General features: G+C 54.6%; 15 protein-coding genes and 1 non-coding gene across 16 annotated transcripts; 8 read left to right on the forward strand and 8 right to left on the reverse strand.

Moving 5' to 3' along the window:
• Nucleotides 1-224: 224 nt before the first annotated feature.
• M406DRAFT_326265 (uncharacterized protein) lies at nt 225-2,305 on the forward strand (the record flags this gene model as incomplete). The annotated part of the gene is made up of 3 exons (XM_040920063.1): nt 225-435; nt 571-726; nt 795-2,305. 3 exons carry the CDS (start codon nt 225-227, stop codon nt 2,303-2,305), a joined length of 1,878 nt encoding a protein of 625 aa, XP_040781809.1.
• Nucleotides 2,306-3,332: 1,027 nt separating this feature from the next.
• On the reverse strand, nt 3,333-4,161 carry M406DRAFT_223576 (uncharacterized protein; the record flags this gene model as incomplete). Its single annotated transcript, XM_040915658.1, has 2 exons — nt 3,333-3,521; nt 3,691-4,161. Coding segments are annotated over 2 exons (660 nt in total), but the record flags the coding sequence as incomplete, so codon positions are not given.
• A 391-nt stretch (nt 4,162-4,552) lies between these two features.
• On the reverse strand, nt 4,553-6,305 carry M406DRAFT_285635 (peptidase M18, aminopeptidase I; the record flags this gene model as incomplete). Its single annotated transcript, XM_040918629.1, has 2 exons — nt 4,553-6,009; nt 6,111-6,305. The coding sequence occupies 2 exons, from the start codon at nt 6,303-6,305 to the stop codon at nt 4,726-4,728; spliced, it is 1,479 nt and encodes a 492-aa protein (XP_040781811.1). The 3' UTR covers nt 4,553-4,725.
• A 1,420-nt stretch (nt 6,306-7,725) lies between these two features.
• Nucleotides 7,726-8,574, forward strand: M406DRAFT_320533 (uncharacterized protein). Its single transcript, XM_040919405.1, has 2 exons — nt 7,726-8,050; nt 8,157-8,574. Exons 1-2 carry the CDS (start codon nt 7,816-7,818, stop codon nt 8,369-8,371), a joined length of 450 nt encoding a protein of 149 aa, XP_040781812.1. The 5' UTR covers nt 7,726-7,815; the 3' UTR covers nt 8,372-8,574.
• Nucleotides 8,575-8,854: 280 nt separating this feature from the next.
• M406DRAFT_336424 (NAD(P)-binding protein) lies at nt 8,855-9,865 on the reverse strand (the record flags this gene model as incomplete). The annotated part of the gene is made up of 2 exons (XM_040921147.1): nt 8,855-9,702; nt 9,829-9,865. The coding sequence occupies 2 exons, from the start codon at nt 9,863-9,865 to the stop codon at nt 8,855-8,857; spliced, it is 885 nt and encodes a 294-aa protein (XP_040781813.1).
• A 347-nt stretch (nt 9,866-10,212) lies between these two features.
• M406DRAFT_285642 (uncharacterized protein) lies at nt 10,213-13,302 on the reverse strand (the record flags this gene model as incomplete). The annotated part of the gene is made up of 2 exons (XM_040918630.1): nt 10,213-11,865; nt 12,223-13,302. The coding sequence occupies 2 exons, from the start codon at nt 13,300-13,302 to the stop codon at nt 10,618-10,620; spliced, it is 2,328 nt and encodes a 775-aa protein (XP_040781814.1). The 3' UTR covers nt 10,213-10,617.
• Nucleotides 13,303-14,534: 1,232 nt separating this feature from the next.
• Nucleotides 14,535-15,867, forward strand: M406DRAFT_326271 (uncharacterized protein; the record flags this gene model as incomplete). The annotated part of the gene is made up of 7 exons (XM_040920064.1): nt 14,535-14,581; nt 14,748-14,848; nt 15,050-15,111; nt 15,228-15,313; nt 15,407-15,411; nt 15,441-15,633; nt 15,780-15,867. The coding sequence occupies 7 exons, from the start codon at nt 14,535-14,537 to the stop codon at nt 15,865-15,867; spliced, it is 582 nt and encodes a 193-aa protein (XP_040781815.1).
• Nucleotides 15,868-16,409: 542 nt separating this feature from the next.
• Nucleotides 16,410-19,293, reverse strand: M406DRAFT_336426 (uncharacterized protein; the record flags this gene model as incomplete). The annotated part of the gene is made up of 4 exons (XM_040921148.1): nt 16,410-16,826; nt 17,088-18,568; nt 18,701-18,864; nt 18,956-19,293. 4 exons carry the CDS (start codon nt 19,291-19,293, stop codon nt 16,410-16,412), a joined length of 2,400 nt encoding a protein of 799 aa, XP_040781816.1.
• A 5,375-nt stretch (nt 19,294-24,668) lies between these two features.
• On the forward strand, nt 24,669-25,808 carry M406DRAFT_67219 (uncharacterized protein; the record flags this gene model as incomplete). Its single annotated transcript, XM_040925049.1, has 2 exons — nt 24,669-25,247; nt 25,335-25,808. The coding sequence occupies 2 exons, from the start codon at nt 24,669-24,671 to the stop codon at nt 25,806-25,808; spliced, it is 1,053 nt and encodes a 350-aa protein (XP_040781817.1).
• A 970-nt stretch (nt 25,809-26,778) lies between these two features.
• On the forward strand, nt 26,779-26,850 carry M406DRAFT_t14. Its single transcript has one exon. It is a non-coding gene; the product is annotated as a tRNA-Glu (tRNA).
• A 4,760-nt stretch (nt 26,851-31,610) lies between these two features.
• M406DRAFT_101014 (uncharacterized protein) lies at nt 31,611-32,257 on the forward strand. The gene is made up of 3 exons (XM_040914937.1): nt 31,611-31,729; nt 31,800-31,927; nt 32,003-32,257. The coding sequence occupies exons 1-3, from the start codon at nt 31,693-31,695 to the stop codon at nt 32,051-32,053; spliced, it is 216 nt and encodes a 71-aa protein (XP_040781818.1). The 5' UTR covers nt 31,611-31,692; the 3' UTR covers nt 32,054-32,257.
• Nucleotides 32,258-32,785: 528 nt separating this feature from the next.
• Nucleotides 32,786-34,115, forward strand: M406DRAFT_285648 (Emopamil-binding protein; the record flags this gene model as incomplete). The annotated part of the gene is made up of 4 exons (XM_040918631.1): nt 32,786-33,007; nt 33,120-33,308; nt 33,435-33,570; nt 33,629-34,115. 4 exons carry the CDS (start codon nt 32,786-32,788, stop codon nt 33,829-33,831), a joined length of 750 nt encoding a protein of 249 aa, XP_040781819.1. The 3' UTR covers nt 33,832-34,115.
• Nucleotides 34,116-40,396: 6,281 nt separating this feature from the next.
• Nucleotides 40,397-42,717, forward strand: M406DRAFT_285653 (uncharacterized protein; the record flags this gene model as incomplete). The annotated part of the gene is made up of 4 exons (XM_040918632.1): nt 40,397-40,620; nt 40,697-40,857; nt 40,965-41,338; nt 41,407-42,717. The coding sequence occupies 4 exons, from the start codon at nt 40,397-40,399 to the stop codon at nt 42,625-42,627; spliced, it is 1,980 nt and encodes a 659-aa protein (XP_040781820.1). The 3' UTR covers nt 42,628-42,717.
• Nucleotides 42,718-43,637: 920 nt separating this feature from the next.
• On the reverse strand, nt 43,638-44,738 carry M406DRAFT_248907 (putative dolichyldiphosphatase; the record flags this gene model as incomplete). Its single annotated transcript, XM_040916573.1, has 3 exons — nt 43,638-44,119; nt 44,171-44,498; nt 44,688-44,738. 3 exons carry the CDS (start codon nt 44,736-44,738, stop codon nt 43,638-43,640), a joined length of 861 nt encoding a protein of 286 aa, XP_040781821.1.
• A 439-nt stretch (nt 44,739-45,177) lies between these two features.
• Nucleotides 45,178-46,559, reverse strand: M406DRAFT_354603 (uncharacterized protein). The gene is made up of 3 exons (XM_040922959.1): nt 46,440-46,559; nt 46,188-46,380; nt 45,178-46,103 (listed from the first exon to the last, which is right to left on the reverse strand). The coding sequence occupies exons 2-3, from the start codon at nt 46,223-46,225 to the stop codon at nt 45,191-45,193; spliced, it is 951 nt and encodes a 316-aa protein (XP_040781822.1). The 5' UTR covers nt 46,226-46,380; nt 46,440-46,559; the 3' UTR covers nt 45,178-45,190.
• A 2,926-nt stretch (nt 46,560-49,485) lies between these two features.
• Nsr1_L (non-self recognition 1_L protein) lies at nt 49,486-51,889 on the reverse strand (the record flags this gene model as incomplete). Its single annotated transcript, XM_040925050.1, has 4 exons — nt 49,486-50,290; nt 50,509-50,877; nt 51,069-51,322; nt 51,368-51,889. 4 exons carry the CDS (start codon nt 51,887-51,889, stop codon nt 49,486-49,488), a joined length of 1,950 nt encoding a protein of 649 aa, XP_040781823.1.
• Between the last annotated feature and the right edge of the window lie 7,248 nt (nt 51,890-59,137).

Below are 59,137 nucleotides of genomic sequence, written 5' to 3' on the forward strand. Positions count from 1 at the left end.
GTGTCTTCTCAAGCTGCCCGTCTCCTCTGCTTTCGGTCTCTCTGTCTCCTTTTTGTCTTGGTCTCTATCTTTTCCCCGGACCGTTAGACTGTCGACGCCCTCCCCTTCCTTCTCGCACGCTTGCACAGAATAGCACGTGCGAGTTTATCCTCTGCGCCTGTGACATTCTTCATCATCTTCCTACTGTCTTTGTTCCTCCCTGTCGCCCGCCTCTTGACGACAACATGGTTGGAAAACACTGGACGGTGCCGGAGGAGGAGTTTTTCTGGAGCGAGGTTGTCCCTCAGGCGCCCCCAGGCAATGACAAGGACATAAAGCAGGCCAAGAGGCACCACGACAAAAAAGGCTGGGAGCCATTGGCAGTCATGATGCGCGAGGGGATGATAGCCCGTCAGGGTGAGCCTCTTAATCGCAGCTACACGAACATCAGCTGCTGTGAGTAACGTCCTAATCGACATTCACAGCTGCCAGCCCCACCCCTCGACCCTCGCCCGCAGCTGCAGCTCCCTCTCCCTCTCTGTACCGATTCACTTCTGTCCTGACTCTTTTGATTCTTGTTTCTTTTTTTAGACGAGCACTACTTCCAGAACTACGTTCAAGAGAAGTGGTCCAAGAACGCGCCACCCAGAATCAGAGGATACATCGAGTACCTCATCCAGCAGAGCGGTAATCGCGTGTCTGAGAAGCATCAGCGGATGCTCAACAATATCGACGCCTACATGGCTGGTAAGAGTCGCGTCTAAAACCCATCAGGCATACATGTCTGTGCAGTAGACTAACTATGACTTCTCCAGAGGACCAACAGGACAACTCCACGCAGGCCTCTAGGTCTAGGGCTCGGGCTTCTGGATCTGGAGCTCAGGCTCCTGCTTCTGAATCTCGTGCTCCTGTACCCGGCGCTGTGGCTTCGGGGGCCCAGTCAGGAGTGGCATCTGCTGCTCCTGGACTGGACCTATTGGCCACAGTAGCCTTGTCGTTGTCGTCGTCGTCGTCGTCGTCGTCGTCCGCTGCTGCCGCCGCTGCAGCTGCCGCCCAACCAGAGGCCAGTGACAGGCAGAACGGTGGAGCATCTGGGGAAGTTTCCGCTGAGGGTATTGATGGCGGCAACGTCGTCTTCCCACGGCAGGGCGCCGCCTTGGGGCTCCAATACCAGGATGTCTATCAGCCTCAGCCGCCCGCCTACAACAACTTTGAGATAGGCCATCTGGCCGCCGACCTCCCTGCTGCTCAGCACCACAGCAACAACAACGTCGGCTATGTCGACGGTGGCGGCCTCATCGTCAATGGCGACGACAACAACAACACTGGCCCCCAGCAGGAGGCCAATGTCCAGGTGCCCGACATCTATGACGGCAGCGGCTGGGACGAGCTGCCCTCTCCTGCTGGTGTGTACCCTTACAACTGGGACCCCGACTTCTGGGCCGCCTTCAACGCGAACCAGGACTTCAACGAGGCCCAGCATCCCTCCGTCTGGGGATCCGATATGGGCATCAACCCCGGCGTACTGCACGACATGAGCGCGCAGCCTGTCTTCTCTGGTCTCCAGCAGTTCGGGTACGGTGGCCCTCTTGGCGCTTTTGGGTGTGACAACGCCAACGCCCAACAGCTGAACCTGGCTGGCTTCAATGCCAACCAGCAGTACAACGTTGGCGGCGCCCTGCCTGGCCCAGCTGCTGGCGCCCTGCAGGAGGTCGACGATAACCTTCTGTTGCAGCAATTTATTGCTGCGAATTTCAGCACCCACGGCGACGGGAAGCAGGGAGCCCAGGGAGGAGCTCGTGGCCGCTCGCTCGCTGTCGATCGGGTGCCTAAGAGAAGCGACCGCAGCCGCTCGCCAGCCGGCCGACCACCCAAGAGAGTCGCACGAGGCCGCCGCTCTCGTGTCGCCCAGGAGGAGCAGGGCTACGGTGGCCTGGACAATAACAACAACAACAACAACAACAACAACAACAACAACGTCGTCATCGACCGCAACGTCTTGAACAACGTTCCTCATGTCCCTAGCCCTGCTCCTGCCTGGGCCCACGCAGCGCGTCCCGGCGTCAATCTCGACAACGTCTTCCTGCCGCTGCCCGAGGAGCGCAGCACACCCCTCGAGCAGTGGTACCCTCGGCTGCCGTCCGCCGAGGACTTTGTGTCGCTCCCCTCCCACGGCGATTTGGACTGGGAGGCACACCCCTTCCCCGACGACGACGAGGCCATGGGGGTGTCTGGTCTGCCTCTTGAGCAGGCTCCCGGCCCACCGGGCATGGCCGACCGTCGCGGCCAGAACGGCCGTCGAGACAACCACGGTTTCGGCGTCTGAGAATGAGGGCGGCGGCGGCGGTGGCGCAGCTCCGGCTTCTCAAAATCAGCCCTTCCTTTGTTCCCCCTTCCTCTCTTCCCCGCCTCATATCATCAAGGTGGTAACCGGATGAAGAGGGGGTGTTCTCACCCGTGGTGGAGCCAAGGTTTTCGAGAGCCTTGTTATGGTTGTGGCGTTCTTGTCGCTTTCCTTGCAATTTGATTCGGCATGGTACAGCCTGCTTTGGGAGGCCGGCTAGGAGAGCCAGGAGGGGCATGAGGTGGAGTCAGAGGATGAGGCTGCCGCTGGTCTGTCTCTTTCCTTCTTTATATGGCATGGATGAAGCGTTCGCGAGTGCACTTGACTGTCGCTGTTCGCTGTGGGTGCTCATTTACCGGCACATTTCTTCGAGGTTGCTTGCCTCCCCCTCTTCTTCCTTTCTTTTCGTCTCAAAACGTTTTTCTTCAGTTAATGGAGAAGTCATGCAAGGAGTTTGGAGGAGCAAGGAGTTGAGATACCCATGTCTTGTCTTTTCTTTACGCATAAAAGGTGTTATGAAGGAGTAGTCTAGAAGGACTTTGGGGTTTCTTCAGATACCACTGTGCCATTTCCTTCACTCTCAGAGAAACTAACTTATTGAGCCCTTTTCTTTCCCAAATCACTGTATTGTCTTATGGTAGGATATTATCTGAAAACCTTTGCGTAAAGCTTTCTACTCTGCCTCGAGAACGAGAGCATAACTTTCAAAGCACGGTAATATCGTACCTTCTTCGCACGCCCGTCACATTTCAATACTGCTGAAAAAGATTGTGAATCCTTCCCTACAAGCCTTCCCACTCCCACATGACAAGAAGAATAGCTCCATCACATGCCTTTCCCCCAGTCTCTCTCACATCAACCCTGCCAAAATAGCCCGCAGCTCCTCCCCATCCACAACATCCCCCTCCCTCGGGCTCGCAAGACACGACGAATGGAACCACACCTCGACCGTCCCAGGTGGCGGCGCTCCGCCCAGCAACGCCTCCCTAAGCACCTGAACATTCGGCCCCCTCACACCGCCACCAATGATGACTTCCCTGATCCGCTCCGGGGCGGAGCGGACGATCCGTGCCAGGGTTTCGGTGTGGTCTGCTGCAGAGCCTGGGCCGCCGGATGTGAGTAGGCCGTGGAAGCCGCAGTGATGTAAGTCGGCCAGGGCTTCTTCTGGGGTGGCGCCTTGGGTGCCTAGGATGTCGTCCTGGAGAAGGTGGGGTGGTTAACTTTGTATGTAGTAGATGCGGAGGAAAGGGGACAAGTTGTGGAGGGGACGGATAGGAGGAAGGGTAGATGTTGAGAAAATGACCATATCAAGAGCAGAAGGAGAACTCAGAGGCTCCCTTTCCACAAAGATACGCACGGGAACATACAAACGCTCGATGAAAGACACACGCCAACCCCCCTGCCAACCGAACCAACTCCCGATTCCTCTCCACATCCACGACAACCACCGCCTTTCCCTTGTCCTCCAAGATCCGCCTCAACACCCCAAAAACAAACCCATCCCCTCTCTCCCTCCTCAACAACCCAGACCCCACAAATTCCTTGATCCTCTCCCTCATCTCCTCCATCTCAGCATCAGAGTAGATAAAGTCCGGCGTCGTCGTTGTCGTCGTCGTCGTGCTGCCACTGTCGTCCTCCCCTACCAGTGGTGGTGGAGGCCCACGCGGCCTAATCATGACACGCAGCGGCACAGTGGAGTAAGAAGAGAGGGCCTCGAGGTCGGATAGGGAAGGCGTGAGGCCTCCCTGGGGGTAGGAGTTGGCGCGGTTGAGTTCTAGGCGGTGGGCGCCGGCGGAGATGGCGAGGTGGGCGGAAGAGGAGGAGAAGACGGGGACTTCGAGGGGCGGCATGATGGAAAAAGAAAGATGAAAATGGGAGGGAAATTGAAACCTTGAGTGGGTTGTGTGAATTTTAAGGATAATGAATTTGAAAGGAGAAGGCTGGAAATTGTATTGTGGATGTTGTGGTTGTTGGAGGAGGAGGAAGAGGTGGTGATGGTGGTGATGTTAGAATACAAGCTCAGTGGGGCCCATGCAGGGATGCCAGCAGCAAGCCCATTCATCACTGTGCCCATTAGGCTTGCTTGGCTACTTGTCAAAAGGGCACACAGAAACACTCTTCATTCAAAATCACTACCCTATTGAAGTGTGCCTAGCATCCAAGAGAGAAATCCCTATGGAAAAAAAAATATATATATATGCACATGTATCCTAATAAATAACAAGGCCTGTGCTCCAATCTATCTCTACATCCAAGTAATCTTCACGTGGAAGCTGTCTCTACTATGACATGACGTCTAATGCATCTTTAGTATACGCTTTAAAAGAAATCACCATCTAGATTTCATGTTCCTCTCAACCCAAAGAGTGTGTTAATGAGGAAAAAGACAATCAGAGGGCTCCTCAGTGATCCCATTCAGCATCAATTGCCTCCCACTGGTCCAGGAATCCCTTGAACCACTTCACGCCCAGCCCGGGGTCAAGAGCACCCGTGGTGGCACGGATAGAGTGCATCGAGAGCTGCGGCAGCCCGGCATCGGCGGCTCTGACACCCATCATGCTGGACAGGGTGGGGCCAACGGTGCCTCCGGAGCGGGAGTCGTTGCGGATCATAAACAGCTGGTTCGTGCACCCGCTCAGCTCGGCCACGCGGTTGCAGATGGCCGTGCTGACGCTGTCCGTCGTCATGTGGCCGTTGCTGTCCTGGCAGACGACCAAGCCCACATTGAGCAAAGGCAGGTGCTCGCCCTGATACCGCTCGAGGAAGTTGGGGTTGGCGGCGTGGGTGACATCGGCCGACACGAGGAACGAGCGCGCATAGGTCTGGCCGATGACGCCGGGCCCAAACGTCTTGCCGGCGTCAGCTGTCAGGGCCTCGACGGCCCGCTCGATGACAGAAGGCAGGAAGTTTCCCTTGGCGCCCTGCCGGAGCAAGCTGCCAATCTCCTCGTCGTCAAACAGCGCAACCATCTTGATGCCGCTATCGGTTTCGGCGTCGTCGGACAGCACGAGACCCGTCAGGGCGGCCCAGGAGCAGAGCTTGTCGTCGATCCGGCCTGCGGAGATGAACTCCTTGTCCATACCGCTGAGGACCGCTGGTACGTGGTCGAACAGCTCGAGCTCCCAGTTGATGATGGAGCTGTAGTCCTGGGAGGAGATGCCGAGCTCCGAGGCGATGAGCTTCACCAGCTTCGGCGGCTGCGAAGCCACAAAGGTGCCGACTTCGCCCACGGCCTCCTCCGCACCCGTTGACAAGCCGATGACCGGCACGACCTGCGTCTCCTTGTTCTGCGACCCCAGCATCCCGACACCGAAGTGGGGTGCCAGGGTGGGTATCTTGGCGATGGGCCAGCCGAGCTTGACCAGCTTCTGGGCAGTCTTTCCGGTCGACGTGTCACGGACGATGACGCGGCCGCCGATGCTCAGGTCTCGGTCCCACCATGTCTCATTGAGAGCACCGGCATACGGGGCAACACCAAGCTGCACGTAGCCGGCCTTGGTGGGCTTCTTGCTCACGGGCTTGAGCTTCGCGGTCAGGGCGTCGATGTGTCCAGCGATCATGGCCACGCCATGGCCAGGCTTGTAGGCCTTGCCGACCTTGAAGGCCACCATACTGCTCCCATTTCGAGTAACGTAGTATTTGCCGCCGGGCTTGATCGTTTCGGACCAGTCGTCTCGCGCGGGAAGCTGTGTCGAGGGTGTTAGTCTCGGGCAAAGAAGAGGAAAAGAGGGGGGGGGACGGCTTCGCTGGTGGCTTTATATTTGGAAAATGGGCCAGTGACACTTACCTCGACGAAGCCCTTGAGGCCTAGTTCCTTCTTAAAATAACCCACGGCATGGAATATCGTCGGGTTCTCAGTCAGGAACTCGCAGAATGGTTTGGTGAAGGCCTCGGGCTTATCGCAGGTAGTCGGCGTGTGTGGAGGATGGTGGTGCCCTGCGTCTTGGGTGCTGGCGACGCGAGAGGTGGCACGGGGAGGCATGTTGTATGTTGAAGCGGCCGAGGTCACGTTATGAGCAGACTCTAACGAGAGGTTTGAGAGGGCATACACGCCACCTCGAACGGCTTGCTGCTGCTGCTGCTGCGGCGGCGGCGCCGGGCCGGCTGGATCGTATTGTCTGCCTTCGGCTCTGCTTCTAACCATCCTGTGACCTTTTTTGTGGGAAGTCTTCCGAGACTTGCCGTAGATGATATGAAGAGGTTGTGAGAACGAAAGCGCTTTCAACGAGAGGAAAAGAGAATCGGGCTTGAAGGGAGTGTGAGACGTGAAAATGGTTGAACGGGGGAAGTCTGATAGCGATGGGCAATGACGGGGGTTATTCGGGAGGTTGGCACGCGATACATGTCACAAGCTACTGTATCTCTTATCGCAGCCAGGGTCCAGCTGCTTTCCTCTTTAGGACGGGAACAACTGTCCAAAGAAAAGCCGAGGTCCCAGGGATACCTGAGGGTTAGGGTTGTCTTAGGTAATCCCCCCCCCCTCCTTAAAAAGAAAGAAGGAATTAGAACAAGGAAAGTTTGACTTTGTCGATTACTCACCTCTACAATCCTTCTCCTTCTTTTCCTCCACCTTCTTCCCGTAAGTTTGATTTGTCGTGTCGATCCAGATCAGTAAACTCTCACCGCCTCTGGTGTTCAATATGGTGACTACAACCCAGCCAGAGGTATTCACAATACGAGGTGACTAGGGCCAGCGCCCCTCTCAGCTGTTGTTCCTGCCGACGAAAAAAAAAAACGGTCATGGCCACTTATGTCTTTGCACCGCGCCGCCATTTCCGCCATTTCCGAGAAGAGGCTGCGATGACGACGATCTAATCAGCCCTACGGGGGCGCGTCACTCTTCCGTTTTTCCGATGCTACCCTCTTGATTCGCTTTTCCAGGGGCAACCGCGGGTGGCAGGTGATTTTTGACTTTTCCATGTGTCAGACCTTAGCGCCCTTAGCGCGGAAGCGCCGCAGGGAAGCGCAGCAAGGCAAAAGCCGCCCCCAGCAAGTTGCAGTGCGGTGCAGTGGTAGTGCAGCCCGCGGAGGATTTCTCAGACACTGCCAGACACGAAACCTGGAAGGGAACGTTGCTTTCCGAGAGAAGAGGCTTGTGGGGAGGAAGAGAGAGAGAGAGAGAGAGAGAGAGAGAGAGAGAGAGAGAAAGAGACTGGGGGGTTGGGCAAGGAGGGGGAGGAGTAAGCAACGAGGCTGAGGCTTTTTCGTATACACTTGACATCTTCGCACAACGTTTCCGAAAAGAGACAAGACCTAGTTGCTAAGCAGATATTTGTTGGGGAGTCTCACAAGATGACAGGCTGGTGGTGGAGGCAGGTGTGAGGATATAAAGAGGGCGACGGTTCTGGACTGAGAAATCAGATGTCACCTGCAGAAATCCAAGACATTAGACAAAAGACACATACATCTCTATTTGAGGATCTCGATAACTTCTAAAATCTTGTCCAGACATTTTTTGCTCCTATCCGGAAGAACTCACACAACGTTTCAAAATGCGTGCCTCCAGTATCCTCGCCGCCTCCGCCCCCCTCCTCTCTCTGGTCCAGGCCAGGATCGGAGGCATCGGCATCCCGTCGACCATCAAGCCAGGCGACACGTTCAACTTGGTCATCGAGGGCGAGGGCTACATCCAGTCCGTGACCGACGTGTCCATAGCTGTGGGGTATAACCCGGGCGCCAACCCTCTCGACTACGGTCTCGGCATCTTCATTACGGCGTTTGATCTAGGTAAGCTGACAAATGACCCAGCCTCATAGCCTCCTCTTTCTCTCTCTCTCTCTCTCCAGAAATCCCATATGATCATCTTACTAACAAAAACACTGCTCTTATACAGTCGCCGACTCCAACTACGATGGCAACTACAACAAGAGCGTGACCCTCCCGGCCACGGCCCAGACCGGCGCGGCTACCTTCACCGCCAGCCTGGAGAGCCTGTACGGAGTTCAGTATGAGCCGGCGCTGTACCCTTTCAATGTGTCCTTCACGATCGGGGATGCAACCAGCACGGACTACACCTTTGTCGGCCTCAACCCTCCCGAATTTTCTTAGAGGGAAATTAGGCAAATCAGTCGAGGGCAATATAGTTAGTGGTCGGCTTATAAAAAGCATGCCAATGGGTTTAATGGAGCACAGTTGGTGTGGGTAGTGTGTGGGTGGGCAGGTGGTATGATATGGTATGGTAACGGTGTATTTGAAGAACTTATATATAAATCTTTTTCTTCATTTGTATATAGATACTAGATGAATACACCATCACACTCCTTTTCTCCTAGGCTACAAGATCCAAGTCTGTCTTGTTCACCAGAATTGGTTTTGACTGCGGGGGATGCCCAACAACCAATCATGAGCGGTAGATGAAGGGCCTTGCTTCCGAATGCAGTAGGTGGGGGCCTCCAAATATTGTACTAGCAAGCGCGATCCAGGCCTTTTCTACTCGAAAGAAAATACCGAGTGGGTGCAAGCTCAATCTCTCTCGACAAATTCAAACCGACGATGAGAACGACCTTCGTCCATCTCCTTTTTGACCATGCCTTAAAAAGGCTGCACCCCATCCCGGCCAACAACCTTGCCCTCCAGACCATCTCTCTCCCCCACCACACACCCAACCACCACCCTCGCCCCATCCTCAGGCCCCTGGATGCCCCTCTCCCTCGCCATCTCTGCCCGTCCCGGCCCCATGAAGTTTGTAGCATTCACTCCAGGATCCGCACTCCAAACCCTCACCACCACCTTCTTCTCCTTCTCCTCCTTGTCACCCCTCACAGCACATCTCTCCTCCGCCCCATACCGCTTCCAATACTCCAACATCAACATATTCAAAGCCGCCTTGCTCACCCGATACTCAAGCGGACTAGACCCCGTGACAGCCCGATAATACCGCGACCCAGGGTCCGCCGCCCCAGCAAACGACCCCATCGAGCTCGACACAAACACCACCCGCCGCTCCTCCTCATCAGCAGCAGCAGTACCACCAGCACCACCATCGCCGTCTCTCTGCACCAAAAGCAACGGGAGGAACGCCTCCGTCACCGCCGCGGCCCCCACCACATTCACCTCCAGGTCCGCCCTGAGCGCCACCACCACGTCCTCGTCCTGGCACAGCACGCCGGCGTTGTTCACCAGCACGTCGAGGCGCCCAAAGTCTCTCTTCACGAGCGCCGCGGCTGCCTGGATGGACGCCAGGTCCGTGACGTCGAGCTGGAGCGGGGTGATGGATGACCCGCCGCCGCCGCCGCCGCCGGCCTGGATGGACTCGACCGCTTTCTGCCCCTTGGCTGCGTCTCGGCTGCCGAGGAGGACGTGGTATGCCTCGCCGTTGGGCCCGCGCGAGGTCGTCGCCAGACTCTTGGCGACTTCGTAGCCGATCCCTTGGTTGGCGCCTTATGTGTATGTGTATATTTTTTGTAAGTGTGTGTGTGTGTGTTTGTAACATAACACAAAAAAAAAAAAAGGGGGGGGGGGGGGCCCAGTCCAGTCGGAAATCAAAAGAGGGGTTCAATACATACCCGTGACGAGGCAAATGAGCCTTTCGGGAGTGGTCATGGTTGATGATCTATCGAGTCTCTGCTATAGAAGTTTCCAAGTAAGACTAATTCTGGTACGAGTTGCGCAGGAGAGCAATGTTTACAATTGATTCTCGAATGTTTCCCCTGTGCGTTCTTGCACACCTTGAACCCAATCTAACTCCCGTATGCCACCATCCTACGGAGGGGTTCTGACGGACTTTACATATGTCCGCAGTAATCCCCTCCTCTCCTCACTTGCGCAACCTAAAAAGGCAATCCTTGCGCACGAAAGTGGCACAGATTATCTGAGTTTCAGTCATGCCACCAACGGCCAGTAACAGCACACACACACACACACACAAAACAAAGAGGATCTCCATCTCTGGTAATAGGCGTCCAAGACGCAGTATCATTACCACTTCTCAGCCTTCCACAAGGGAAGAGCAATGGTGAGAAACAGTGAGGTATGCTATGTGCTATAATATGTAACATGAACACCCAAGAAAACGAAAAGGGGGTATTTGCCATGACGGGGTCCCAAGAAAAAAAAGAAAAAGAAAAGCAACAAAGAAAAGCGAAATCAATCCCCAGTGCTCCTATAGCAACAAAAGGAAAAGGTGGTATCTTTTGCCCGGGTCGTGGCACAAAATAAAAGCCTCGCTCAGAAACAATGCTCCACGCATGCATGCTAAGTGATAGTTGCTCCGCTCCAATACCGTCCGTCAGTGCCAAAAAGCCAAAACACCAAGCATGTTTTCCTTCCGTAGTGTGTACCTATTTTCCCCCCAATCAGGTGGCCTTCCTGAACACCCGCTTTGTTCCCCCAACCTTTCCCAGTTCACCAAACTTTCCTGAGCCGTGGGCTTCGCTGGGCGCAGACCTCGGGATGTCCGAGCCGGCGCTGGCAGCCCGCACCTTGTTTTTGATGCTCTCGACCCACTCGAGGCTCTCGATGGGGATTTCCTTTCTTGAGCCCCGCGGGCCCGCCATGCCGAGCGAGCTCTCCTCCTCCGTCCAGCTGAGGCGCGAGCTGGATCTCGACCGGCCGGTGCTGCCGGAGACCGAGTCCACCGAGGAGGGCTCCGAGGCCCGTGGTGCGCCGTACGCAATAGGTGTCTGGGGGGCCAGTCTAGGGCCCAGGAGCTCTTCGCCCGCGCTGGCCTTGCGGGTCTTCTTTACATAGATCGGGCTCACGTCGACCGCCGAGCCGGGACGACTCTGAGGACTGGGGCCCGGGCGGGCCGGCGGGCTGGCCGAGGTTCGGCTGCTCATGCTGCTCGTCGAGCGTGGGACGTCTCGGACCTCGAGCCGCTGCTCGCTCCCGCGGTTGGATCGCCGCCCGTGGTGGATCGCGTACTCCTTGAGGTATTCTCCCAGGTCGGCCCAGCCCCCACCGACACGCACCATCACCCGCTCACCCGACTCGCCGACACAGCGGATGAACAGCTTGATCGGCGCCTCGCCATTCGCTCTCGAGAGGTGATACATCTTGATGTCCTGGTTGGCGCGCTGCTGCCGAGACCGAGCGACGGGGGCCAGCATGAAGGCTGGCGTACTGGCGCGGGAGGACATGGTGGACCGGCTGCGGCCCGACTTGTCGGCTGCCCCCCTCGGCTTCGTGTACGGCAGCTGGAGGTCCGGCGGGTTCAGGTGGCTGAGGAAGGTGGCCTTCGAAGACAGCTGGATCTTGGCTGGGATGTTCTCCAGGATCTCGGCGATCTGTTGTCGCATGTGGTGGTCCTCTTCGCCGTTCGGATCGCTGAGTATGATGGGGCTTCCGAGTTCCTGCGCTGGGGTGCTATCGTATACCGACGTGAGGGGTGTCTGGAGAGCATCTTCGTCCTCATCCTCCGGATCCTCAGGCACGGGCGGCATATCGCTGAGCGGCAGCGACATCGACCTGGTCTCACGCGGTGGTGTGTGTGGGGACCGCCCACTGCTGCTGACGGGGAGAAGCTCCGGCGTCATTGACGGGTCCTGCTGTCGTGCCTGGGTACCACCGGTAGACGATTTGGAAAGAGTGCTCCTCGGTGTCGCCTGTGGCAGAGACGACTCGTCAGACCCTTCCTGACTGGAGACCAGTGAGAAGTTGTCGCCGTCGAGCTCCAGATCGGTCATTGCTCCATCACCGCTTTCACTGCTCTTCCGGGTGGCGGAGCCCGAGTCGCTCGTCACGGCGATGGCTGGGGACCCGTTGGAGGCACCGTCCGCTTCCTCGCTCGGGACAGGCCGGTCTAGCTCATCAGCTGAGCTGTTCGCTGGCTCTTCGTCATCGTTGACGTGCTCAATGCTGATCACTAGATCTGATGCGGTGCCGATCTCGGCATTGCCGTCCTTGTTGTTGGAGTCGTCCTCCGAAGAAACTTCAGAGTTCTCGGGCAGAACATGTTCAACAGGCTCTTTCAAAGCTGCAAGCTCTGCATCGCGCATCTTCCTCTCGCAGGCAGCGATCCACTCGGAGAAGTCGCGCTCCACGGCCTCCATGCGATCAAGCATCTCATCCGGCAGGATATCGTCCCGGCCTTCGAGGGTGTCCAGCATGAAGTCGAGGCTCTGTGCTGCGGTTGCGACCTTCTTGTCAAGGACCAGTCTCATCACTTCGAACTCGCGTGCGGAGAGCGCCAAGGCCTGCGACGCTGTCCCTGGCCTGATGGTGGCCCAACCCGTCTGAACGGCAGACTCGGCATCAGCTACCGCATCCAGCCACGAGGGAATGCGCCGCAGAACCGTTAGGCGCACGCTCCAGATGCTCATGAGCCGGATGAGCTTCGAGAGGTTGGGCAGCGCCTGGACAACGGTGGCCGTGATGACAGCGGTCATGTCGTCCATCTTGGTGTAGGACGCGAGGGAGACTAGGCCAAGCTGGCGCTCCAGGGTCGGGCTGCCGGGTTCGCCGGGCCTGGACAGCGGCATGATGTGGTTGTGTAGAACATGGCTCTTGATCTCCTCGATCTCGAGCCTGTCCAGCTCGGCCTGGATCTGGTCAAGACGCGTCTCGTAGCGCGTCACGTCCGACTCTGGGAGACTGCCGATGTATGGCTCGTCAGCCCTTGTAGGTGTGTTGTAGTGTTGCGCCTCCTTGACCAGCGATCCAGACCTCCCCCGCGCCGAGGAGATAGCATCTGTTGGAGGAGCCGGTGCCAGGAAGCCGGCGCCCCCTTGCGCAGGCCATGGCCAGTCGCGCAGCTCGTCGAGCCACTCGTAGATGTTCTTGGAGGCGACGGCGGCGCGCATGGCGAAGCTCCGCTCAGCCTGAGTCGCGGCGTCCATGCAAGCCTTCAGGGGCCCAGTGGGGGCGCGGAACGTATCCACGGCGGTCAATGGAGAGAGGAGGGATATGAAGTCGTCGGAGGATTGTGGGCGTTGTGTAGTAGTAATGGTAAGAGACGAACGCGAGGCCGACGGGGAGGGTCGACCCGCGAACAGCAGTCGGGCCCCGGGGGGCGGAGGGTGTATGGAGGGGGATTCGGTCATGGTGAGTTGAGGAGTTGCAGGACGAGTCAGAGATGTCGATGGTCTGGTTGTCGTGGTAGGGAGTGGTGGTCCACACGAGGCATGGCCGGTGTGGTCCCTGTGGCTCTTATGAACCTATGAACGAAAGATTGTATGCAAATAACCTCGAAAGGCTCATAGTTAGAGCGGGTGAAGGTGGTTGGTTGATGAGAAGCTCAAAGACCAAGGTTTGCCCCAGGCTTTCTGGCGCCCTCCTTTGAGACTGCGCGCTCGTAGCCTCTTTGTATACTTATGTCCGGCTGTCTTGTCTCCAACGATGCGCAGGGCCGGGGGCCAACAGAGGGAAGCAGGCAGGAGAGGGGCCACAAGTGAAAAGGACCCAATGCGATGGCTGGCAGATGGCTGGCGCGGTTCCTGCAGAAGCAGAGGGCGCGGCAGGGCTTTGACGGACAGCTTTTTCAGCACGGACAATCGGAGGGTGAATAGATGGCTGGATAGGATGGGTGGCGTCTGTCGCGCGCGCTGTTGGTCGTGGTACGGGTACAACACGGTACGACACGGTACAGGGTAGAGGGTACAAAGACCATGCGAGAGAGAGACAAACAGCTCTGTCGTGCTGGAGGTTCCACGTCCCAGGTTCCAGAATCCAGAAATCCAGTTCCAGTTCAGGGGTTTCGCGCGTGATAGGCCCGAGATAGATGCAGGTTGTGCAGGACCTGAGGTGAGAGTGGATAAAGAGCGACGTGTCTTGTGAGGACTGAGAGCCCCTTCAAGATGCAGTATGATGTATTGTAGGCAGCCCAAGACGTGAGACAAAGTTGATTGTGAAGGCTTAGCCGCGATTTGCTGCGTGGCAGTTGAAACGAGAGACAACGAGGCTGGGTTGGTGAGGTGGACTCTGTCGCACAACACACACAAAGGTAGGTTGCTCTCTGTAAAGTAAGGGAGGAGGGAGGGTTGGGAGGGGTGGAAAGGGCGGGATGGGCACCCTGACTCCTCTTCAGCTGGATGAGAAATAAGGCTGCGCTGCCTGGTTGGAAGGAGAAACTTAGGCACGAGGGTCCGAACTCATCGAAGGGGGGGAGGAGGAGGAGGAGGAGGAGGAGGATGGACCAGCTGGTGCACCTTGCGCTGCTCTGTGTGGATACAGAGTCTCCGTATCACGCGTACAAGGAGAGTAGAGATAAAAAGAGACAAGAGACAAGAGAGTGACAGTAGACGAGACGCCAGAAACCAAACAAAAAGGGAAGAGAATGTGGTGTCAACCAACGAGGTTTGACGAGGCAAGAGAGGAGGGAGGGTACGTAGTTTGGTTGGAGAACCAGTCGGGAAGTCAGAAACCCAGAAAAGGCAGCGGCTACTCGACGTGTTGCAGCTTATTCTTTGTCGCGCCACCCTTGTCGCATTATGCGGCCCAGGGCAAGCAAAACCCCCTGAAAATAAACCATACCACCTATAAATTATAGAATCGCACCCACCACAATACCATGTCCGTGCAACTTGCAAGTCTCCCTCAACTATGCGCGTAAAAATAGCCACATATTCATTTCCAAGATGAAAACTTTTTGTAAGATCTCAGGGTCCTTCACAATGGGGCCTCTCTTTCTCTCTTTTTATTTTATACTTCTTCTCGCCGTCTTATTCAAACCTGACACCATCAAAACACAACAACCGAACTCACCAGAAGGAAATTTCTGGTGGATCTCCTTGATCTCCCAGAACGAGCCAGTCTCATTACGAATGGCGAAATTTGATTAATTATTGATAGCCCAAAACCCAAACACTTTCCCACAACAATCTTGCATCGCGTTGCACAAAGTACCCGAGTATGTATGTGTTGTTTGTGTCTGCAGCCTTTCCATCAAGTATTCAGGATCCATACGACTTGGCCTGGTTTGTCATGGGAAACATCCGCTCGCTCGCGCGGCTACTTCAGGACAGAACAGACACGACAGCACGTGTTTAGTGTTTCTCCCTATCAGAAGCCCACGGTGCAGGGGTACTATCAGCAGATTGGCACAGAGAGAGGGGGGTATGTGTGTGTATGAAGTGTCAACGCCAGCCCTGCACTGCCCAGCACATATCTTTTTGTTAGATGAATCAATCCCCTCCTTCACATGCAAAGAATGTGTGAGTCGTGTGCTGTTCCTGCGTGGCAGCGTGGCACGCTACGGAGCGAGGGAGAGGGGTGCAAGGGGAAAGGATTGCTCTCCCCATGCAAGATGAGATCAAAATCCAGGGCTTGCCCAGCACCGAGTGGGCTGCTGTTGTCCACGTTCCTGGTCTCGAAGTGTTCCTGTACCCACCTTCTCGCCCAGGATGGTCCACCGGCGGGGCCAGGGCAGCGCTGTGGTACGTCCGGATGTGAAGCTGTGTGGGGGGGAGGATGAGGAGTATCCATCGTCGAGCTGAGCTTCTCTCTTCTCTCACTCTCTCTCACTCTCTTTCTTACTATGGTACCCAGGTCCCATAATACTAGTACTACTACTAGACCGCAGTACGGCTCTGGGGCGGCCGGCAACCGAGCCGATGTACTCTTCATCCTGCCCCTCGCCCCCAGTCCAGAACATGCATGACCAGCTGTAGCGGCATGTACGGTTTGAGAATGCAATGGACGGAATTTGCACGGTCCACGCGAGCAGTGCCACGTCGCTCATGTCTTGTTCACAGCGAGCATTCCGATTTCAAAGCTATATGCAGTACGAAATCCTGATGTGCCAGATACTTCCTTGCGGGTACACCTCGCCGCCCTTGTCGTTCAGTTTTCGAGGAGAACGCGGCTTCCAGCTGCCCATCCTTCCACCCACCGATTCGCCCACGTTTTTGCAACTTCCGTCATCATGGCTTTACAATAAACAACAATTTGCCAACCAGCCGCCAGAAGCAGGAGGGAAATGAAATTCCCACCCAAAAAAAAAAAAAAAAAAAACAACCATCTCATTCATCGCTTTTTGTATTCGTGCAAAATTTTCGAAGGTGAAAAAGACAAAGAAGAGGACGAATATTCAACCAGTGCCAGCCAGTAGACCCAAAAAAAGTATATAGCCAAATGGCGTGGGGAAGAGTCCCGTCATACATGGGCGTAATTTTATCCTCTCTAGTCCTTGTGTAACAATAAAATGCAATGATCATGAGAAAACCTCCGCTCCGTGGGGCTCCAAGGACCCAGGTTCTATATGCTCCGAGACGGCAACCCAGCCAGCGCTGTCGTGCTCATTCAGCTCCAGCTCGGGGGGCAAGTTGAGCCAGTTCTGCCACCCATCATCCAGCCGCGGAAAATTAAGCCCCTCTGCAGAGATGTCGCCTGGCACGATGCCAAACGCTGCCCCGGACATATCTTCCTCTTGATGGTGGCCCGCGTCATGGGTGTGGGTGGACGTCCCGGGCGACATCGAGTCCGATGCATCCGAGCTGTGCTCGTGCGACATCATGTCCACAGGCCATGAGTTCGCCGTCACCTGTTGTGCCATCTCTTGTGCCAGTGTCTGCGGGCCCAACGTCCCCATGGGCATCTGCATCGCTTCGAGGCCACCCATCAACGGCGACTGTGTGATGATGGGCATCGTAGCAAGACCCATCGCGCTCATTTCAGGGTGCAGCGAATTGTTGTTGTTAGTGTTGTGTGCCGGCTGGTGCGACAGGCTCCCCATCTGCCTCGGCTGCATCATCGCTGCGTATCCGTTTGTAAAGGCTAGGCCTCCTCCCAGGGCTGCCGCTTGGTGAGGTGAGTGGCCCGAGGCTGGCAGTATGCTGGCGCCATTCATAGTATCGGCGGCGGCCGGCGCTGGTGGCGCTGGTCGGTCTACGCCAGGCTTGTTCCTGATGACGTTGTCCATGAAGATGGCTGCGTACTCGGCCGCCGCATACGTCTCACGAAGCGTCTGCAGTACTTTCATGCACGTGTCGAAGCCCCTCTGCGCCTCCTCGCGTGTTGCCTTGACAGGGTCACTGACGTCCTGTAGGTGGACCAGCATGGCCGGCATGATCACTGTCACTCCTGTCGTTGGGAAATACCTGTCCAGCTCTAGCGCGTGCATCTCCCCGGCCACACGAGTGATCTCGGCCGCAACGCCCTTGCACTTCTGGCGAGCCACTAGGGAGATGTGCTGTTCGGCAGCTGGGTCCAGCCTCGACTCTTGGATGCGGAGGGGGCGGATCAAGGGGTGGTAGATCTTCCCGACTGTGGTCTGGTAGAGCATCTGCAAGAGACTGCGCTGCATCGCGACCGGTGTGCGGCCGTGTTCGACATCCCAGCGCTCTAACGTCCGATACTGGCACGTCGGTGGGAGCGCCGCGGCCCATGCGGCGAGCTCGCGGTGGACCTTGTCAAGGGTCTGCAGGTTGTCGACGATGGTCGCCGGCGTCGAGCTCGTGCGGGTGCTCGTGGCATCCTGGAATGACTGGGCGGCCCTCAGCACACGCCCGACCAGCACGTACAGCTTGGCCTTCTCCACACACATCTCGGCCAGCTCCTGCTGCATCCCGACGTCAAAGAGGACGGGGCAGTCCTCCCGGGAGACCAACAGGTTGTCTGCCAGGACCTCGATCTCGAAGTCGTTCTCTTCCAGCATGGGGAGGTCAAAGTCCTCATCCTTGATCCTGATGAGCCGGGACATCCCCAGGCCGATCTGCCGGTCTCGCATGACGCAGGACCACCATATCCTCCTGCGATGCCTCCTCCTCACTGGGTCGATGTTGTTGCTCACGTTTGTCCGGTGCAGCCCGAGGGCCTGGGCCTGCGAGATGGCGATGCCAGACCAATACCACGTCTCTTTGGCGTCATCTGGGGCGTCGTACCAAAAGGACAGCAGCAGCGACGACTGAGCGAGGACAAATTTGTCGTTTTCGTAGTCAAAATCATGAAGCAGCTTTGCTGCCTGGAAGATGGAGCGCCTTAGTGCCCTGCGATTCTTGAAGCCAGCCGCCGTCACGTGTGCAGACTCGACGAAAGCCGATGCGGCAAACATGACGCATTGGTAGAGGAGGAGGCTGAGCTGTCCATGCCGTCCATTCCGATCGCTGACTCGCCGGATGAAATTGTGAAGCTCCAGCACAGGAAAGTCAGGGTGAACATGTTCAATGTATGCCAGCAACAACTGTCTCTCGAGTGTCACATCAGGCAGCTCCAGAGCGCCCATCTGGTGCAGATGCTGCAGGCCTTCACGTGTGATCTTCCCTGCGGCCGGCAGCCTCACGTGCGGCGGCACAAGCGCAAGCCATGCCTGGGATTCTTCGGTCGGGCCCCAAGGGAGTTGTGTTACTGCTGATCCACCGGCGTACGTCCGACCTGCTCAAGTGGGTAGTGAGTAAGTAACCTGACCATGATGTGGGTGCGACGACCCTTGGCATTGACATGTGAAAATGCCTGACGCAGGTCGGGCTGCCGGAAGTGGTGGGGGGGGGGGGGGGACACGCTTACAAGGCTGTACTGCTGCTTGTGCACCCTGACCGCTCATCTCCGAGAACGAGTCACGCGCTCGCTGTAAAGCATCGTCACCCGCCACCAGACCAGTTTCGATGGAGATTGTAGGTGTTGGGTTTGGTAGGATAGAGGGCTTGGAGAGCAGAGATTGAGTCTGGCGCCTAGAGAAATGTTAGATTTTTCGAAGAGGCTTGAACAGAGAGAAGAATAAATCAAAGCTGGCCCAAAGACAGGGAAGGATGGGGGACTCACCTCTTTCTCTTACTGGGAGGAATAATGCACTGCACCATGGCATGGCGACAATTCCCACAAGGATAATTGGTCACGTATCCGTCCTTCTCCTTGTAGTCACAGCGAACCTTGCGGCTCCTACACTCTTGGCAGGCCTGCGGCGCCCGCTTCTTGACGGGCTTGGAGGGCCTATCCGTCTCAGCCGACGACTTCTTCCTCTTCTTGGAGGTGGCATCCGAGCTGGCGCCGGCGGAGGAGGAGGAGGACTCGGGGGGGCCATCCGCACCGGTGTCAGAAGGCGTAAAGGCTGCCTGTTCAGAAGGCGAGTCCTCGTCATGTTGGCTTGGGGACTCTGCCATGGCGACATCGTCGTCCTGATGAGGGTGATCGGCGGCCAGTTGCTTGTGGCCGGCGTCTCGTAACAGCTCCATGAGTTGATCGGTCTCCATTATAATTCGATCAGTCGCGTGTTGTGGTCCTGACTGGAAAATACCATGTTATGGCGCTGGGTAGTGATTTTGGTTCATAGGTCCACACGTTGCACCCGACTAATGCCTTGTGGTTGCTTTGACACACGCACAGATACACACCGGAGGTCTACCTTGATGAGAAGAAGGTTTGTAAAGTATGTTTCCTGAAATTCAGGTTGGAAGTATGTGGAACCGTTGAACAAAATGCTAGAGGGGGTATCACCCGACAATTATTTCATAAGGTCGTTTCTTGAGAGATAAAAGAGGAAGAGAAAGAAGAGGCATATACGGGTCTCAGATGTGTGTTGCGAGTAGGTGGAAAATGTCTCATGGATATACACACGTTGACTGTTGAAGTTGGACGACGACGACGACGACGACGACGACGACGACGACCCAATATGACCTTCGTATATTTTTGTGAAGTGCTCGCGATGTAACAACCAAAGGAAAGGAAAACCGATCTAGTCCAAGGCCAAAGAAACCAGAAGAAGAAAGTAACAAATAACGAGCGAGGTGTTCGAGATTATAAAAGTGCTGCTCCACGGTCCCTCTTTCCTTCTTGGCTTGGCGAGGGGGCCCAGGATCCTGGGGTACTACGGCTAGTACGTATCGTGGTACCACAGTACTCAGGCCCGACGCTTTGTATCTGGGCACTGTACCTCGCGGTACCTCGCGCTCTTAGCAGACCAAGAGCCCATTTCGACGATCATTCCAAGATTAAGATTTCTAGATTTTCTATAGTATTCCCATCTGTTTTCTATTTACAGAAAATGGTTTGCCTCTTCGCACTCTCCCATTCTCCTCATGAGATTTTTTATTAAGCTTTTTCTTATTTCTTTCTTTTTTTTTCGTGGATTATTGGCAAGAATCAACCAACTTCGAAGCTGCATGTCGAGCGCGTGGTGAATGGTCTTGACCGCTGATGTACCACAGAGTACCTACCCCTCAAGCGTTACCATCAAAGCGGATCCGTTCCGGGGCAGAGGATGAATCGATTGGTACGCACCGTCTTTTGATGGGCCCCCCGGACCAGCGATGGACACAACAAAGCCCGCACGACCAGGAGGTAAAATCTGGGGCCAGCCAGCATAGTCCTCGTCGCGATTGCGGAGCCCTCGGCCACAGTGCATAGCATGTGGACTCTCTCAGTAAGTTTTTTTTAGGGAACACGAAATGCAGGCAATCGATCATATCATCGATGGATCGAACATTACTTGTCCATTGTCTTCTCGTCGAGATATCCATCTATTCATCCATCCATCCGGTCGGTCAGTCATATGTACAATCCATAATCCAACGTGCTTATGCGCTGTTGTAACACACCCTCGTGAGCTTTGCAACCAAGTACCTTGAGGGGCTCAATGTGCCGGAAGGGGGGGACGCCTAAGGGGCGGGCCAAATACGCACCCACCCACCAACTAAGGGTTCCCCAGGCTTCCCCAGGGCCAAGACTAGTAGGGCGAGTTTTCCAGGCCCAACGTCGACACAGAGCCGCCCTGCCAGGTCAGGGTGTCATCAGCTGGTTGATCGTCACCTGGTCAAGGAACCTGACCTCGGCGCCCTCGCTGGGTCTGACCTGGCAGGAGGATAGTCGCATCGTACATGGTACTGTACTAAAAGTATATAGCCCAGAAAGAAAGAAGGAGTGGAGATGAATGTAGCAGCTTTTTTACAGCGTTGATGAGGGCCCCAGACATGATACTCTGGCGTCAAAATTTCAAGGCATGTGATCGTGGCAAGGGGGGCGGGGGGGGCTTGATTGACCTAGTCCATCCTGTTGTGGAGGACGGACACACTCAACCTGTCCAAAGGTCACGTTGGCATTTTCCCTTTTATCTCTTATTTTGTGTGTGCGTGTGTGTGTTCTATTCTTCACTCCCTCTCCATGTCACCCGTCTTGCATTTCTACTCGTTTTGAATTATCCTCGACGATCAACCCACAACCCGACACTGTGGATTCATACGATCTGGACTGCTGTTTGGCGCGTATGCAACTTCGCGCCTCTCGGCCTCAGATCTAATGTGCCTACCTTCCAGGGGGTGAGATTACGCCTGCTTCGTGTGTCTTTATCTTATCATACATAGTACAGTCTACTCTACTTTTATTCTCTCTCGTACAGTACACTATGCCCATCTCCGATCCTACACCGTCTCTCGCCGACCGGCCTCGGCTCGCGGAGAAGACTTCATCCTGCACGCCCTTGTTCTTTTCCGCCTCTTTTCCTCTCTCACCAAATCCGAGATAATTTCGTTCATGCAGCCCTTTTGTTTTCTTTTCTTTTGGTCTGCTTTTGGGTCTTCTTTTCCCCCACATGGTGTGGGAGACAGTTTCACGTTAGCCCATCCCTCCTTTGTGTGTGGCCTCGTCAAGAGTTCGGTCAACTTCCGCCGTGCCTGCTGGCCGATTGGATTTTGGCTCCCGCGTGCCCGGGAACGCCCACCCTCAAAAACGTTCACACCCCTCCTTCTTCCAAGATCCAAGATCCTCATCCTTTTCTTAGGGGCTCCGCTCGCCCGCCCACCAGAACACACCTCCCCTCCTATACTCCCCCGCATCCATCCCAAAAAGAAAAAGAAGGATTCCCAAAAAAATTTAAGCCCACAAGTGGCCACACGAAACCCCAGAAAAACAATCATCTGGGGAAGATGATTATTCCTCCCGTCTCTTTCCGGGGTTGCGGATCCGCCCAACACACCTGTTACTATAGTACGTACTCACTTTTTGGTGACGTTTCTCACCACCTCCATTGTCGGAAGTCAAAATCCGCAACCAATCAATCTAATATGGAAGGTCATCGAGTCTGTACAACGTGGTGGCAGGTGGTAAAGAAAGAACCAAATTGAACCCTAGCTATACAACAAAATAAACCACACCCTAACCAGTCCGTTTTTGTACGTAGACGCTCAGTGCAACCAATGAGGTGGTCCAGAAAGCCGAATTGGGCAGGAGAACATTTGGTGCAGCCGTTTCTCTCTCTTTCTATTACCATCTCTCCGTTTTTGTCCAACGCAACCCTCCCGCTTATTCTGGCATCCCTCAAGGGTTCACATCGGTCTAGTTCGTTTTGTGTCTAGATGATACCAAACTGTGCCTCCACGATCATGGGGTGACATGCGTCCTGCGAGATGGGAGACTAAGCTGAACTCTGGCGTCCGTTTTATTCCCTAGAGGCGCATTGTGACACGGGCCCCCCCCTTGGTGAGGCAGAGAATTTCCCGGGAGGAACAGCTTCTGAACCTATGAACGCTGCTGCCGCCGGCATTGTCGCTGTCGTGAAAGCATCATAGAAAAGGGTTGACGTTGTGTGGGGCAAAGACTGGTGACGATCTGGGGCTGGCTGTGTGGTGGAGCGATGCCATGATCTTCATGACGTTGGGATTACAGTACTATGTATGCATCCCAATCTCCTTCCAGGATTTGTTCCCCCGCCTGGTGGGACACGACTCGACCCTCCATAACCGTGGTGCATGACGGTCCAGTTATGGGCTGCCATGGGAGAAGACGGTTCAGTCACGTGGGCGCCTGCTTCACATGTGAACTGTGGCGGAGAGAACAACACCAGCTGGCGGGTGGACCACCTAGCTCTGGCCTTGCTGCTGGAGATGTTTCCGCCCCTCGGACGAGGAGAATGGCGCTGGTTGGCCTTGTCCCAAAGCACGGTCACTCTCACTCGTCAAGTTTTGTGTGTACGGGAACACATATTCCACGCCATGTGCTATGATACGTGTTCGTGTGCCAGAGACTGCCTGCTGTCTCTCTCTACCATCTCAAGAGTCTGTATCAGCCGCTGTGCAACGTCTCAAGAATGTCGTCGGCTTCTTGCAGCGGACGGGAGGTTGTGAGCTCCGCCTCGCCGGATTTCCCGGGGCTTGCGACCCGTGTCCAGCTGGTTTTCCGGAGCTTAATACAACAAACACCTCTCTACCGCTGGCGAGGTCTAAGAAAGTCGTGGCTCTGGTGTGAAGCACTATGGCCTTTGTCACTGCGCATTCAAACAATTACTTGATCCAATTCAATGCACCACCACCACCACCACCAAGACAGTGTCAATTGAACATACCACGTGTCTCGTGGCGAAGCGAACTGATCGCGTGTTCAGAAAGCGGCCGCCAAATCCAGCTGTGTAAGACACCAACTAAGTCGAGAAAATGCCGTGATTCGGAAACGCGGTAGGTCAAGCCACAACTTCCATAGTACATTCCAATTAGTTATCTGCTTCTTGGCCGCACCCGCCAATCGCCAAGCCGCCACTACCATCCGTTTTCGTTATCACGAGGCTGGCACCGGCTTGGGCCCAGAACCGCTAAGCCTGGCTGTGTTTGGACATGCCAAAAGCTTACCGCGCGCAGGAAAAGACTCATTCTAGAATCTCTCTTCTCCCTATTATCATTTTTGATAGTTGTCTAACTACCAGAAATTGAGTGATCGTCATGAAGCGAGTAATGAACCAAATGAACAGCCTTCGAATCGAGAGGACGCTAAATGTGGCTGGCTGAAAGATTCCCACTTCCTCATGAAATTATCCTGTCTTAGTATTTCGGGGGTTACTCAGGTTGCTTGACTTGTCGAAACTAGCGAAACGCCAACTATGAACTTAAGGCCAGCTGGTTGGTGGTGAAAGGACTCCAACCCCTGGCGCATCCCGGCTTTCTGGGTCTGGACTCGTGGACTTCAGCTTGGGCTCATTCTCACTGACACGCTGTACTCCTGATATTGTAGTAGGCATGATAGAGGGTATTGAGGATCAAAATACATTCAATAGACTTTCTTCAATCAATCAAGTCAGTTTCGACACTCTGCATCGAGGCATTATAGTATAATTAAATACAGTATGGCCCCCCACAGGGAGGTGGACCACGGCGCCCAAAGACGGCACGCGTAATCGCTCATTCCTAAGGGGGTCCACTTGAGTATCAGAATGCGCCCCAGCGTCGAGACGGAAAGGAGGTCGAGACCCTTTTTTTTTTTTTTTTTTTTTTTAGGTCTCCCTCTTTTCTTAATTAATGTTTCTACTGTGTCTTTTCCTGAACCCGTAGAAGAAGAACCATGTCATGACGATCCTCTTCAAGTGTACTTAACTGTATAACAATCGGATTACCATTCTTTTCTTGGCCTGTCTCGCCTGTATGGCAGACTTATAGACGGAGAGAAACAAGGAGAGAAACAAGGAGGAAGAAATCGATCCCGAAGGGTCTCGATTCCTCTCCTGGCTTGCCGTCAGGGCAGACAAGACCGTCCCCTCCCTTCTTCCGTTGTCACGATGGCCAAGCTCGCCGGCTCCGCCCTGGTGAGCTGGAAGACCGCCGCCGCCGCAACACTACTGTGCATTTGGCTCGTCTGGAGCGTCAGTTTCCTGCGCCCACAGGCGGCAGACGGAGTCCTCTCCACGCTACCTGGGCTCGGCAAGGGCGGCGGCAGCAGCGACAGCGACAGCGACAGCGCGAGCGCGAACGCGAGCGAGCCTCAGGACAATATCGATGACGACAGCCTGCGGCCTCTCGTGCTATACACCTATGCCGAGTCCGAGAATGCGCGCGAAAATTTCGCCTTCTTCATCCGCAACGGCCTGCACGGCCGCGCCGACTTCGTCTTCATCTTCAATGGCGAGACCGACGCCTACACCATGCTGCCCGACCTGCCCAACATCCAAATCGTCCAGCGCGAAAACAAGTGCTTCGACATTGGCGCGCACGGGGAGGTGCTACGCCAGGACGACTTGTGGAAGAAATACAAGCGGTTCATTACCATGAACGCGAGCGTGCGGGGGCCTTTTGCCCCGACGTACTTTCCGAGTTGCTGGATGGACGCGTTCCTGGGCAAGATCACCGACAAGGTCAAGGTAAGGAAGGGATCCAAGTCCCCCTGAAAAGATGACTGCAGATGTGTATATGGAAGGCTGACGTGGAGACAATCGCCCCGAAACCAGCTCGTCGGCACGACCCTCAACTGCCACCCTCGAATCCACCTTCAGTCGATGCTCCTCGCGACCGATGACATCGGCATGTCCATCCTGCTCGACCCAGACCTCGCCCTCTCAGCCTCCGTCAACGACTTCTATGGCACCAGTCTGGACCCTGTAGGCTTCACGCCGTGCTTTTCCTCGCTCAAGAAGGCCGTCCACGCCGAGATTGGCATCACGACCTTGATCAAGTCCCAGGGTTACGAGGTGGACGTCGTCATGACGGCGCCCCACTCGCACGGTTCGTTCGAGGCTTTCTGCGAGGCGGCGGGCAAGCCAGACGACTTCCTGTACAAGGACAGGTACCTTGGTACCAACGTACACCCGTACGAGACGGTCTTCATGAAGGCAAACCGGGAGATCGATCCCATGTTGCTGCAGCGCCTGACGGAGTGGCACCTCGACGCGAACATGACAAGCTGGGATGCGTGTGGCCGGTGAGGCGCCTTGACCAGGAGGAGAAGACCATACCTCGAAAGAAGTCTGTCTTCCTCTCTTGCTCTCTCGACCACCCACAAGCCCCACATAAAGAAGTTCGTGGATAGCAATAGTTGGACAAGAGGAAGAGATGCCAAGCAAGAAGAGTTCAACGTCGCACCGTGGTATTTGACCGCCCGACCTTGGCGCTTCGCTTTCGACGCTTGGAGGGAACGGGCCGCAACCCGAACGCTCGCGTGCAGTGGTGCAGCGGTGCAGTGCAGGTGGCGTATCCCGAGGTTATCCTGCGATCCAGTCTCTTGGCGAAGCAACAGAGCGGCCCAAAGGAGGATCGTCATATGCAGACCATTCCAAGCTAACCAAGAAGGATTGGTCCTTATCATACAAGGGCAGAACTCTGCCATGAGACCCCCGACGACGACTTGCAAAACGTCGATCGAGTTTGGCGCAGAATGGCAGGCCCTTGGTCAAGGAGGACTGGATGGTTCAGCAGCTCTCTCTTCTTGTTGATCATATCTGGGAGGACACGGGCAATATGGGCGAGACCAACTTCTCTAAACTCATCTAAGATTTGTCAGTGCTCACTTAGTGTGTTAGGTGTTATATCCACTTAGACCTATAGAATTTATGACTAGAATCCAGAACTGAATCAGCTGTGGTCAATTCAGAGGTGGCCATTGTGAGAAGTTGACTTCGCTCATGCGTGGTTTTGAGAGAGAAATGTTTCAATAAGACCCAGTGTTTGGCATACACAATAACATAGCATGGCAGCAAATTTTCTACTGCAATTCAGATAGTTGGTCCCTCCTGCCTAGTGATGCTAATGCCCTTCTCATGCTCCTGCAAGCTGTAGACACCCCTCAGCGCCTTCTCTAACAAAAACAACAAGCGAGTAGACAAACCCCTTGAGCCCCGGTGCACATAGGAAAGACCTCCAGGACCACTTCCAATCAACACAAAGCCAGTGAACAAGTCCCATATGGTGTAGTGGTCAACATTCACGCCTCTCAAGCGTGGGCCCCGAGTTCAATTCTCGGTATGGGAAACCCATTTTTGGTGTTTTTCTATGCTCGTGTTGAATATCAATCTCCGCCCTCCCCCCCAGCTTTCCGAATTGCTATCCTTTTTACCAACGATACAAGAGGAAGGTCCTATCAGGCTTCCCTCTCTTCCCCCTCTTCCTTTTATCTGTTGCCTATTCCGCATGCTACACGTCTAGCCACACGCAAGAAAGCATTCCCTGGGTATAGCCTCTCGTTGCTCGTCGGCAGTGGAGATTTAAGAACGCCTTTAATAAGTGATGCTACTATATCGTCCCTCAGATAGTCAGGGTTTCCAACGCCATCATCCAAACTTAACTGAAGAAAGCAAAACGGAAAAGAAGGTATGAATGATTGGAGAGGAAGAAGCAAGTCAATGCATGCTTGGATCTGGCCGTAGCCCTGCAGGGCTTGAAGACATGCTACACAACGTACTATCGAAACGGCCGACGCAAGGCATGGCCTCATCAACCAGAACATGGTAACATGACGTTGTTATCTTAGACTCTGACACGCTATGCCAATGGCACGAAAGGTACTTTACTTCATCTACCAGAGCCGTTCTCAACGCATGTGGACGTTCGGTCTGGGGCAAGAAGCATTTATTAGTTTTCGTTCAACTGGTAACCTCAAGAAAGTACAATGCATGAATCCCAATCTTTTGTGATACTGATTGCTGGTGAATTGAAGTGTAGCGAGAGTACGAACATTATGCAATGGACAATGTCATAGACTACGGGGCTCTCCTGATAAGTAGCAAGAATTTCAGTTCCCGAAGCCCGAGAAGCTTACTGGACGAAGTTTATATAACTGAAGCATATCATTGTTAAGAAAGTTCAGTTCACGCTCACCTCAGAATATAACTAATGATGACAATTGTAGCGCAGATACCGATGGCTCCTTTTTGGAAGGAAAAAACAAAAGATATGGTTAAGATATCATTATCAAATATAATTCAACTTTCTAATGATGGACATTATCTCGAAAGACATGCGATTGCTTATTCTAGCGAAGCTCCCTACTCACATGCTGTCCCCTGGACCGTTCACCCTCTGCAAAGGAATGCATGTCAAGCTTGCTAGACGAGCTGATGAAGAGGCCTTCCTTCCAATCTCTCTACTCCTTTTCAGCCACACCGCAACAACCTTGCTTCCCAAGGTAATGTACGGCCGTGGTATTCGAGTTTTAGCCAGTACCTGCAGCCCTCCCTCTCAGCAGTGGTGGTGATCATCACCGTCGAAGAGCGTGGCTGGCGCAGGTGCTGATTCAGGGCGTCGTTCCCGGCCAGTGTGGACATCATGGCGTCCCTCAAAGGGCATCTGCATAGCTGGTGATCAGGAGCACTTTGGATTCTCAAGGGAACAATACATGTTTCCTTTGCTTCGTTTCGAACATGCCTTTCGTCTGCCTTGCCTTTTCTATGCCTCCCTTGCTATCCTTCTGTTCTTAGTAATTCCTCCAGGTCGATCTGAACCGAATTCTGCAACTCCGGGGGGGGGGAGAGGGGGGGGCAGCTGGTAGGGAACCTCAAGACCTATCAGGATTGGTGGCAGTTCGTCCAAAGGTAAGGCTGTTATAGAAAACATGTGCGAGTCCGACCGTTCTACGCAGCTATATAGGCCACAGCCGTTTCCAGTCAGCTGGGAGTGGCCACTGCCTTCAGCTGTCGCATAAACACACCTTGAGCTCAGAAATTCAGATTGTTGCAAGATTATCAAATCTCATGATCAAGTTGTCAACCTGTTACTCGTCGAAGCTTGGGAAAGTTAGCATGTGATCACTTCTTGGCTGCGTAAGGGAAAACAGCCCCCCTTGCCCCCGGTACACCGTTCTGAGGCCCAATATAGAGGGCTACCTGTTATCATAAGGTGTGGTGGAACGGTGAGCAATAAGCCTGTGCTAGAATGTAGATTGAAGGAGAAAGTTTGTAATTCGAAGAATATAATGCTGATATTACTGAGAATCAGGACTTCCAAAGTGCCTGACCGTCTGACCCTTCTGTTCACACTCTTATTGGAGCAAGAACACAATCCCAATTAAAAATACCATTCGACACGATTCTGGAGCGTATCCTACTTCTTTTCCTTCCTCTTTTTTTCCCTTTCCTATCATTTTATATAGCATGGATCGTACTCTGTCACCATGCTTGATACAGAATTGCCCCTGGTCTGCTTTTCACACTGAAAGTCACCTACAAAAGGAGGGCGGTATGTACTTGTCTGATGGTCCAGGTTGCTGATATGATTCTGCGCATGTTCATCATGCAATATCGGACCATCTTTTAATGAATAAACAGACCCGACATCAGGTTTGACTACAGCCTGAGCACACTTGTTCTCTTTGTGGCAGATCATCTTGAAGCCGAGCCCCCCCTCCCCTTCCACCCGCCCCCACGCACACGCTTCGCTGCCTGCCAGGGGTGGAGAGTTCACAAGGCAGCGATGAAGGTCGCCTGGTGCATCAAGGCAGGTCCTCGGGGCCGGACATTATAGGTAGCTCCATGACATGACCTACACTATTAAGATGATTGATGACCTTGTGAGTCAACGTCCTTCTATGCCACGATGTAGTATTACGGATCATGCTGCAGTCTGGTGATGTCGCTTGACCATCTGGACACAATCTATGGCTGGCTTCAATCACTTGAGGGCCAGTAAAGACCTTGGTAGCAGCCTGTCGTTTGTCGACACATGGTCTTGCATTGCCAGATTCCGGCACGCAGGAAGTGGTCAATATCCGAAGGTGGTGGGGGTCGGATTCGAGGAAGGCATGCAGGAGGGGGAGCGTTGGTGAGCCAGGTGAACGGAAAGGAGGGAAAACGGGATGCGGAGGGAGACGGCGTGGGGGATGTCGTGGCTCGCTGAACTTCGATGGTGGATGTATGTATGTATGTCGGGTGTGGCGGTTAAGGGGGCACGAGGCCATCGTCAAGACTGAGCGTCGTCTATGTCGCTTACTAGGCCGAGGTTGCCCATGCAAGGTCTCCTCTCTGTGCCCCGCGCACCATCAGGCAGCTCAGGACCACTTGCATCATCGTGTGTGCTCGGTGACACCTCGGTCCTGCCTCAGGGGAGGAGTTTGCCTTCTCGTGGAATTCCGTAAACAAGCGGATGGCCGAGGGAAGATCGGGCAGAGATTATGATGAATGCAGGCCGGAGCTTCAAAGAGTACGCCGATGGTGGTCCATACCGAGGTCCACCGTCGACTTGTTCGCCCCCTTTGGCAGCAGCACTATCCCAGCACCGCCCCAGGTGGGCCTGCCAACATATCGTCTCGTGCTTCTGCAGCGACAAGCCTCATAGGTTGGAGCGCGCCCCGTGGCTGGGCAGATGCGGCTTGTGCAGGTTTGTGCAGGCAGAGGAGGCGTCATAGCGGAGTGATCGGTCCGGACGCCACCACAACGTCGATCAGAGCAACCACACCACGATCGAGATCTGGGCTTTAGGGCGGCGAATACGCACAGATGATTTTATGGGGGTCGGTATACGGCTGTCCTGCAGGAACAAGCAAGAGTGGGCCCTATTTACGATTCTGTTACCAAAGTACACAGTAGCGCGAGATGGGGGTTTTTTCAGCTTCTCTGGTGAGACTTTCCCATGTTCCGCTGCTGTTGGCTGACGGGCCAATCCCCCGCCAGCAGCGCACCCACGTCATTGCGGGGTTATGGCAGTAACAATAGCAGCAGCCGACCTTGCCCACTCTGCCACTGTACTGGGGCGGGAGGAATGCTCCGTCAGGGATTGGAGCTGTAGCAACAGCCAATACCGTGAGAGGCCGCGATGGGCCCACTTACTCTTTGAGGCAATAATCCTTTCCACGTACCCACAACGTCATCAACTTTCTCAACGCATTCATCCACACATCTATCAAAGATACTAAGAGCAATGCCATGGGAACATATAGAGGACAAAGACAGCAGAACAAAAGCAGGAAGATTATGGGTGGAAGACCATAGGACGTTGATATCAGGCAGAACTGGTAGATTTGATAATTTGATAGGTGGCGGTTACAGATGGGCTAGCTTAGCCTGACCCGACCCGGAGGACTTCATACTGTACGAACTAGTAGTGCATAGTTTTATGCAGAACCATGTCTCTACCTTAATCTAATCAAGCTTGAGGTGAGCTGAGAACCATCGAACGAAGATGAATAGGCAACTCATTACCTTTACCACCGTAGTACATGGTAGGCTCCTAGGTACGTCATCTCACCAAGGTGACCCGCTGTTGCGCGCCTCCTCCTAAGGGGTGACATGATACCGCGGGGTTTTGTGCTCACTCGTCGGATGGAGAAATAACATTTCCCATGCCTCTCAAAGCGGCCTACGTCAGAGGTCACAAGTTCCCCGTCACTACTGCACAAAGCCCCTCCTCCAGGCCCTTCCTGTTACACATGCGGGACCTCCTTCCAGATGGTACTCCAGAAGAATCGGAAACGATGGTCTAGCCCATCCTGTTCTGTCCAATAAAGCTGGCCTCTGGGAAGTTTTGGCTCTAATCTGAAGGCGTGATGGTCCCACCGGGCATCTAAGTACTCTTTTCCATGACGTAGCCTCCTGATTCACATGATAGTCTTTCTGCTTGAGGCAAGAACAACCTGAAATGCAGGCTAGCAACACAACTGCGTATGTGTCACTAGGGAAACGAAGACTCCGAAAGCGTTGAACTGACAAGACAGGCGCTACCACTCAGCCAGGTCCCCTGCCGATCCTCTTTACTACTTAAACCTCTCGAGTCTCCCCTTCAACGTTCAACTTTCTTTTCCCATCAACAACAACTACAAATTTCACCTCAAGATCAATCAACTCAACACAAAACTTCTCACATAACCCAACCCCAACCACCACAATGGATACCATCAAGAACACCGCCAACTACGTCTCTGGTATGTCATCTTGGCTTTCGACATCTCAGATTCACATATCTGTTCATCATGACTGACTTGACCGTTACAGACAAGGCCTCTGAGCTCACCAACTCCGCTTCCAAGGAGACCAACAAGCAGGTCGCCAAGGACAGCGACGTGAGCATCACCGACCGCGCCAAGGCTGGCAAGGACTACGTTGGTGACTCGCTCGACGAGGTAAGCTTTCACAGCAGCTTGAATATCAACACTGCCTACACATAATCATATGCTAACCTACCCGCTCAACTACAGCACAAGGACAAGGCTTCTGCCGAGACCAACAAGCAGAAGGCCACCCACTAAGTGGTTTCTCACTTCGGATACCCACGATATGAGTCTGGATTTTTTGGCGTCTACGGCATGATTTCTTCCTCAGTCATCATGGCTTAGTGGAATGTCTATGGCCTGATGGCGGGTAGTTCAGTAGCGGGAGGGACATGGGATTTTCGCAGCATACCCCTAGGATAGTTTACCTAAACTCGAGAATTCAACTCCTTGAAGAAGCAAGCTTGCTGTCCTCGGAAAATGGTGATACATATTGTGGTGCAATGAGACTTGCTCACGTTGTTTGGTCAAGCTGACTTACAGCATCAGTTGTTGTCTTGATGTGGACGGGCTATTTTCATTTTGTTTTTGTTGACAAAGCCTCCCCGCTGAGACGAACCAAAACAGCCACGTCTCCACTTTGGCCTCGCGATGGGGGAATCTTTTTGACCAAATCGAGGGTCAAGACGCCCACCAAGACAAATATTTGATATATTCCATCATTACCGAAAGCAATTGTTCGAGTCAATCGAGAGGTTGTATTCAATCCTTGTACCGGTGCACGGGCCTCTGGGTTTCGGAGCTGAATCCTCCCGCTTCGGTGGACCCTTACCTTCCAGACCTCCACGACAGTGAGGTCGAGCTCGAGTTTACATTAACAGCACCATCTGAAATAGTATTATCTCGACTGACAGCGTCAAGATTCTACACCCCAACACACTACCGCCAACGGCTTTTCAGCATTTCGAAAGATTTATTTGACGCCTCGCCATGGCCTCCAACGCTGCGACCGGCTCTGGCCTACCTCCAGACCTATTCGATACGACGACCTTGGTATCTCTAGCCTCAACGGTCCTTATCCTAGCTGTGGCCTACGGAACGTCTCTGAAGGTCCTATCTCCAACGACGCCCGGCAGCTACCGGTTCCTGTTCATCTGGCACCTCTTTGACGCCGGAATCCACTTCTTCCTGGAGGGGTCCTTCCTGTATCACGTAAGTTCCAGCCCCGTTTTCCCTACCCTTTTCCTTGGAGACGCGGCGTCAAACTACCGAAATGAGATGTGTGGGAGCTGGTGCTGACCCTCTACTCGTTCTATATCGATAGTGTTTCTTCAGCTGGAAGTCCCCCGATCAGATCAGCGCCCGCGAGGCGTTGTCCGCCTACCCGACACAGCGCGGATACCTCGGACATGACGATCGGATTTGGGGCGCGCAGGCTGGCGGCGACAATCCCTTTGCCCAGTTGTGGATGGTCTATGCAAAGGCCGATAAGAGATGGGCTGGTGCGGATACTGTACGTCGTTGGCCTCCTGTCAAGAAAGACATCTGCTACGTGGATGCTATGGAGACATATTTGTGAAGAAGAAGGGACGGAATCAAATACCTCGGCGAAGGTGCTGACCGCTCGTGACAATTATAGGGTGTGATCAGCCTGGAACTTCTGACCGTGCTCGTTGTCGGGCCGCTGGCCTGCCTCGTGTGCTACGACATCGCCAAGAAGAACCCAAGGTCGAACATCATCATGACGATCATCGCGACGGCTGAGCTCTACGGAGGTAAGGGACCTTCCCTACGCTCCGTGAACAAGACTGATCTTAATCACCTCACTTTTAGGTTTCATGACGTTCTGCCCCGAGTGGCTGACAGGCAACCAGTGGCTGGACGGGAGCAACTTCGTCTACCTGTGGCTCTACCTGGTCTTCTTCAACATGCTGTGGGTGTTCATCCCGATCTACGCCATCTATGTCAGCTGGAATGCCTTCTCGGCAGCTTTCCAGGCGCAAAGTGCCAAGGCTACTGTTAAGAAATCGAAGTAAATTGTCTTTTTCTTCTTTCTTTTTTCCTCTCCCATCGGATCTGGGGGCAGTGTGAAGCCCCCGCTGCATGGAGAGAGGAGGGATGGGTTCAATTCATGGTGGATGACTGATACTTTTCGGAGTCGGGTTTGATGCATGTTATGATGGGATAGGTATTTGTGATTCAGCCGCTTTTGACCAGACTTGTACAGCGCGCATTTGAATATGTGATATGAAGCAATAGATACCATTCTCGGGGCTTTTTTTGTTCTCTTCATGGTCGACAATGTAGATCGCTTATACCGAAACGAGTTTGCCACACCAAAGGCAAATCTGCATACGTATTGGGGATCGTTCTCTCACCGAGTGCATATCGTGTCAAGTGCATTCTAGGCTGCTGGGAAGCACGTCCAAATTGGACTGGTGGAAGCTATCGCGACGCCACTCGCCGTCAACCAGCATGCCGTCCGGCTGCGCGACAAGATAGCGGTGGGTCTTGAAGAGCCAGCCAGCCGATACGCATCGTCCTCACTCGATTCTCGACACTCCCTATGGGACGATTTGATCGTGTCAATTCGTGGCGGATGTCGAAAAGCAAGGCGAGTGTATACATTTCTCCGAGGCTCTTGGCTCACCCTCCAGCAATTTCTGAGAAGGATTGTGGCTGTCTCATGTGAGTTGCACGGAGAAAGGAGAAGGGGGAGGACCGGGACTTGCGCATCCCGCGTCCTGATCATTTCATCATCCTCCCACCTCCCCGCATGCTTTCGGACAGAGAAAGCGGAAGACCAACAAGCCACTTGAAGCTTCTGATCGGGTTTGCGGCATGGGTTTCCAGCTCCTTCTTCTTATCCTGCCGGCTCATTCGGGTTGTTGCGGGTAGACCGCATATGCGGGTGAGTAGGTGGTGGGATATGCAAGGCACTGCAGCATGCAGCCAGCTTCGTTTTAACAGAGTCCCTTTTCCTTCGCAGAGGCTCTGTCGATCAGTCTGTTTGGTCGGCCGCTCATCTCGTGTCTACAACGTGGCTTACAATCGGAGGGTGCCACATCCTCATCGACGCCGCGCGAGGCTGACGAGCAGCTGTGCACAGGGAACATAGAATCTCAGTTTTGATTCTGTCATCACTGACTTCTTCTTCTTCTCCTCCTACTCCTTCGTTCTCCTTCCCAAAGGAGGCTCACATTTTCCGAGCCTCCATTTTCCCCCTCACCGTCACTACACAGACGAAGATGACAAGCGAGGCACAGGCGTCGCAGATGCGGTATCCCGGCACGGCTCAGGCGGACTACTGCTCGGAGACCGTCGCGCAACGCTAACTTCTCTCGAATAAATGACTGATACGCCCTCCGACTCCCTCTCCTTTTGCTCCTACCACGGCATTGTCGAAACATGTGTGTCGTGGAGGGCGTGACGCATGGTTTTGCCTAATCAGCATCCCACACATTCTGGAGAGGAAGGGATGATGTGCTTGGCTTGCGTGAACACCTCCGCTCCAAACGGATGCATGAATCCTTGCTGTCCTCCTCGAACACTCCGCTATTTGTGAAAAAAAGAGGCCGCCCCCCCCCCCCCTCTCGGCTGTATCTTCCGTTCGCATTATTTTCAGGGCCTCCTGTTATTCCGGACGTCAGATGCCACGAGGGAGATCCCTACCATGTCTGGCTTGTGGTTGGCCCGGCTTCCCTGAATTCATGCTTCGAGGGTCGTCCCTTGTCCTCATGCTTCTTTTTCCCCCTTCTTCTCTATCCTTCTCTCCTATCCTCTTATGCTTATGGAGTAGCCTGGCGACTTACCTCATCACGGGGCTAAGATATGTCAAAAGAACTTGGCTTTACTCCGCCACCTACTGTGTTGTCTTGGGGTAATCAATCTATCTGATACTGGCAGCGCGATGAGCTCATGGGGATCATGGTAAGCTTAGTGCGGAAATAAAGCCAAATACAACCCCATCTCCTTCACTCCCTTCGCGGGGTAGGTGTTTGAGATGTGTGCGAGTTGGTCGCGACTTGGAAGGTATATCGACATTTCATAGAGCGCTGGTTGGCACATGAAACGAAACAGCGACTGTGGTTCTATCTTATCCTTCTCTTTTACAATTCCTTGAGTAAAAGAAATGGCTAGTCATTCTTTAGAACGGAAACGTGAGATTGATCCTTGCAAAGACAAACGCGATGAAAACCTTTGAGGTGTGGAAAATGTCTCGCGAGGACGACTTAACATCTGAAGGGTTTGTTGTGCCTATATAGCTCTGTATCAAAAGCAGCAGATCAAAACTTGTCGAGGGCAGAAAGAGAGAGAGGGTTCGCAGATCACACAGCTGTGGCGTATCACGGCGGGAGGGAGAGGGGGGGGGGAGAGAGGGGGGGGGAGAGAGGGGAGGGATCTGCCTTATGGCCTGTCAAGGATCTTCTTCTCTTGATAGAACCGGACGGTGATGAGATGAAAATTGCCCTTGTGTGATTCATGAGGATAAATGCTTCCATGGTGTAAAGGTCCAGTCCCCAGTGAACGAATCTGCGCATTATGATTATGAGTGGCTGATCGCGTTGGTGCCCTCATATTTGCAAGGGCGAAGGACCACAACGCCACAGAACGTCGTGAGACTTCCCCACTGGAAGCTGGAGGCGAGATCCAGCAGCAGCGACTCTCACCAGAGTCTAGCTTCCAAATCTCCGAAGATACTCAACGGGATCGAAGGAACCGTCGAGGTGAGAAGAGGGTGTGAGGAGACCCTGCTTATGCTCTAGGCTGTGTCTAAAGAAAGAAATGGCCGATCTTCAAAAAGGACCATCACTGAAGATCTTCCATAACTTCAGACGAGGATGACTGAGAGGAGTGTAAGCGCACATGAGATGTCGAGGCCACCCCCAGGAGTTTCCATCACAGCCGTACTACTTGCGCCCCCACGAAGAGGGCCATAAGGGGTCGAAGCTAGCTATCTGTCGGAGAATTGATGAGTATGGTTGACAAGCAGATGTTGTCTGAGATAAATGAAAAGTGGCTCCTTGACCAAGATTCTTCCCCACGAGCCTCATAGTCGAGCTCGAGCTTTTAGAGAACTCTAGTTCGGCAGGATAGTGGTGGTCATAGCTCCGCAGAGAGGCAAAGTCTGGAAAGGCCCCGGGTAAACATTCCGGTATCTCGCCTCCCAAAGTCTGAGGGGGGCTCGCATGACAAGTTAGCCGTCTCGTGGGTTACGTGTTATTTCATCCAGCGTCAAGAAACGGTGGCGAAGAGTCATGCATGTTCTGACCTTGCCATACTGAGGAAGGTAGCGTGGGCTCAGTTACGAGCTGGGAGTCGAGAGCTCGGATGAAGATGCTTCCACGGCGGAAACACCAAGGGGCCTGTTCGGCGGTTTAGCCATAGTGAGCATACTTGGACTTCCCGCGCATGCACCATGAGGCATGTCAGTAGGGAAACGTAGGGCTTGGTATTTGGGAGGGAGGGGGTGGTTACCTCCTTGTCCTGGCTAAGGGTGAGTGGGAGTGGTATAGAGGCACGGAGAGGATGGAATCAGTGACGGTGGCCCATGTCCATATTTACCCCACCACCTACCTGCCTGGCAAGCGAGTAGCGAGCAGGGGAAAGATAAACATGTCTGAGGTCTGCAGGGGCGGGCCGTGGTAAATGTCCGTAGGGCGTACGGACAGGCCGGATTTCCTTGGGCGCCAGACACGTCTAGGCCTTGCAAGCTGGGACTGATCGTGATCAAGCAACATGGACCCAATATCCAGGAGCCGATGAGAAAGCCCGAGATATTTGGGTGAAAGACCAGCTGTTGTCGTGATTTCTACTCAGTAACGAACGAGCTCTCCAACCCGATGTAGCTTGGTAAGCTGGACTCGACCTGCGCGGAACATCACCGGCCCTTTTCAAACAGGGGGTGGTGACTCGACGTCAAAGCTGGACATGGGGGAGAATCCCTGCAGCACTGAAGGCGGCATGGCGGCATTTCGCATGCCTTTAGACGGTCCAAGGGCCGTGTGTAGAACTTTCTTACTCGCGATATTGTCTGCTGAAAGACTAACCTCAACAGCAGGGCCCTCATCGCAGCATGGGTGGGTATCACTGGACAGTTTGCGCACAGCCTGCCGTCCCAAGGTCGAAGCTCAGAAGGGAACTCGTGGCTGTGAAGTAAGCTTCTTCGGGACTGAGGCGTATTGTGGAGGCGGAGGAAGACGAGGGGGAGGAGGCAGTGAGCCTGTAGTGCCTGGGCAAACGTTCGGGCTTGATCCTATCCGTTGGGCCGTCAAGGGCTCTCCCACACCATGACAGATGCGTACTTGCAGTGATGCAGCGCTGCATGCAAGGAGGTCGATCTCCCTCCTATCGACGAGGGACACATCAGCAAGCAGCTAGTAGTTTGGAGGCAATCTTGGTCACCCCGCCGCCACTTTGAACCCACCACATCCAGTCGACATGCGCCCTGGGTGGCGAGGCATGGTTTACTACCATAGTACTGCCCACTAGGACTCCATCTTCTGCCCTATGTCGAATCGCGCCATGTTGTGACTCGGCTCGAGAGAGCTAAGCAAGCCAAGGTGTCGTGTGATTTGTGGTGCTGGTTATCCTCCAGGGCATTAGACTCTTTCTCCTTTCGTCATATGCACCTATCTGGTCGGAGAATTTCGACACGCCATGGAAACCATGATGCCATGCCTTTGCCAACGCATACGTCGCCTGCAGGCCTCTGGCGAACAGGAGGGAGCTGTACCGTACTGTAGATGGTAGGACAAGACGCGGGGTTCTAGGCCAAGGCCGGCTTGACATGGGGCTGCTTGACAGGCTGTGGAGAGAGGGGTCTTTGACGTCGCGGCGTCGTTGTGGAGGTGGATTCTTTTTTCCCTCCTTGGGCGGGGCTCCGACACACTTGACGTTGCGACAATAACCGGCAGCCTTCGATCCGTCCTCAGGGCAGGTGGGGCAAAGCCAAGCTCGGCCAGGACGGGGACCAGAGCTGCTGTGAGCCTCAATCACTCAAATTCAACGTCGACACCCTAGTGGTGTGGTAGTGCAGTGCAGGGGTGCCATGCCAGCCTGCTACATGACTTGCTCAACTGCGAAACCCAGGCGTGTGTCATGACTGCCTCACCTCTCCCACCACCCTCAATGCTGCTACCACGCCACACGCCAATCACACACAGTGCCATGCCTGCACGTCTTTTTTTTTCTTTCTTTCTTGTTCCTCTCGTCCTTGCGCGCGACGACCCTCCTTGGTGCGCTGGCGTCTGGCCTACTGTTTTCCATTTTCCCTTTTTTCTTTCTTGAGCCGGTGACGAGTTGCGATTCGTCTCTCTAAACTGCCCCCATCTCAACAGTCTTCGCCGCTAGTCATTGACGTGGACCTGTCAGCTATGAATTTCGGGCTTCATCCTATCCTGACTGTAACGATCTATCGGGTGTAGCCCTGCATGCAGTCTTTCATCTGTGGAAAGTCTGCTGTCGGTTCTCGAACCCTACCAAGTCGGCCCAAGGAAGCTTGATAGATACCCAAGATACAGCCTTGTAGGGTGGGGGAGACCCCTTGATCCTGACCAAATCATCCAATCAGCACCTCTGCTGCTCACAGTCTATCTCGTCCCCTGGCTGGCCCCTGGATCCGGGGTATGTTCTCACAGTCTTGCAACCCCAGGCCAGAGCGGCAGGATTGCGGGCTGCAAGGGCGGGCAACACGAGTCAAGGTCCTCGACTGGAAGCTCTGATGGAAAGACCACCCTGATCGGCTATCACGGGGCCTGGTCTGTGGCCTACGAGAGGACGAAGAGCAAGGGCAGGACTGCATGTATGTGGCGGCGGCACCACAACTTTGTCTAGGCCCTGGCCCGGCTCCGCACCTGTCCGCGCCTGGGGAGCCTCGTCGAGCCTCGTCATGGCTGCAGAGAACACCCCTCGGGTCCTACCAGTACCAGACTTCCTCCAAACCCCCCTACGGCTACGTCGTCCCTGCGAGCGGCCAGTCTGTTTATGGATCGACCATGCGATGTCTTGTATGGCGTATCCAAGGGCCCAAACCTAGCCTGTCCCGTCGATGGCCCACTCGCGCATGTCGTTTCTCCTCTCCTCTGAACACCCCACCCATACACACGCACACACACACACACACACATCCCTCAAAGACTATTTCTTTGCCAGAATAGGTCAGGGTCTGTTTCGACTCATCCACAGTAGGGTCCCTTGCAAGTCTGGTAGAGAAACCCCCCTGGGCGGGAATCCATTATCATCGCCCCAGGACCTTTACCAGTTCTCTTTCCTTCCTTCTTCGACTATGCCTTGAGGGCGGTTGCGATCGTTAATCTTCTCTTTCTTTCTGGCTGGCCTTTTTTTCTTCTTCTTCTTCTTCTTCTTCTTCCTCTGTTTCTTCTACCCTATTCCTTCCCTTGTACACGTATCGTTACGTTTACCAACCTTCACTTCCAATGTCGACACATTAGCGAGATATCCGGGGAGACTCGCGCGGTTTTTCGCCCACTACCCACCTCTTTGAGGTACTAAATTCCCCAGGCATCGGGCCTCCGAGAGAGCTCGACGATGGCAACTATGGGTTCAAGCGAGGAATGGAAGATCGCCCAGGCGGAGGAGATGTCGGACACCGGAGCGACCTACTCCCAGCTCACGACGACCTCGAATGCAACCGCCGCCGCCGAGATCGCCAACGCCCTCCAGTTTGCCGCCTCGAAATCCGTGCGGACGTCGACCGTCATCTTGGCTTCTTTCAATGCGCTGGCTGCGTTTGCTACGGCGATGGGCATAATAATTGGATGCCGGGCTTACAAGAAGAGGATGCAGAGGAGGATGTCTGGACCGTGAGTTGTCTTGGGGCCGTTGCGTATAGAGAAAGCCGTCCGTCCTTCCCCTTTGTCGCTGACACAGGCCAACTAGACCCTCTGGGCTCTTCTATATCCACACTGTTGAGGTCTTTCCGCTCGTCCTATCGCTGGGCATTACAATCCAAAGTACTATTTTTGCCGCCGCACAGTCGGTTGGCTTACAGGCCCTGCTGAGCAGAGGTTGCACTATTACGGCAATTTTCGTGTTGCCCGGTGAGTCTTGTTCCCTTCCCAACTTGACCCGTGGAAAACAGATCACGACAGAAACAACAAACGGAGGGGGGGAAAAAAGAGTAGTCCAGCTAACATCCTTATTCCAGCTCTTTTCCTTGTTCCATTTACACATTTAGTCTTCGGGGTTGAGACGGCTGTTCGAGGCGTCCGCTCGCAGTTCGCTCCGCGCGGGAGATGGAACGTGGCCAAGTGCCTTGCTACCGTGGGCATCTTGTTCCTGGCGGCACTCATCGTGGCCGCTGTTGACCGGACCGAGGACTTCTGCTTCGCATCGCTCTTCTGGTTCGTCCGCAAGTATGCTGTTGGGTGCTTTGGGGTGTTCCTTGGTATCACGGTGCTCCAGTTGATCGTCATCGTGACCATCTTCCTGCAGCTGCACAGGGGCCACATGGTCGATCCTCTGGAGAGGGTGTCTGCGTCAAGGATGATTTACTATCTGTGTCTTGGTTTCCTTTCCAATGTGAGCAACCCCAGTAGCGACCAATGCCTTTTGTTGGGAGACCCCGATCAACTAACTCGACACACTAGGCTTTCATCATTCCGTTCTTCTTCAGTCTCACCTTTTTGAACCAAAAGAAGGTCATTCTCGATACTCTCAACCTATCCATGGCTGCATCTGTTGTCGCCAACGTCAATGGCATAATGGTTACGGGTCTGCACCTGTTCCTCCGGTCACAAAACAAGTCCACGACCGGTCAGAAGTGGGGCGAGTACGACCAGAAGTCTGTGTACGACCGACAAGACCCGCGTGACAGCCACCGCGGCTCGGACCACTCGCTGCAGCCTGTCAACGGGCGTAACGAGACCCGAGGGAGAGCCGACAGTGCCACAACACTGCTTCACGGCGCTGGCCTCGAGGATGGAAGAAGCCTGGCTTCTCCTCAGGGCTACGGTTCCGCTGCACGCAATTCCATGTCGCCAGGGCTTTCCATCTCAGCAGGCCCCCAGTACCCCGAGCCAACCAAAGCACCTTCTGAGGTGTCCCCTTCACAGATTCGAAAGCAGTCATACTCTGTCTTCCCTCAAGGGCCGTCGTCCTCGTCGTCCACAGCAGCTGCAGTACTGCCCGCGACCACATACTCGCCCGTGACATCGAAACCGGTTAGGGACACGTGGAAGCCACCACCAATTGTCAAGCCTTGGATGGGCAGAAGCCACAAGAGAGACTCATCCATCGTCTCGACCGCCACTGTCCAGATTGGCATCCGCCTCTCCAATATGGACGACTACGTACCCCGCAAGAGCACCGACACCGAGGTGGCTGTCGTGACTGACGTCCCGCCGGTGCCTGACGTGCCACCTCTGCACATTGCCAAATCCTCCCCACTGACCGAGGCGGAGACGCAGTCTCCGTCGGCCTCGGGCTCTGGCAGTGCGGGCATCGTCCTCGAGAACCCACCAAAGAGACGATCCATCTGGGAGGCGAGGATGAAGACCCTACCGCCCACACCCGACTTTTCTCAGGGGAGTAACGCCAAGCCGACAGAAGCCGGGGTGGCCGGCGGCAAGAAGAATGAGCAGGATCTGGCAACTCTCAGCCCTGCAGTCTACAGACCCCAGGAGGATTTCCCACAGAGGAGCCCATCTGGGAGGTCTCTCAAGAAGCTACCCAGCCCGAAGGGCGTGGGCTTCAACACGCCGACTGGGCGTAGTGCCGGAAGCGAAAACACTCCCGTCTACGCACCCCCACGACCAAGCGGCAGCACAGCACCAACGACCTTGTCCAACCAGGAGGTCAACTGGATCTAAGTCTATCCTAATACTTTTTATGAACAGGACAGACAGGCTCTTGTCTTATGTCAAAACACACATCCTAAAAGAACTTCATGAATAAGGCAGACAAATGCCGCGCACACTCGTTCCCTGGTGGCCTTGGACTGAGTCCATGTAAGAATTGCTGCGATTACATGCGATGACGAAAGGGAAGAAAACAAAACACAGCATGATGAAAGGGGATGACGACGCAATCATGCTGGATCCCGAGGAAGATGGGGGCGGAAAAATGAGAAGAGAGAAACGATGATGATGGGCGCCATTAGAGCAAAAAAACAAAAAGAAGGTTGTCTGTTGGAGAACCAACCTGGCCTGGCCGGATGGAAAGGAACCTACACGAGTCAATTGGCCTTTGGCGTTATTTGGATAATCTTCTACTACAAGCGGCACTGTACTATTACCACCAGGACGCCCTCCCCCTATTTTGTGTTCTTCCTTTATTTGCTTGTTTTCCTTCACCCCCTTTGTTGTCATGAGCAAGAGAGAGAGAGAGAGAAATGGGAGAGGGAGAGAGGGAGACCGGGAGAGATGCCCAGGGAGGGAGAGAGAGAGCAAGCAGGGACGTGAGGTATTACGGTTGCGAGCATATATCCCCGGAGAGCAAGACTTAGCTTTATTTGCGTGTCGTGGTGTCAACAAACAGCCATTCATTCGCGAGCACACACACACACCGCCCTCTTTCTATCATTGGGAAACGTGGCTGGTGAGAAGCAAGCAGTCTGAAAGCACAGAGGTAGCTTATGGTCGCATCTGCAAGAGCTGGTTCCCCCCCGGGGGCGACCACCCTTGCCGATGCGACCTGAAATTGAATTCAATCAAAATCACATTTGAATGCCTTAACTGCAAGAGAGAGAAATCGCTGATTCTGCCTGTGCATGCAATGATTATCTACCACATACAACCATGACTACCGTAAACTTGATTTAAGGATCGAGTTGGTGTAAAAGCTGGACCACCTCATCAAGACTCAAAATCCTACCAGGCACTCACTTCTTCTTTCTCGACGACCACGACTGGCCAGCAACAAGCTTCCTGTCCTCCCACTTCTCCCAGCCGGCCTGCGACAGGTCCTCGCTCACCACCAGGTCCCTGACGCGCAGACCCCGTGCGACAGGAGACTCCAGCGCCCAGCTCAGCAGTCCCACCTCCCTGACGACATGTGTGACGGCATACCAAGCCACCGCCGACAGGGTCCCGGCCAGGGTTCCCGCGAGAACCTGTTTGACTGTGTGGTAGCCCAGGTAGACCCTGCTCCACGACACGGCGGCTGCGACGGCCAGCACAAAGACGCTGGCGACGGCGCGCTCTGTATAGGACCAGGGCCGGTGGGCATATGTCTCGACCATGACCCAGTCTGCACCCCAGGCACTCTTGTTCGTCCTCCTCCTCCTCCTCGTCCTCGTCCCAGCGGCTGTCCCATCATCATCATCACCATCATCTCCATCCCCATTCTGTTCTTGCTCCTGCTCTTGTCCCTGTCGTGATGATGATGCTGCTGCGGATCGTGCACCACCACCACCGCGAGGTCCATACCCGTGATCCGTCCAGCTGGGCGTATGCCGCATCAAGAGAAACAAGACCATAGCCACGGCCCAAAAGGCGACAAACTGCGCATGGCTGCTGGGCATGCCGTACCCCTTGCCGGTGCGGTGGATGCGCTCGGGCCGCTCCTCCTTGATGATGCGCTTCAGGGCAAAGTTGACGGCCTCGCAGGCGAGCTGGCCGGCGAACATGAGGCCTACCTCGGCCTCGCGGGTGGACCAGATCAGGGTGACGTAGACGACGCAGAGGGCCTGGGGGACGAGGGCGAGCCAGGCGCAGAGGTACGAGATGTGGTCGGAGGGGTCCTGTGGAAAGAAAAAGAAGAGTGAGTGAGTGAATTGGGAAGAAGACAAGTCGACAATTGGGGGGAGGGGGTTTAGAATGACAGATGTTTGTGGAGAAAGAGGCGGAGGAGGGGGAAAGAGGGCGTGGTAAGACAGAGCTAGAGGGGATTGAGACGCCTTCTAGGAGGCCTGTTCTAGCGGTACACTTACATAGTAGACGTGGGTGAGGGAGAGAGACGCCAGAGGAATGTCGTCGGCCATCGTGGCTTGGGGGTTTTGTTTCAAGGGTTGAGGAACGGTTGGTCGATTGGGGAGGGTGAATGCATTGCTTCCTTGGCCCTGGGAACCGGTGAGGAAAGTGGCCTGCCTATGAAAGGGAGGGAGGGGGAGAGAGAGAGAGAGAGGTGAGGAGTGGGAGGAGATGTGCAAAAAAGCTGTAAGCGTACTTGGGTTTTCTGATGAAGCTCGAATTCGAAACGTCACAACAACGACGTATAGGTTGTTGTTAACTTGGAAAAGTGACATCGTTGTGGCGCACTGTGGCTAGGGGAATGTGGCGGGTGGGGTAGCTATACGCCTGCTCGCCCCCCCCCCCCCCCTCAAAAAAAAAAAAAGGAAATAAGAAAACAAATAGGCAATAGAAGAAAAGATAGCACTCGAAGATCATGTGGAATTTGTGTAGCAATGTATCGCATCAAGTCATATGATGGCCTTTATTCATCTGAGCCAGTCTCCGAGCCAGAGTCTGCTGCTGCTGCTGCTGCTGCTGCTGCTGCTGCTGCTGAACCTCCTTCCTGGCCCTTGGCAGCCATCTTCCTTTCCCTCTCCTTGGCCCTGCGTTTCAATTTCTTCTCCCTATTGAGCCTCTTCTTCTTCTCCATCAAGTGCTCCTCTTTAGACATCTTGTGCTTCTCCTGTGCCTCACGCTTCTCCTTCTCGGCCTTGATCCTGATCCGCATGGCTATCCTCCGCTTCTTGCCAGGCCGTTTGCTCTTCTCTGCCTGCCCTTGTTCGTCCTTGTCGTCTTCATCTGCAACACCATGTTGTATAGGCTGGATAGATGTGATCTTCACATCATTCAGACCCCCTCTCGCGGCTTTCCCCAGGGGGCGCACCATCTTGATGACCCTCCATGGCCTCTCCAGGCCCCAGGCCCGTTTCCTCGCGCCCAGCAGGATCTCATCCCCCGTCAGGGCCGAGCAGCGATACCTCTCCAGCTGCTCTGCCGTCGGCTCCCCTGCCACATAGTACTCGATGGGCCGCCGGGGCACTGTGAACCCACCTTCACCCTGCTCTGCCTCCCCGTCATCAGAGGCAGCCAGGACCACCTTTGACGGCGCAGTGGTCTTTGCAGAGGTGGCGAAGAGCCGAAACTCAAATTCCTCCTCGTGTTTCTCCTCCTCCTCTGGCGGCGCCTGTCCCTCAGCAACTGCTGGTTCTGAGGACTGCCTGGGGTCGGGCGTCGGGGCAGACAGGTCGAGGCCCAGCAGCCTCGAGAGCCGCTCGTTCAGCCTCGCCCGCACCTCGTCGTCTTCCTTGTCCTCCTCCTCTCTAGCAGCGGCGTCATCGCCCTGGCTGTGACTTCCGGCATCAGAGGACGAGCTGTACAGCTCATCGCGCCGTACCCTAGACCATGCACGTCTGTTCAGCCCACCATGACTCCCCTTTCCTGCCCCAATCAATTACCCACTAGGAAACACGGGGACCTACCTCTTCGCATTCGGGACCTCGAAGGGTCCGGATGACATTGCAGTAGTCCGACTCGACCAACACACCCCTCACTCTCTCGCCCTTTCTCTCTCTCTCTCTCTCTCTCTCTCTCCCTCTCTTCTCCACCTCCGAGATATTATCTCGCACCTCGGAGCTCCGGGCGCCCTTGTGGCAGGGGTTTCACGGGCCAGCCCTGGTCAAATAAGGATGGGATTTGTGGATTTTATGTGACTGGGTCCCCTTGATGCTTACGACTCGTTTTACTCCTGGATCTGTTGAGGTTTTGGTTTGTATGAAAATCTTGGGTGTTTTGGATTCAATGGTTGATGCATAGGGAGATTGTAGGTACGTTGGATGGTTCGCGGAGATTTGGCTGCCGTTGTTCCCAACGAAGGAGAAGGAACGTCTGCAGAGATTCCTTTCCAGGGTAAGGCAAGGATAGCCATGTCGTGAGATATCGCACAGCTGCCACCAGCTGTGAGGTATTGGGAGACTGCTGACCTAATCATGTACAAAGAACACGGCCCCACCAGAGCCACTAGGTATTGGATACAGGACGGCCTTGGGCCCCCAACTTGGAAGGTTCAGCTCTCACTCACACCGCCAGCTCCCCAGCTGTTGTGTCCATCCAATCCATTATCAATCAACTTGGTCATCCACAATTCTCTTTTCTCATGACATTGCCTGTCTCTTTTGATGCAGACAAGGTTAGGATATGGCCCACTCTCGGTCTATAATCTGTTCATTTTCTTTTTTTTTTTCTCCATCAAGGATGAAACCGAGCTCGACATTTCCCTTGCAGCAGTCGTGTTCGCGATGGTCAATGGGGGCCATGGTCCGAAGCCTCCTCACCCAACCGTCATCCTCCCCCCCCCCCCCTCTCTCTCTTTTCCTTTTCCCCTCTCCATAACCTCCCCTGCTGAAGGTTATTTTTACTTTTTATGTTTCTTCACTTCCTTACCTGGCCTCCCGTCGAGTAAAAAGCGACCTAACAATGTGACTTATGCAAAGCGGAACACAAACGGCACACACGCCCAACCTTGACTCTCCTTCCCCATTCCTCCTCCGCCTTACTCGTGTTTGGCCCCCTCCCCCCGGCCTTCTGCATGATGAGATAAGACGAGACAATCATTGTACTCTTGATAGGGTGTTCCAAGGGAGAGAGGGAGGGGGTTCTGGACATGTACTATGCATGCAAGGTATTCCAACAATAGCGCACGGACGACAGACAGATGTGTTTAACTTACCCCCCCTGCTTGCGATACCAACTCCGAAGCTACTCCGCCTCCACATCCCGTCCGGGGGCGGTCCGGAGAAGCAAGTCCTCGGCCCCGAGCATGGAGCAAAGAGAGAGGTGGTGAGAGGAGGAGGCAATACTTGGGAACCACTCCACACTGTGGCCAAAAGGACATTGGCCGTCTATTCTACAGGGTGTTCTTGTAGCGGCGGGTCCGTGGGCGTGTACAGAGAGGTACAAGTTATTTCCCCTGGCTTTGACTTGGGTCGTTGGACCCGACCCCTGGATGCTGTTGTCTGTGCGTGTGCGCGCGTGAGTGTGCTTGTTGGCGTGCCTTGAAGTTGGTGACAAGGCTTCAGCGACGGCTACGGTAGAAGGAGAAGCAGCAGGGCTGACGAGGCTCACAAGGGACGAGTAAGAGAGCACCAGGTATGTTCATTTGGTAACCTTCCTATTCTGCCGCAGCAGCGTCCCTGCGGGATACAGGAAGAAATGGCCAGCCACTTGTCCCCTCGGGACATCTCCCGCGGCTATTCACCAAGTACGGCGTTGGTGATGGTACGCCTGCTGTTTCTCTTGCACCCGATGCTCGACAGACAGCCTTGGTCCTCTCATTTGACCCCTGGTGGTTCTCTCCTCCACCAATTGAGTCCCTCTGCAACTAGAAACACAAACACACAGACATACCACAGCGGAAAGAAGCAGACGAAGCAGAAAAAACACACGTTGTGGCCCTCCGACTGATGATGATGATGATGATCGAGCCGTGACCGGATATCCGAACAATGGAAGACTTGACAAACGACGTATATATCTCCAGCGGCAGTTACCTGATCTTTCCCATTATTTCCCCTCCCACACTTTCCCTTGACCCCCTCTCCTCCTTTGCTTTGTCGGCCTCCTCTTTCCCGCAACCCGCTGTTCCCTTCTCTATCATGGAGTAATTCAAACACCATTGTGCATGGAATGCATGCATGCTTCCTGGGTACATTTCCCGCCCAGGTCCCTTTGTCCCTAGATTTCTCCCTCAAGGAATATTCACAAAAAAAGCCTCGGTGCCGCAAGGGATACCAGAATGTCCACCTTGAAACGCGCACCTAAAAGTCCGCCGGGTATGCAGCCTTTCCCTATGTTTGCTCATGCACCTCGTCATGTTCCTCGAGAGAGAGAGGAAATGGGACTCTCCACCTTCTCTGCCCCCCTCCCTCCTCCCCCCTCCCCCCCTCTCTCTCATTCCCATCCATTCCTCGTGTCCCTCCAAAGTGTGGAAAAAGAGAAAGAAAAAGAAGCCGAAGCAAAATAAACGAAACATCAAACAAAATCCGTCGATCAAATTGGTATCCGAAATGAATGGGTTGGGGGGGGGGGGGGTTGAATATGAAGATTTCGCAATATATAGCACGAAAGCAAACGGGAAAGGGGTTTGCAAGTATGCCCCTCCCCGGAGGCCTGGTCGCGCCAGACGAAGGAAGAAAAGAAACGAATTAAAAGAAGCAAAACAAGGGAGGCGTCAACCAGCAGAGAATGCCCAACGCCAGCCTGTGCGCCGGTTATTTCATGTGGATTGTGATTGAGCGTGCAAACAAAATGTGAGGGCATGGAAGAAAAACGCGCAGCCGTAGGTATTCTCGAAGGAATTATGTGTACAAAAAAAGGCGGTGGTCTCCTATGTGTGGGGGATTTGCACAGGTCCGAAAGGAGGCTTCAAAGTCGGGCACGGCTGGTGGTGTTATGTTTGAGGGATGAATGGTTCGGTTGGCATGTCAGGCCGAATTTCCCACGTCTCTTCCTTTCATGGCACATGAGAGAGGAAAGACAGAGGAAACAGAGAGAGAAAATTCTCTGGTTCAACCATAGTTGGCAGTCCTCTCTTTTCCCACCCTCTTCCCCTCTCTTTGGTACGTCTCCCCCTCCGTCCCTGCATCTTTCTGGAGCGAGAGAGACTTTGACCGCCACTTGGGATATCGCTACCCCTCGTTGTGGTAGCCAAATACCCCTTCTCGCCTATCGCTGTGCTGTCTGCCAACACAGCATGGTTCAAGTTTGTGCGTTGGTAAGCCCTTACGATGTGTTCCACGAGTAGTGGCCCACCGCCTGGCCGGGATACACAGGCGCCGCAGGAGCATGCGGGTCGTTCTTGACGCCTGCCGAGGTCTTGTACTGCTCCGTCGAGTAAGAGTACGAAGGCCTGTGCTCTCCATTGGCATAGGTTGGCGCGCTCGACTCGCCCGCTGTTGTGGTCCACGAGGCGGAAGGGGGATAGTAGTCCCGCGGGGGCTGGGCGGCCGTGTTGGACGACGGCGCGGCGCCGCTGTCGGGCGCGGCGGCCGAGGTCGAGTAGGAGTGGTGCTGCGAGGTGCCGGGGCTGATCTCGGCCGAGGTGCTACTTATGCTGCCGTAGGCGGGAGGGCCGTATCGGTACTCGTTAGACGACTCGGTGCTCGATATCGACGCGGCGTGGATCGATGGGTGGCTCGGGTGGCGCGGGCTCTTGGACGGCCGTGGGTTGGCGTCGTCTACGTACCGTGGCACGCTGAGGCCGCTGGTTGCTGTGGCGGTGGCGGAGAGGGGTGCCGGCGCTGTGGACGTCTGGACGTACGAGGCATACTGCGTTCGTATTGGGGGTGCTTGTGACGACGCGCCTGCTGTGGCGTGCTGTCCTGGCTGGTCGCTGGAGACCATGGACAGCTGCATGGACGGCATCGAGGTGGGGAGGTGAGACGGCAGTTCTTGGGCTTCGGTGGCGTATCCTGGTGTGCCCGACAGTGGCAGCTTCTGGTATGGGTCGGATGCGATGGTCGTCGCTGGATAAGTCGATGGGCCCGAGGCGGGCGCCATGTTTGGATTCCATGATGTTGGATATGAACTGCGCCGCTGTCAGCTCATCAAAAGTTCGACCACGTTAAATCATTTTCGATCAATTTCACTCCTCCCCACCCCCCCCCCTTTCTTTCGACAAAACAAGGATGAGACAGAGAGAGAGAGTCCCATCAAGTCTCTTCCCCGCCTATCACGCTTGTCCTCCTCCTTTCCATCCTCCTCCTTTCTGTGGGTTCGGCTTCATGGGGAATTGAGACAACTTACTTTGATCGCATACTTGCCATCGGGCTTGCTGGCATCTTAGTGGGTGCAGTAAAGGTGAAGGCAGTCCGCGGTAGCTCTATATTCATAGGCCTTCCTTTGGAGTCCTGAGTCTTGACCGACAGAGGTCCTGCCACGATCCCCAGTCCCGTCTCCACCAGCGCCTGGCCTCTCGACCCAGCGCTGGAGCCCAGGAGCGGGATCTCCTTTCTCGCCTGGAAATTTCGAGGGCTGCGTCCTCGCACGACGATTGGTGCCGTCTGTGCCTCTGAGAGCACGGCCTTGGCGCCGTTCGCCAGGGTTGCCATCACCTTCAGGTGCACCACAAAGTGCTGCTGGAGCTCTTTTCTCCTTCCATTGTTTGCCGTCGCACTGGAAAGAAAAAAAAAAGAGACTCTTTGTTAGCATACTAGTTCTCTCTTTGTCTCCCTCTTCTCCCTCTCTACCGCTTGCTTGCTGGTCATGAGAACAGTGTCCTGCAGGATCAACAAACAGCAATAACAACGCGTTCTTCTTACATTCGAAATTGGAGACGTCGCCACCCGACTGGGTAGACTGCGTACTCTCCCTCAGACTCGCTCCCGTCGTCTTGGAAGGGAATGAGCGGTAGGGACGATGGCTCCTGGTCGGGGGCCTGGTTGACCTCTGGCGAGTTGGGTGGAGGCGTCTTCCAGGGAATCACAATCAGGCGCACGGGATGACCGTCGACGGACTCAATGGCTGAGATGGTCACCTCGGTAGCGCTGACAGGCACGGTTTCTCCCGTCTCCGTGATGACAGACATTGGGCCCCTCGGCGTGATCAGCGAGCCGCTGACCTGGAAGAGGTTCCGCCGGTAGCAGGTCAACTCCGGCTGCAGCACGCTGCCGTCGTTGTTGGTGGTGGGCATCTCGGACAGGAAGAACATGCCGTGCAGCTGGGCCGTCAGCTCGAGCTGCTGGATGCGCCCGTGGCCGTCGAGGATGGTGAGCTTGTCGGGCACCTTCCGGAACGACAGGAGCTTGTGGTCGTGGCCGACGCCGAGCTTGGTGCCGTCGTCGCGCAGGTCCTGCACGATCTCCTGGTACGGGGGCTGCTCGGTGGCCGAGTACGGCCTCTTGAGGCTGGGGAAACTCTGGTGGCTCGTCAGGGAGTGCTGTTGTGCATGACGCTCGTAGGGGTCAGCGGCCGAGTCGTCCTGGGAGTAGCGGCTGTATGAGGAGTACTGCGAGTGGTGGTCCACGCTGCCCCAACCACCCTGCCTCGGCCGCCCTGACTGCGGCGAGTTCGAGCCCGTACTCGAGAGCCCTGCGTCCGCCGCGTGACTGGGGCGGCTTGTCGACATCTGCACCGGACTGCCGTACCAGAGATTGTGTTGCGACGCCGGCTCCTTCAACTCTGCCATGGTGACTGCGTAAGTTGCGGTGCACATGGGAACATATCTCGCTCAGCAGGAAGAATTGCTGAACCTCTTCTTCTTCTTTTTTTTTGGGGGGGGGGGGGGGAGGGTTTTGTCTTCCTGGATCTGTGGACTTTGGTTGGGAGAGTCGACGCGGTCGTAAAGAGAAAACAAGAAGAAGAAAGGCTGGCCTGGGGGGGGGGGTATGTGTTATAGCACGCCGTCGCCACCTGATGTCCCACGTCCACTAAAAGGTTGGGGAAATATATCGGATTCAGCCACACACACAGACACACACATAGAGACGGCCCAAGCGCGACCGTTACAATAGCTGATTTTCCTTCTTCTTCTTCTTCTCCTCCTTCTCTTCCTATAGGAGAACCAAAGCTGGACTCGCCACGCAAAGTTCGAGGGGATCTGCGACTTGTATACAGCCTTGTCGCCCAGGCAGTTGAGACAGGATGAGGTTGAATGTTCCCAACAGACGAAACGGAGAGATGTAAGTTAGCATGGAGTGAACGAGTGGCCCTACCAAAGGTCTGCAGAAAACAAGTGGTACTTGTATGGAAATGATACGGTAGATATTGGTGGGGGGGAGTTTTTATGAAAGCCGCCGGCACTATCCTGGGGGTGGAGCAGGGCCGATGGGGCCAGCAGCGGCAGCAGTAGCAGGCTCTCTCTTCTCTCCTCTTTTCTCTCTCTCTCTCTCTCTCTCTCTCTCTTGCTCTTTTGCTCTCTCCCTCCCATGCACACCCACACCCACCACACACACACACACACACCCACACACACACAGACGGGCAACGGGCGGCCACGGTCAGGGGTGTATGGTGATTGAGGAGCCAGGAAGTGGATAACAGGGGCAAGTAGTGAGTTCTTTGACGGTGGACCGCACTTAGGGCCAGAGATGCACACAATCGAGGGCAGCTCTCCTGTGTTTAGTATACTGTACAGTACGTATCCGTATGTACATGTAACCGTACAGGGAAGGAGAAGGGAGGCCGCGGCGATCTGGCAGGTGAGCAGCAGGGGGTTGCTGTGAGTTGAGATACTTACGGCATATGGAATACAACGTGAGCCCACCTTACTATGGAGGTCGGCCGGACGGACATGTACATCGCAAGGTCTGCCCCTCCCCTTTCCTCCACCCTCCTCTCTGGCCAGGCGCCTTGTCGCGGTACTATGGTACCAACTTTCTCTCCCATAGGGTGCGCCAGGGTCTTTCAAGATACTTCTTCTCTCCTGGTTGAAGAATTAAAACAATTAAAAGTTAGAGAAGTCAGATGGCTGGTACCTGTAACAACAAATTCTCCAAGAAGACTAGCACTTACCCTTGAAATAAATAAAAAATTAGAAAAAAAAATTGCGGCCGACTGCCCTGAACGTTTGACCGAAGGCGGGCAAAAAAAAAAAAGTGGGAACTCAGCAGCAGCAGCAGTAGTGACAGCAGTAGTAGCAGCAGCAGCAGGAAATATTGATTGCATCAGGGGGCCTTTGGGGCGCTAGGGGATCCGAGCATAAAGTTTGTGAATTCATTGGACTGGCCAAACACTTGCCGTCTTCCCTGAAATGTTCTGCCGAAGGATCAAGGAACTCCTGGCTAGTGGGCCACAACCATGCAACCCAGGACCTGGGCCAGAGTGGATCGGAGATAGATGCAAGACAGAGCTCACCCGCGCGACCCCTCCAGCAGGCTCTGTCTGGACCGACCGCGTCGCATATAAGACGGTATCGTATCTGCACGACGAGGGGTAGAAGACGTGCCGCGGAAATTACCAACGAACCCCTCCCCTCTTCTCTCTCTCTCTCTCTCTCTCTTTTGGACGAGACGAGGAGCAACAAAAAGAGGAAGAAGAAGAAAGACGGCCTGCTGCTGGAGGATGTGCTGCCCGTCTGCAACCCGGTGGGAATCGGATGAAAAGGTGGAAGATTGGCTTGACGCTCTCCTCCCTCCTTTACTTTCTCTCGGTCTCTCTCTCTCTGTGTGTGCGTGCGTGCGTGTGTGTGTGTGTGTGTGTGTGTGTGTGAGAACTTTCTCCAGTGGCTCTTTGCTCTCTCTCTCTCTCTATCAGAACCAACTCCGGAAGGCTGGGGTCCTTTCGCGCTCATGGAGCTCGGTGCAGTTCCTGGCCCCCCTTGTCCTTTCGAGGAGCGCAGGGGTATGTGATTCGAGCAAAAAAAAACCCGACAAGCTCATCGAGGCTGCAGGCCCGCCAATTTTCTCGACGACCGTTGGGCCAGACGGGCGATAGGTGATCAAAACGGAATGGTATGGCGGGCATGGGGGCCGGGCAAAACAAAATTCGGTTCACGAGATTGCTCAAGACCAGGGGCTTCGAGTAAGAGGGTGGGTGATTGTTTTCTCGGTGGAGAATTGCAGAAAAATAGGACCAGGGGTGGCAGTCAGGGGTGTCCCAGTAGCTGTGTCTGCTTTATGAGAGTGTAAGTTGAGAGGGTACATGCTACAACTGTGGTACTACTCCGCACCGTAGCATGGCATGTACGTACCGTAGTACTATGGTAGTTAGTAGTGAGTGGTAGCAGCGGCAGCAGCCAGAGCCGGCTCCTCCTCTTTTTCTCTTCTCCCACCCCACCCCCTTTCTCCCCAATCCAGTAACAGAGAAGGGAGACACTCTCCTGATGAGGCCAGATAGGTCGCACGGTAATGGTCAAGCCTTGTTATGTGCGTGTACACACACACAGTATATTTATATGTGTATATATACCTCAAGACTTAATGTCTTAGACCTCGGGTTATAGCGGCACCGTTCTGTAGGTGCGATGGAGGTTCGGAGACTGCGCAGCAGAGAGACAAACAGAGAGACTGCTCATGCGCCTCTCCATGTGCAGACGAGGCACTGCACATGCTAGGGGTGGGATAAGAAGAACATGACCTTACTGAACAACATACCGTGCTGCCATCGCACTGTGTGTGTAGGGTACATGGACTATGGCCCAGCAGCACCGCTTAGCAGGATCTGGTCCTGTCCTTGTGAGTGACACGGGTATGCAGCTTTTGGCAGAGGTTAATCCGACACACCCTGCCCCAAAATTCGATGAGCGGGTGCAGCGTGACCATTATGGCAGACACAGGCGACGGCAGAGAGTGTTTGGAGGTCGCATACCTCGCGAGGGCCCGCACCCACCTCGGCTTTTGGAAGGGGTTTAAAGGGGGGGGGTGTAGGAGGGGAGATGAGACGTGAGGCATTCGAGCCAATTGTGCGAGACCACCAAACCATGAGCAGGCTCATTCTTCGACCTCCCAAAAGGGGTCACGCACAGCTCAATGCTGCCGACCTCGTCTGTGTTTGCACATCTCAAGGCTGGTGGGCGGGTGTAATGTCTGTGCGATGGAAAGGCGTCAATCAACACACACACACACACACACGCCGCCCCGCCTGGCTTTTTTTTCTGTCTGCTGGTGTCGGCGGCTTCCATTCTTGACTATGGCGATTGCACACAACAATCGAACGAGTCGATAAGTTATCTAGTGAATTTCCATCACCCTGTGCGCACTACTTGCTACCGCTCTGACAACCGAGTGCTCGAAGCGTCAAATATCCGAAGTCGCAAGCGAGGTGGGGTTTGGACGGCCCCGCATGCCCGCCTCGTACTGAATGACCTGCTCCACCAGTTGAATGTTTTGAAACCTGGGACTTTCCAACGGTAGCAAGCCGCTGCTCTTGGCCGCGCCGACGTCTAGTTTCCCATTGTCCTTGGAAAGGGTGCATGAGCTAGTAAGGGCAAATGGGCTCGACGTTCCGAGCCTAGACGTCCAGGCACGCAGCAGCCGAAGGGGTAAGACGCGCCTCTGGCCTGATGAACGGCCGCCTCTAGCAGACGACATTCCAGAAATGGACAAGGGCATGGCCGAAGAAACGCCTGCAGCCACGGCCCACTTCCCTAGCCTGAGCAGGCCGCATTGAACGGGCCATGGGGGGGGGGTGCCCCCTCCCCCCTAGCAAGAATGGCACGCACAGGCGGACAGGCTGCTCGTTGGTCGCCATGAAGGAGAAACAAAAAAAAAGGTACCCAAGTACCGTCCTATGCGAGGGGTCATCGCAAGAGAGGGGATCAGTGACTACATCTGCAGCAGCATGCAGCATGCAAGCATCCGAGCTGCGCCTACTGGATCGAGTCCCGCCAATTCTGCTGTGCATGCAAAAATTCCTTAAAAAGACACAAGTGACGTGCTGTGGTCGGCGCCTGGAGGACCGCGAGGTGCCGTGAAATAAGCCTCGCCACACAGCTCTCTGCGGCACTTCTATGGAGATGACGTCCGGTAGCAGATAGACAAGCTGCATATGGCTATGGATGGGGCAGCCACTATCAGGTTACCAATGAACCAGGTCTCCAAACCAAACCCCCCAAAGGTTCAGGATAGAGATCATTTCGCTGCCGTGCACCAGAATGGTCGATTGCCAGACGGACGACTTTTGAGACGGTGCTTTTGGAATAAACTGAAATCAAGGGTCAGATACAACCAAAGAGTGATAGTGGATGCGAGCGTGGATGTTGGTTGCTCCATTACCCCTCAGCCCGGCGTAATTCGAATAGGCCGGATGGGTGATGTCGGCCCTTCGCATGCATCTCTGTTTCTTAGATTGGTATCAAAGATGGGAGCCTGGCCCGCGCAAATACACCCACCCACACCCGCGCACCCGTGTGGTGGCTGAAGGCGAGGTCTTCCTTCCCGGGGAACCTGGCGACCACTACATGCAACGGATGCTAGCATCGTAGATCGTCCAAATCCTTCGAGTGTGCCTGGCATGGGAGCTGAATCCCATCACGAATAGATTGGGGGCCAGGCGGCCCAAGAGTGTACCCCAGCGGCGCTTGGCGGCAAAGGAACCACCCACGCGAGCCCACAGACGCTGGGTTGGTAGGGGATTGCGGACTCTCGCAGATCGTCAGAGCCCCTTTTTAACGCATGGGAGCCGTTGGAGGGAACAGGATTCTGCTGCCAAGAGACAAGTCGAGGACGTCACCTCTTTCTCCTCCTCGTCGCCGCAAAGATGTCTCTGGTGCTGAAGGAGCAAGACCCTTCCTCATCGTGGCGCAAGAAAGAACTGCAAATTGTTCAGACACAGTCCGTCTCGACAACACGTCCTCTCCGTGCAGAGCACAGAGATAGATGCTCCTGGACAAGTGTGGTGCGTGAGGCAAAAGAGGAGATGAGAGAAACCAGATTTGGGCTGAAGCTTATTTCGACAGTGCCAACGGCTTCCGCCAAGATCAAGCCTGGCTGCAAGGATGATGCCAGTTTGAGCGGCTTCACTCCCAGGGCTGTTTGGATAGCCGACGGTCCCTGTAGACAATTCCAGGATGTCTTGCTTTTTTTTTTTTAAAGCCTAGAAATCAGTTTGTGCCGCCCAACTATTGCATATTCTGACTAAATGTAATGTGAAGGTGACGGTCTTGTTAAAGGATGTCACAATACCAATTCTCGCAGTTACAAACGAGACACACCCATAGGAGGAAGTCTTCGTGAGATATCGCAAAGGTCAGTGCGTCTGTGAGGCATCTGCGTAGCATCAACCGGAGCGGGGGCCGCGCGCGTCGTAACATTGCGTTGTGTCGCCTGTACCGTATGTACTATAGTGGAAGTACCTTGATCTAAGGGTGGGACCCCTCGTTGCGTTCCAGGGTTCGACGCACTGGTTTCCTAGATAGCCATCAACGTTCATCTTGCGACCTCTGATGTCTGATGACCTTTCTATGTTTATCGCGGTCTGGTGTCTCACGAAACGTGCCCTAGAACCAAGTTGATGGATTCTGATGTCTCACTACCAGCATTTTGGTATTTTGTATCTCGTAAAGCAGCCACCGGAGGGCGGCGATAGGGGGCCTGCTTGGGCCCGCGGGTAGGTCAGCCCTCTTGATCACCTGTCACCGTCACTGAACATGTCAGTGAGACATTGTCCAATGCGGATTGCCTACCGGTGCAAAGCTCGAGACGACTAAAAGCAACGCACAGCCTGAAGTCTCCTCCGCGTTCTGTATCTTCAATCAGCCGGCTTCTAAGAATACCTTTCTCCTGGAACATCTCTGACCTGCAAGGACGGAAGTAAGGCCCGACAGAATCTTATGAGGAGCCTTCCGTAGCAGGCAGGTCTATGAGTGAACATCTAGCACACCCGGTGGTCACGAGATAGGGGGTCCTAGGGCGAATGACCAATGGCCAAAGATATCATGCTCCACTTGAATTGCCAACCCCCTGTGTGCGGCACACATTGTCTAAACAGCCTACTGCTGCTGGCCTTCGGGGATCCACAGTGGTAAGGCCACTGCTATTCAAATGAGCGGCAGTGCATGGGCGCAGCCCTACTATGGTACACTCGGTTCCTGCCATAGTGAGGTCGCGTGTGTACTCTAAGGTTGGGAAAGCTGCTGAGTCTACACAGATTGCTGCGCCATCCGGTACGTTTATCGCAAAGAAGCACTCCGTCCCCCGATCTAGCGTATGCCTAGCCAGGCGTGTCTCGAGGGTGGTAGGATGTACCAACAATGGGAGCGGCTGCATCGTCTCGACCACTCGGGGAACGACCGTTCGGAAAGGAGGATAAGGCCGCAGCGCAGTCAGCGCAGTGGGGAACTGTCTGGTCAAGCTGCAGACCCGCCTTCAAATGAAAAGTCCCCAGATGTATGTCGCACGAAGAATGGATGCACAATACTATCAGCGTCATAGGGGTTCTTGCAAGAGGGCCTGCTCTGCGCTTGGGGAGCAACCTCGGTGCATCACTGACGCGAGTTGGAGGTCTTTACAGGGCGCCTCGCGTGCCTGCTCGCCAGAACAGCGTTGCAAACGGTGCTTGCCGAACCGCGTGGCGTGCATCGAAAAAGGCTCAACCCGTCATCCCCCGGATTCTGGTCTGGTCATCTTATCCCTCCTGGTGCAGCGGCTGACCGTTTCGATTGGGCTCTTGTCGCGAGTATCTCCTTTCTCTGCGGGTCGGCATGGTCGGTTGGTGAGTGCCCTAGGCTCAATTAAGCAGTAACGCCGAGCGGCAGAATCCATTCTGAATAGAGATCAGCATACCCATATCGGCTCGATCTAGCAAAGTGAAGAGTGACCGCTCCGCGGACGAGCTGGGGGACGTTGCACCCAGTGATTGTTGGTGGACCATGCCGACCGTATTGAATAATGTAAAGAACCCTGGTCACATTCTGAAAGTGGCGCGACCAGCAGTGCTCCAGCACACATGTTGAGTGTCCGTATTCCACACCGGTTGCCTTAGCGAGAAGACGCTGGGG

This window comes from Cryphonectria parasitica (assembly GCF_011745365.1).
Source record: "Cryphonectria parasitica EP155 unplaced genomic scaffold M406scaffold_1, whole genome shotgun sequence".
Taxonomy (NCBI): domain Eukaryota; kingdom Fungi; phylum Ascomycota; class Sordariomycetes; order Diaporthales; family Cryphonectriaceae; genus Cryphonectria; species Cryphonectria parasitica.

Excerpts from the sequence above, each read along its gene's own strand:
- M406DRAFT_101014 (XM_040914937.1), top strand. The coding sequence starts at position 31,693 with ATGGATACCATCAAGAACACCGCCAACTACGTCTCTG. Across the intron at positions 31,730-31,799 it reads CACCGCCAACTACGTCTCTG|ACAAGGCCTCTGAGCTCACC; the intron begins GTATGTCATCTT and ends TGACCGTTACAG. Across the intron at positions 31,928-32,002 it reads TTGGTGACTCGCTCGACGAG|CACAAGGACAAGGCTTCTGC; the intron begins GTAAGCTTTCAC and ends GCTCAACTACAG.
- M406DRAFT_320533 (XM_040919405.1), top strand. The coding sequence starts at position 7,816 with ATGCGTGCCTCCAGTATCCTCGCCGCCTCCGCCCCCCTCCTCTCTCTG. Across the intron at positions 8,051-8,156 it reads CATTACGGCGTTTGATCTAG|TCGCCGACTCCAACTACGAT; the intron begins GTAAGCTGACAA and ends GCTCTTATACAG.
- M406DRAFT_354603 (XM_040922959.1), bottom strand. The coding sequence starts at position 46,225 with ATGTCATCCGGACCCTTCGAGGTCCCGAATGCGAAGAG. Across the intron at positions 46,104-46,187 it reads GAGGTCCCGAATGCGAAGAG|GGTACGGCGCGATGAGCTGT; the intron begins GTAGGTCCCCGT and ends TGCATGGTCTAG.